The 72,089-nt window shown below is 37.6% G+C and overlaps 1 protein-coding gene and 3 non-coding genes across 4 annotated transcripts; 2 read left to right on the forward strand and 2 right to left on the reverse strand.

Annotated features, from left to right (window-relative positions):
• Positions 1-23,721: 23,721 nt before the first annotated feature.
• Positions 23,722-23,825, reverse strand: LOC148548073 (small nucleolar RNA R71). The gene has a single exon (XR_015898557.1). It is a non-coding gene; the product is annotated as a small nucleolar RNA R71 (small nucleolar RNA).
• Positions 23,826-37,230: 13,405 nt separating this feature from the next.
• LOC148548074 (small nucleolar RNA R71) lies at positions 37,231-37,338 on the forward strand. The gene has a single exon (XR_015898727.1). It is a non-coding gene; the product is annotated as a small nucleolar RNA R71 (small nucleolar RNA).
• A 20,598-nt stretch (positions 37,339-57,936) lies between these two features.
• On the reverse strand, positions 57,937-59,091 carry LOC107611042 (uncharacterized). The gene has a single exon (XM_016313009.1). It carries the CDS (start codon positions 59,089-59,091, stop codon positions 57,937-57,939), a length of 1,155 nt encoding a protein of 384 aa, XP_016168495.1.
• Positions 59,092-59,921: 830 nt separating this feature from the next.
• LOC148548075 (small nucleolar RNA R71) lies at positions 59,922-60,028 on the forward strand. The gene has a single exon (XR_015897479.1). It is a non-coding gene; the product is annotated as a small nucleolar RNA R71 (small nucleolar RNA).
• Positions 60,029-72,089: the final 12,061 nt, after the last annotated feature.

A 72,089-nucleotide genomic window follows, 5' to 3' on the forward strand; every position in this document is an offset into this window, starting at 1 on the left:
CCAAGCCCAAATAAAGAAAGGAACTGCTTCAAACTCAAGATCCAAAGGCCCAAGACTTGAAGAGTGAACTAGAACTGAGAAGAGTAGTATATATAGGAGTAGCTTTGAATTGTAAAGGAGTTCTGGAGGCTGAAGAACTACTCTCTGTATTTTACTTTCTTTGCAATTTCTAGTTTTATGATGTATTCTCCATCTTTGTTTTCATCTTCAAGAGCTATGAACAACTAAACCCCTTTCATTGGGTTAGGGAGCTCTGTTGTAATTTGATGGATCAATACTAATCTTCATTATTCTTCTTCTATCTTTTCTCTTGATTTTACTTGAAAGCTTTCGATCTTCATCCAATTGAGAAGTTATCTTGGAAGAGAAGCTATTCAAACTTGGATCTCTTTTGAACCTTGGAAGAGGAATGAAGAGATCAAGCTAGAAATGCTTTCTCATGCTGGACCAAATTGGGTTTGGATGGGTATGTGACTGTAACCCTCTCAATACTTGGTTTGGGAAATGCATGTGGTATAATCAGTGACCATACTTCATCTCTTCTCATGAGCAATTGACCAAGGAATTGGCTATTGATCAAGATTTGAGAGATTGAATTGCAAGGAATTGCAATTCAATCACTTAAGATTGCCAAGGAGATCAATGAGTGCATTGATTGAGAAAGAGATGAAAATGAACTTGATCCGGAGAATTGCAACATCTCCTAAGCCCAATGAACTCCCCATCTCTAATCTTACCCATTCTCTTTAATTTCTGCTATTTACTTTTATGAGCAAATCCCCCATTCCCATTTATAATTCTGCAATTTATTTTCAGTCATTTACTTCCAGTCCTTTAATTCTAGCATTTACTTTTCTGTTATTTACATTCCCGCCATTTTATTTTCTGCAACTCTCAACCCAATTTCTGGATTCGCTCAACTAGAACATTCTTCTAATTAAAGTTGCTTGATCAATCAGTCCCTGTGGGATTCGGCCTCACTCTATTGTGAGTTTTTACTTGACGACAACTTCGGTACACTTGCCGAAGGAAGATTTGTTGAGAGACAAGTTTTCCCCGCATCAAGTCCTCATGGACATCTGTGTGGAAGGAGCTCAATGGAAGAGAGACTCCAAAGGCAAGCCGGTTCAACTAAGAAGGCTTGACCTCAAGCCTGTGGCTAGAGGATGGTTAGAGTTCATCCAACGCTCTATCATTCCTACTAGCAACCGGTCTGAAGTTACAGTGGACCGGGCTATCATGATCCATAGTATCATGAATAGAGAGGAAGTAGAAGTTCATGAGATCATACCTCTAGAACTATACAAGGTGGCGGACAAGCCCTCCACTTTGGCAAGGTTAGCCTTCCCTCATCTCATCTATAACCTATGCAATTCAGCTGGAATTGTCATAGAGGAAGCCATCCTTATTGAAGACGAAAAATCCATCACTAAAAAGAGGATGGAGCAAACAAGAGAGCCCACTCATGGACCTCAAAAAGAGCATGAGGAAGTCCCTCATCAAGAAATCCCTGAGTTGCCTCAAGGGATGCATTTTCCTCCACCCAACTATTGGGAGCAACTCAACACCTCTTTAGGAGATTTGAGTTCCAACATGGAGCAACTAAGGATGGAGCACCAAAAGCACTCCATTATCCTCCATGAAATCAGAGAGGACCAAAGAGCCATGAGAGAGGAGCAACAAAGGCAAGGAAGAGATATTGAGGAGCTAAAGCACTCCATAGGATCTTCAAGAGGAAGAGCTAGCCGCCGTCACTAAGGTGGACCCATTCTTTAATTTTCTTGTTCTTATTTTTCTGTTTTCGTTTTTATGCTTTATGTTCTGTCTATGTTTTTGTCTTTATTACATGATCATTAGTTTTTAGTGTCTATGTCTTAAAGCTATGAATGTTCTATGAATCCTTCACCTTTCTTAAATAACAAAATATTTTCTGAAAAAGAAAAAGAAGTACATGAATTTCGAATTCTATCTTGAAAATAGTTTAATTATTTTGATGTGGTGGCAATACTTTTTGTTTTCTAAATGAATGCTTGAACAGTGCATATTTTAGATAGTGAAGTTTATGAATGTTAAAATTGTTGGCTCTTGAAAGAATAATGAAAAAAGAGAAATGTTATTGATAATCTGAAAAATCATAAAATTAATTCTTGAAGCAAGAAAAAGTAGTAAAAAACACAAAGCTTGCGAAAAAAATGGCAAAAAATAAAGAAAAAGGAAAAGCAAGCAGAAAAAGCCAGTAACCCTTTAAACTAAAAGGCAAGGGTAAAAAGGATCCAAGGCTTTGAGCATTAATGGATAGGAGGGTCCAAAGGAATAAAATCTTGGCCTAAGCAGCTAAAATCAAGCTGTCCCTAACCATGTGCTTGTGGCGTGAAGGTGCCAAGTGAAAAGCTTGAGACTAAGCGGTTAAAGTCATGGTCCAAAGCAACAAGAGTGTGCTTAAGAACTCTAGGCACCTCTAACTAGGGACTCTAGCAAAGCTAAGTCACAATCTAAAAAGGTTCACCCAGTTATGTGTCTGTGGCATTTATGTATCCGGTGGTAATACTGGAAAACAAAGTGCTTAGGATCACGGTCAAGACTCATAAAGTAGCTGTGTTCAAGAATTAACATACTGAACTAAGAAAATCAATAACACTATTTAATTCTGAGTTCCTATGGATGCCAAACATTCTGAACTTCAAAGGATAAAGTGAGATGACAAAACTGTTTAGAAGCCAAAAGCTACTAGTCCCGCTCATCTAATTGGAACTAAGCTTCATTGATATTTTAAAATTTATTGTATTTTCTCTTCTTTTTATCCTATTTTGTTTTTAGTTGCTTGGGGACAAGCAATAATTTAAGTTTGGTGTTGTGATGAGCGGATAATTTATACCCTTTTTGGCATTGTTTTTACATAGTTTTTAGTATGTTTTAGTTACTTTTTATTATATTTTTATTAGTTTTTATGCAAAAATCACATTTCTGGACTTCACTATAAGTTTGTGTGTTTTTCTATAATTTCAGATATTTTCTGGCTGAAATTGAGGGACCTGAGCAAAAGTCTGATTCAGAGGCTGAGAAAGGACTGCAGATGCTGTTGGATTCTGACCCTCCTGCACTCGAAGTGGATTTTCTGGAGCGACAGAAGCTCAATTGGCACACTATCAATTGCTTTAGAAAGTAGACATCTTGGGCTTTGCAGCAATGTATAATAGTCCATACTTTTCCCGATATTTGATGGCCCAAACTGGCGTCTAAACGCCACCCAGAGACCTTTTTCTCGCGTAAAACGCCAGAACTGGTACCAAAACTGGAGTTAAACGCCCAAACTGGCATCCAAGTTAGCATTTAACTCTAGAAAAAGCCTATGCACGTGCAAAGCTCAATGCTCAGTCCAAGCACACACCAAGTGGGTCACGGAAGTGAATTTCTGCACTCTCTGCACTTGCTTACTCAATTTCTGTAATCCTTAGTAACTAATTTAGTATAAATACTAGTCTTTCCTATTGTATTCGTATCTTTGATCTATTGAGTTTATGCCATATGTTACGTTTTGGAGGCTGGCCATTCGGCCATGCCAAGACCTTTTTCTTATGTATTTTCTACGGTGGAGTTTCTACACCTCATAGATTAAGGTGTGGAGCTCTGTTGTTCTTCATGAATTAATGCAAGTACTATTGTTTCTCATTCAATTCATGCCTACTTCTTCTCCAAGATATACTCTCGTACTTAATTCAGTTAAGTCAGAATGAAGGGGTGAACCGTGACAATCACTCACTATCTTTGTTACTCGCTTAGCCAAGATCCGCGTGCCTGACAACCACAAGTGGTCTACATGATGTTCAATGTAGTCATTGGAAGACAGCCAGAGTATATTCTCTTGGGTCTCTAATCCACAGGCCGAGTCCATGAGATTAGAACCTTCGTGGTATAGGCTAGAACCAATTGGCAGCATTCTTGAGATCCGGAAAGTCTAAACCTTGTCTGTGGTATTCCGAGTAGGATCTGGGAAGGGATGACTGTGACGAGTTTCAAACTCGCGAATGTTGGGCGCAGTAACAGTGTGCAAAAGGATAGAGAGATCCTATTCTGACACAAGTGAGAACCGACATATGATTATCCGTGCGGTAGCTGTACCTAGTATTTTTCATCCGAGACGAGAAATTCGACAGTTGATTAGCCGTGCAGAAACCGTACTTAGCCCATTTTCACTGAGAGGATCATACAGCTTGCCATGGAAGGGAGCACACAAGATTGGATGAAGACAATAGGAAAGTAGAGGTTCAGAAGCAACAAAGCATCTCCAAACGCTTATCTGAAATTCCCACCAATGAATTACATAAGTATCTTATTTTATTTTATGTTTTGTTTATCTTTTAATTATCAAAACCTCATAACCATTTGAATCCGCCTGACTAAGATTTACAGGATAACCATAGCTTGCTTCAAGCCGACAATCTCTGTGGGATCGACCCTTACTCGCGTAAGGTTTTATTACTTGGACGACCCAGTGCACTTGCTGGTTAGTTGTACCAGAGTTGTGAAAAGTGTGATCACAATTTCGTGCACCAATAACCAATAATATGCACACTTCCCTGAAATTTCTTGAGAGATGACCCGAGGTTTAAATACTCTCGATTTTTATTAGTTTGACTTAAGTAACAAACAAATTAAACTTTGATTGAGGGTTGTCTATATCTATACTTTGACAAGATTTTTTTTTGAAACTTCTATACCAACGATTTTCCACCGTCACATTGTCACAAACGGTGCGGCGATCAGAGCTCCAGATCAAAAGTTACTTTAGATTGAAATTGAGGAAGGGTTAGGTTTTTGGGATTCTTCAATCTCCCTTTCCCTGCAGTGTGATCCTCTTCATTTTGGGGGAAAATGGCTGAAGTGTGACTTTATATACAAGGGCCTTGGGCCTGTTTTGGGCCCGGTTCAGCCCGTTCAGCCTAATCTTAGGACAAACTCCTTAAAATTTGTGTCAAAATTCATATTTTAATTAACTCTACCATATTAAACTATAAAATTTCAATTTTCTAATTTGTTAGAATAAAACTAATTTATTTGTTAATTATTTAGTAATCTTTTGGGCTTTACACATGTTTTCAAGAAATCATTAACTTGTAGCAGTTACTAAAGCAAACCCCTTCATATTCACTTGCATGTCTCTTCGGTTTTTCACTACCATCATTTGTTTTGAAAACTGCAAAACCTTTGTGTCACAATAATGAGGAAGAAAATCGCTACACGAAGAGGCACCAACACTCAGCAACCTCCAAAAATTCCTGGAAATTCTCGAGCATCTTCTCATTCTCGCGATCCCACCTTCACTCATTCACCCACACCTTCTCTTTCTCCTCCTCGCACCGAACCCATGGCACACACGAAGATGACTCCAAGGTATCCATCTTCATCTTAGGAAATGGCTCCATCAGGTGCACCATCTCACCCTAGTTCTTCGAAGGAGAAGCGTCCAGCCACTGAAAAAGCCCCTCCTGAACCTTCAAGACCGAAGCCAAGATTTGGTCCTCAATGCCCTCAACGAAGTAAACTACATATCCCTCTTCGTTCAATGAAGGAACCCAAAAATGTAGACCCTTTCGCTCATAAATCTCATTTCATGAACTCTCACTCTCATTACAACTCTCTTTGTTTCTCTTCTACTATAAACTATGAATTTTTCAGAGGTGTTGTTACTCACCGCCCTTTGTGCCCTATCTATTTGGCTTATTTACCGACTTTAAAAAAGAAAGGATTTATTTTTGTGAAAAATCTTGAGTTTTTTTAATGGAACCATCTTTTCAAAATTAAAAAGCTAGTTTATCCTGATCTTATTCGTGAGTTTTATGCTAATATGACTTATCATGAGAAAAACATTCATTCCTATGTGAAAGGGCGTGGGTTGAACTTGAACATTGAAACCTTAAGTAATGCCCTAGGTTATACAGATGCGGGTGTATGTGCTTATTCCTCGGGTAAAGGGGATGAAGGTTTGGGTTTGTTATATCAAGATGTTTTGGCTTATGTTTGTGAAAATATTTTTCTGATTGATGGTCTCACTCCAATCATAAGGCTCTCGGCCCTCTACGTGCTCAACTCCACCGCATAGTGAACTATATCATTCTACCCCAAGGCAGTTCTTATCAAAGAGTCTCATTTTATGATACATTAGTGTTGTATGCTATCATTACTAAAACTAATATTTCTTTTGCTTATTGAATGATGAGGCATATGCATGATTGCATAAGGAGTGACAAGAATGTGTTTCTTCCTTACGGCAAATTTTTAACTTGCATTTTTGAATCATTTGGTGTTGATCTAACCATTGAGACCTATGAAAATAGACACTCTTACCTGAAAGGGGGTGGTGCAGTGAAATAGCAAAAGAAAGGACCTATAAGAACTGAAAATGTGGTTCTGGATGATGATGAAGATGAACTTGATGACATTCCTCCTTATTTAACTTTTGGAACTTCTGCTTCAACTGGTCACAAACTCCTTTATGGAGTTATTAAAGATGTTTTGTAGGAGTTTGTTAACCTATACAACCATCTCATTCCCACAAGTTAACAAAAAAGAAAACTTGTGGTCAGGAATGAGAATGCATTGAGGAAACCAAGAGATAGGGTGATTGTTCTCCTAAAATATGTGGACAACATACATGAAGATGACACCATGGCCACGGACCAAGAAGAACCACTGGACCCATAAGAGGATGGCTCAGATGCCTAGGAATGTCTCTTTATACTGATTTTTCTTTTATGGCTCATTGTTTCATGAAACAATTTAGTTTTATAATTCATTTTATATTCTAGATGACTGTATGACTTAAGTACTGCTTTATTTGCACTCATTTTAGTTTAGATAGATTTTCAAGACTATCATCTTTTTTATAGGCCTATTTTTTTTGAAACTGTTCCTCCCTTGATGACAAAAGGGGGAATAGTTGTGTAGTTCTTTGAAATAGTTTGAATTTGAGTGTGATGAATTAAATGGTTGGAACTGTGAACTTACTAGTTTGATGATTAATTGCATGCTTTGGTACTTTTTTATGATTGCTCTGGTACTTTGATATCTTGTTGCCGAATAAGATATTGGTTTGACATAGAAAAGTGTTTGCTTGAATCTGAACTTATGTTGCTCATACACATGTCATGCTTTGGTGTTGTTTAATTAAGTTTATGGATAAGAAATGCATGATACATGATGAATTATTTTGCTTGAGTTACTAAAAATTTTGCATTACAAGATAATTTTGTACAAGCATTTGTGTGTCTTATATAGTTTTGTTCTCTGTCTGTGTACATAAATAGGGAACTAAAGATGAGCACCTATTAAGGAGAAGCAACCCTTGTAGAAGAAAGGAGGAGCACATCAAAATTTAGGGGTATCTTCAAAGGGAAGTTTCTGAAACTTATCTATATTAAATCCTTAGATTATTACCTTGAATATTATGTTTGTCATCAAGGGGGAGATTACTGAGTTTAGAAAAATAAATAACAAATTAATGATGACAAACATGTTGATTTGGGTTAATAACCCAAGTGGGTTTGATCATGTTGTTTAAGTCTGCAGGCCCAAATTGTTTTTATTGTAGCCCAAACCTATAAAACCAAATGCACTCAATGCTGCTGAATGGATAATGATCCACTAACCCAGCCCATTAGCTTTCAAGCAAAAGAGAAGCAACCCTAAGCCTTGCTGAGTTCACTTTGGGTAATGCATCAGAGAAGAAAGAGAGCTTCATCTTTTTCATTCTAACACAAAAAGAGAAAGAAAGAAAAAGCTAATTAATGAAGCTAATGTCAAATCAAGTTAAGCAAAAGCAAGTTCAACACAATCAGAGGTTAAAGGTAATTTGTTTTTTTTAACATGCAAGTTAATTGCTTCATATTTTTTCCTACTCTCTGCATCACTATTTCGAGTAACATGACGAAAGTGGTGGCAAAGTTTCTCTGTTGTGAATAAATGGTTAAAAAAGTTTCTTGGAGCCAAAATACAAATCGAAGGGTTTAAATTTGGAAACCACACTGAGCAAGCAATTTACTGCTGCAACCATTTCCTCGGTTAAGCCCAAAATCAGATTTCAAATCCTTAATTTTATGGTCTGAATGAAAGACAAGTAAAAGGGGTTATATCTGGTTCAAGAACTAAGAAGTTGACTTTGAAGAAATTCTAGGCATGGTACAGAGCAAAATACAAAAAGGAAAATGATTCTCATTTGAGCTCAAGGAGAAAGAACCCGAATTGGAGAGTAGAGTGAAACCTCATAACAGAGTTCAAGTCTTGGAAGCATAGTACCTACACTAAAAGGAGAACTCCGCCAAGATAAAGAATAATGTTTTGAGTTCAGAAGTTGAGTTCAACGCATAAAGTCAAGGCTGTGAATCATCAACTCCTTCATGGTTTACTATTTGTATTTTTGTTTCAATATTATATCTTTCTTTGTTTTTATTATGTGATAAAAGGAAAAAGAGAAAGACATTAAGAAAAAGTCATTGAGAGAAAAGGCTAAGAGAAGTACTTGGAGAGAAAAGCTAAGAGTGATTTCATATTTCTTTTGGTTGTATTTTCATTTTGTGTCATGTACCTGAGAGTTATCCCTTGCTAAGTTGGGTAAGCACTTAGTGTGTCGGGTCTAGTTAGTTACATAACCAAGTCAAGTTTATGTTGAAGCTGATGTGTCCCTGAAAGGATTATGTTGAGTCCTTAGAATTGGTGTATGTAATACTTGGATAGATAGTGAAAATTCTACTAACGTTGTAGTGGAGACTGGATGTAGGTTGTATTGCACTAAGAAATTGAACCAAGATACATGGATGTGTCATCTTCTTCTTTGCTGCTCTAATTCTATTTTTAACGATTTATGAGACAAAATGAAATTGTCTCCTGCATAATCTGCTATGCAGACCAAACAGAAACAAAGTTATAAGTTATGGTTTTAAGGCTTTATTAATAAAGTTTAAAGAAGGCCATAAATTCAACCTCCTCTTCTCTAGGCCATCAAGAACCTTTAACTCCCTCAAACTTAGGTGGGGGGTTTATACTCACTCTAAGTTTGACTCTAAATTTATCAAGCAATTGATGCGGCAAAGCTTTTGTTAGTATGTCTACAACTTGATTCAATGCAGGGATATGCATAATGTACAATTGTTTCTAATTCACAAGATCTCTCAAGAAGTGGAGGTCTAACTCAAGATGTTTGCACCTGCTATGAAGAATTGGATTGGCTGCTAGCATACAAGCAGACTGGTTATCGTAGTATATTGTAGACACTAGTTTTTGAAGAATGTCCTACTCTTGGAGTAGCTGTTGGATGGAGATTATTTCAGATTGAGCAGATGCCAGCAAACGATATTCTACCTCAGTGATGCTCCTACTAAGCTTTCCTTACTTTTAGCATTTCTATGAAACCAAATTGTCACCAAGATATACATAAAATCCAAATATTGATTTTTGATCATCAATATTTCCAACCCAATCTGCATCAGCAAAAGTCAGTATTCACTAAACCATGATTAACTGTACCTTTCATGAATCTGAGTATTCTCTTCACAGCTTTCCAATGCTGGATAGTTGGCTCATGCATAATGTAACGACCCAATTTCTGGTACGTCATGATCATACTAGAAACTGAGCACTACCAACTTATCTTTCAAATTATTATCTATTATTTATTATATGAGCCTGATTCGTTGTTAAATGCGTAGTTATTTTACGAGGTACTTTTTTTGAAAACGTTTGGATTAATAAACAGAATCATTAATAATAAATTCACAAATAATAACAGATAAAATAGTTATAAACAACCACGCATAAATACATCTCAAGCAGTTGACAACATTCAGTGATTCAGCCTTTATTAGAGTATATACTTTTAGTTAGAACACCCCTAGATATAGCTAGATAATAACTATATACATATATATACATACAACATCCCAGGCCCTGACCTGTTCAAGAAGTCCCTAAGCTGGCACCCAGGCTAGCCTAGACTCTATACTCACCTAGTCCCTCTAAACTACTCAAGCGAGGGAAAGTATATTCTAAGTCTTCAAAACTCAAGTCAGGTGGAATGTCATCAAAAGGTGGAACATCATATACTACTCCTCTGCACGATCAGACATTGCCATATGACGTCTCTCTGGTACCTCATGAAGTAGCCACATCACAAGAGTCTCGTACACAGGATTTAAGTTAAAGTTCACATACACACAGGGTACAGACATTGGCTGGTCTCATAGTATATACATATAAACAGAAAATGAATCTCGCTCTAGACTCAGAAGACTACCCAGAGCAGAATTCTCTTAGCAGAAGGATCATCAACGAACTACGGAAGGGTATTCTTGCTTCCATCTGAGGGGGAAGGGAGAGAGAAGGGGTAAGAACTGGGGAGTTTTTAGTAGGGCAGGGGTTATTAGTTTAATTCATTAATTTCGTGTAGTTTGGTAGACGAATAACAAAATATAGAGAGGTAGTTAACAGAGGATAGATAAATAGAGAAAACAAAAAAATGAACACAAACAGAAGATTACAAGAAAGTAAAACATAGACACAAAGAGTAGAATACAAACAGGGAACGCATACATTCATACAACAATCATAACAGAGGAAATGCAAAACCAAATATGATGCATGTCTGTCCTATGCAGGCCATGAGCTCACGTGTCGGTTTACACCCTGCAGCCCAACATTACCCAGGAACTAGTCCTAGATATGGCTTATTCTCTGTAGGTGAACTTCGGCCTACAGAAATAGCACTCCCATAAGTGAACTTCGGCTTACAGGAATAGTCTAAACACAACACAACAACTTTCTGTAGGTGAACTTCGGCCTACAGAAATAGCACCTCTGTAAGTGAACTTCGGCTTACAAAAATGGCGCACTTGTAAGTGAACTTCGGCTTACAGGTATCACAACTCTTTGTAGGTGAACTTCGGTCTACAAGAGCAACACCCTGAGATACACAATTGATATTCACTGTAGGTAAATTTTGGCCTACAGGAATAACAACTCACTGTAGGTGAACTTGGGCCTACAAGACCTTTAAGGCCAACAGAAAAGTAGAAGTTGAATATACAATAGAATATCATGCCACAAGGCTTAACTCTTTATTTTTACACTCTTTTCCTCTATTATCTTTGTTATATTACTCTTTTCTCTTTGTTTCCTTGCTCTGCTCTGGTTACTCTTTTCTCTGTATCTCTTTACTCTGTTCTAATTACTCTATTAACATATGTCTTTGAAGCTTATGTAAATTTCGGTATGAATAGCTAGCCTGTCCCAAGTATAGGTTCATTAACTCTATGATGAAATAGTTTAACTTTTCATATAATACCTAACCCTAGGCACAACTTAAGAACTAACTATGTTGCTCCTAGTTCGTTCATTAATCTCTGTTGTTTTTTGTCATTAAAACTTTACGGGCTTTTTCTCCGATTTTCATCTCTTCTTTAACTTTTTATCTTTCCTTTATCTTTGCCTCACTAATACGTTATTACCACTTTCTAAGTGTTTTATGAAGGTAATTATGAGATTCTGAGCTTAAAGTTGTCTTTCTAAAGCTTTTACAGAAAACTGCCTTTTCCGCATTATTTTATTATTTTTATTAAAATATTATTTTTAATTAAATATTATTATTTAATATTTTATTATTATTTATTATTTTATCATTAAAATTTCGAAAATTACTCCACTTTAACTTTTAACCTTTTAAATTCACTTTTTACCACCCGTAACTTTTAATATTTCTACTTTAACCACCCTAACTTTCAAAAACTACAAAATAACCCCCAAACACCAAAATATTTACGTTCTTGCCCTTTTCAAGATCTAAAAGGTGTTCTTCATTGTTCTTCACCACACTTAAAGTGTTCTTCGTGTTCTTCGTAAATTTTTTAGATTCTTTCTTTATTTTTACCCATTTTTCAATCTTTTCAGCAATCGATTTTTACCAAAATTCACAATAAAATTGCAGCCACTAAAGCCCTTTATTTCCTACTGGATTTCAACACAAATTCAACCCCAATTTGAGTCCTAGGGTTCAAAATTCCAGCAGCCACAAGAACATGCATTCATAGCTTGAATATCATCAAATTTCATCAAATTTTCACCAAAATTTCAACAAGAATCACTCATATAAACAATCAATTTCAAGCATAACCAAATCATATCATAATCAAACAACTCAAACACAATTAATGAAGATTAATTTTACCAAATCCTACCTTGATTTGCTGCTCCAAATCCGGTTACTCTTTGAAGTGTTCTTAAAGCACTTTTTTCTCCTAGAATACAACAAGAACAACTTTGAATCCATAAAACCTCAACTGACCAAACCTTAATCAACATGTTAGGAAGGGATTCCTCACCTTATACGTGTGGGGAATTGAAGATTCTTGGCTCACAAGTCAAGTTAAGCAAGAGATCTAAGGAAGAACATCAAGAAAACACATGTTTTAAGCATGCTTCCTTGAAAACTGAATTCAAAGGGGAAGGGACAGCCATCTTACCTTATTTCCAGCCTTGATAAGTTACATGGTTATGTAGAGGCATAAGAGAGGATTATTTTGGTGAAATCGGAGTTTTGATTTGAGTTTTAGTTCAGAAGAAATCAAGCTTTGAAGATTAAGTGTTCATGAAGTTTTCTCTCTTTTATCTCCTTTCAATTTCGGCCAAAGGGAGTAAATGACCAGCCTTGGAGTGTATTGGGGGTGTAAGGTGAGTTGTGATTGGTTCGCTTGGAGGTGGATTAAAATAATATTAAAATATCTCAGGTGTATAACTATTAAAACTAGATGTATCGGAACACTTGTAAAAACATCTCTAAAAATTATTTTCTGAGCTACTAGCATAAATGATACTAATAACATATTTATTATGATAATAGAAGATGTATGATGAGGCCTTAGCATTGCTAAAGTCATCAGAGAGTGCTGGTGCTAAGCTGCACCAGTAAACTGTGAACCCAGTTAAACCGATTTCTTGTTTTTAACTAAAATAGACCAGGTAACCTTATAATATAATTCAAGCATCTTCTAATACTAATATAATACTAATATTATACTATTATCTCTCTTCTCTCATGAATCGAGTCCGGTTCGTCAAACAAAGACCATTTACGAAAACTAGAATCAAAACTCCTAACCGATCTGGTTCAAAAACTATGTTCTTCGTGATTGCGTTATCGAGCTTGCCTCAGAAAAGGTTCTACCTTAAGGATGACATAATGATAATGAGGATTGAGATTCTTGAAGATACAGCAGAGGTATTTCCTTTATTGATCTTCCGGAGAAATCCGTACCTTCAGAAAAGATCTCGTGTACTCGAAAAACTGGGTTTTACATTCTACCCTCCTAAAAGAAAATTTTGCCCTCAAAATTTCAGCTACGTGCAGCATCCATTTTCAAGCAGTCTATTTCCTTCAAGCCATCCTAACCAAGAGATCGGTCCATTCCTTACAGCATCCAAATCTCACATAGCCATAGCCATGAAGATCATAATAGCTATGAAGATAGCTCTGGCTCACATCGATTTGTCATTCAGAGCTCGATTAAACTATGCCTATTCACAGTCATTGAGGTCTTATCCATACCAAATAATTAATATTAAGGTGATCAGTCTTAATATCTTAAGTTAAGCACGAACATTTCCAAAATGAGTGCTCATAGACATTCATGCCAAATGTATCTTGAAGATACCCTAATGGCATGAGACATACAAGCAGAGTATGCAATGAAGCATAGTCAGTCCACTCCCTAGGCTCTACTGGCAACGAACTTCTCTGATACCAAATTGTAACGACCCAATTTCTGGTACGTCATGATCATACTAGAAACTGAGCGCTACCAACTTATCTTCCAAATTATTATCTATTATTTATTATATGAGCCTGATTCATTGCAACTGAAAATTTTATTCAACAAAAGTTGTGTAAATTATCTCACCAAAGGTGTTTAAATAGACTACTAACAACTAGCTAAAGATAACTAATGTCGCATTGGATGTCAGTTAGGAATTTCGCTAAATGAAATGATGGATTCGTTATAAGTATAGCTCCCATCTGACAAACAACATGGATCAAAGTTTAACCAAATAGTGTGACAGAGTTACAAAACAATTAACCAAGAGTGGTAATCCCAGGTTGTTCTCCCTTGGACTAGCAATCAAGTGCGCATCATTGGTTTTGAACTAGGGTTTTCACGCATTAAATGAAAATTAAAGGAATTAGAAATTAAATAAGCCAAAAATAATTAAATGACAAAGAGCTAGAATTAATAAACAAGCAAAACAATTAACTAAGCAAGTATGAAATGGAAGCAACGATTAAGCTACCACTATATTAAAAGACAATTAAAGCAAACTATGGAAAATTGAAGCAATAAGCTAGTGAAGAATGTAATTCAAATACATGAAAGAACCTTAACTAAGGATTAAGAGTTAAGAAATCCTATGCTTGTCATAACCATAACCATGGCAATTACAACGAGTTAAATCCACTTAGTTAACCCCTAAATAATGGGAAAAGTCAAATAGGCATAATTGGTCTTAATTCACAAATCCTAGCTAATTACTAATTAAACTTAGTAAAAAACTAGCGTTAGTGAAAACAAGATCAACCAACAACCCAAAACTACCATTCAATGTTGGACATTAATGACTCTAAGATCCTAATTACTCAAACCCTAAGCCAATGAATGAAAATATACTCCATATTCAAAATGAGCATTTCAACAAACACTTGGTGGGCATAATAATAAAGCATAGTAAATTGCAAAATCTAATGGAAACTATAGCCAAACAATGCAAACAATCAATACTAACAATTCAATCAAGCATATATAAATCTCAAAACATCAAATTTATTAACAAGAAACTCAAGGATTCACAAATGCATATACTAACAAAGTAATCATAATCATAAGAAAATCTAAGTGTAGTGTAAATGATGAGAAAATTAAGAACAACATATAATTGAGACAAGCTAAATTCCAAAACTAAAGTGCAAAGTTCAAAAACCCAAATAAACACTAGAAAGAAGTGAGAGTTTCACTCTCTAGGAAAAACTATGAAAAACTAACTAAAACTTTTAAAAATTGTGTATGATTGTGTTGTCTTCCTTTCTCCTTGAGTGAGCTTCCCTTTTCGCTTCAGGACCTCCAAAATTGGGCCAAAGATGCCCCTAAAACGCTCAGCATGTGATTTTATAAATGAGGCATGCGCTCGTACTCGTGCGTACGTACGTCCATGTCCATATGCACACTAACTAATTTTTTACACCTGTGCATAAGCACCATTATGTGCGTACGCATGCATCCGAATGCTCTCCCCCTTTGATTCTTTGTGAATTCTCCCACTTTGCATGCTTTTCCTCCACTTCTTCAAAGTCATCCTTGCCTATTGGTCCTGAAATCACTCACAAACATATCAAGACATCGAATAGAATAAAAGTGAAATTAATTTAACAATTTAGAGCACAAAAAACATGTTTTCAACAATAAGGTACAATTGAGAGAGAATTCACAAAATCGTGCTATTTCGGTGAATAAATACAAGTTTATGTGATGAAATCCACTCATTTCAAACAAAAAATTATTATAAAATATGGATTCATCAATAACTAATTTAAATCGGATTTGATCTTAATAGATTAGATCAAATTTGAGTTAAGTTTTAAAAACTCTAAAGATATGATAACTAATTTAAATCAGATTTGATCTTATTAGAATATATCAGATTTTATTTAAATTTAAAATTCCTAAAAATACTACTAAGAAAATCAGAACTAAACAAATCTCCTAACCAACTTTAACAACAAAACAAACTAAAAATAGGTCTAATAATTTCAAAAATTAAATAATAATTTATGCCTCCCACTGAATTTGAAGAGCATTATTGGGTTTTTTGCTGTCCTGACTTAGCCCAATGGGCCTTCTCCTTTCTCCCTTGCTTAGAACTTGATGTAACTCCTCATGTACAAGTGCTGCCAAGTTCCTAAAGCTCTCCTTGAATTTTTTTTGCACGTGCTCTAGTGATGGGAGCCCTCTGAAAGTGCAAATTTTCCATTCTGCGCTTTGGCCTTTGAATGTCCCAATTGTCCTCCCGAGCATGTATCATTCCCTCCTTCCTCAAAAAGATTCATCCTCGAATATGTGTCCATATGAAAAGGAGAGCGATCAGAAACATTAAAAGTAGCTGAGACATTATACTCACATGGTAGGTCAATCTTGTAGGCATTATCGTTGGTCTTCTTAAGCACTTGGAATGGGTCATCCCCTCTAGCATCAAGTTTGGACTTTTGTGAGTAGAAAATCTCTCATTTCTCAAATGAACCCAAATTCAATCTCCTGGTTCGAAAACTACAAGCTTTCTTCCCTTGTTTACCCTTTCAGCCGTGGCTTTCCTCTTCCCTTAATCATGTCACGAGCCTATGCATGTATTGTTTTAACCGTCATAGCCTTAGTTGCTCCATCTAAGTTAACAAGATCATTCAAAGATAAAGGTATTAAATCTAAAACAGTTAGAGGATGAAAACCATAGACAAATTCAAATGGTGAAAAATTAGTGGAAGAATGGATTGTCCTATTATAAGCAAATTCAATAAAAGGTAAACAATCTTCCTAGGTTTTCAAATTCTTACCAATAACAATACGCAATATGGTACCTAATGTCATATTTACCACTTTAGTTTGATCATCAGTCTGAGGATGACAAGTAGTGGAGTATAACAATTTTGTTTATAACTTACTCCACAAAACTTTCCAAAAGTGACTTAAGAATTTTACGTCATGATCAGAAACAATAGTTTGGGGAACACCATGTAAGCGCACAACCTCTCTAAAGAATAGATCAGCAATATTTGTAGAATTATCAGTTTTATGGCATGCAATGAAATATGCCATTTTAATAAACCTGTCTACCACAACAAAAATACTATCTCGACCTCTCCTAGTTCTAGGCAAACCAAGAACAAAGTCCATAGAAATATCATCCCATGGATGCACAGGAACAGGTAAATGACTATACAAACCATGTGGTAATGACATACATTTAGCTTGTTTACATGCAATGCATTTAGCACAAAACTTTTCAATATCTCTACGCATGTGGGACCAATAAAAATACTCAGATAAAACATCCAAATTCTTATAGAACAAGTAACTCCTTAATTGAACAAGTAGGTACAAAAATCCTATTACTCCGAAAAAGAAAACCATCATGCTTATAGAATTTGTTATGTGCGCCATGTTCACATGCAGCATATATAGAGGAAAAATCAAATTGGTTGCATACAATTCCTTTATACACTCAAAATCTAACAACTTAGAAGTAAAGGTAGTGATTAAGGAATACCTCCTAGATAGTGCATCAATGACAACATTCTCTTTACCTTTCTTGTAAGCAATTACATATAGAAAGGATTCAAGAAATTCTATCCATTTTGCATGTCTCTTGTTCAGTTTTCCTTGGCCCTTCAAGTGTTTTAGAGATTCATGGTCAGTATGCACCACAAATTCCTTAGGTAGCAAGTAATGTTGCTACTTTCCAAAGCTCGCACCAAGGCATAAAGCTCCTTATCATAAGTTGAGTAGTTAAGACAAGCTCCATTCAACTTCTCACTGAAATAAGCAATTGCTCGCTTTTTCTGCATCAAAACAGCACCTATACTGATCCTAGAAGTATCACATTCTATTCTATTACAAAAGTTTTAGAAAATCTGAAAAAATAAGAATGGGGACAAAACACAACAAATCTTTCAAGGTGTTAAAAGCAAGTTCTTGTTCTTGATCCCAGTTAAAGCCTACATGTTTCTTGATGATTTCATTTAAAGGTGCAGTAAGAGTGGAAAAAACTTTAACAAACCTCCTTGATGAGCGGATATTTTATACGCTTTTTGACATTATTTTCATATAGTTTTTAGTATGTTTTGCTTAGTTTTTATTAATTTTTTATAGATTTTAGTGTTAAATTCACATATTTGGATTCTACTATGAGTTTTTGTGTTTTTATGCAATTTTAGGTAATTTCCAGCTGAAATTGAGGAGCTGGAGCAAAAGTTTGATTCAGAGACAGAGAAAGCACTGCAGATGCTGTCCGGATCTAACCTCCTTTCACTCGGAAGAGGTTTTCTGGAGCTACAGAAATCTAAATGGAGTTTTCTCAATGCCCTAGGAGCCTCATAGCACGTGGATCTCACCAAAACTCAGCACAAACACTCACCAACTGGGCCCCAGAAGTGAATTTTAGCACTGGATAGACTGTTTTACCCTTACTAGTCATCTGTTTAATATTTAAAGTGTATTTTACATCTCTCTTAGGAGAGGACGCCTATCATTTACCACATTCGAGTTTTACTGTTGTATTTCCTTTCAGTATGCGTTTCTAAACCTCCTAGGTTGAGGGGAGGAGTGATGCACCACTATTTGGTGGTGCATTCTATGCTGAATTTAGGAGATTTTATCACCCTTTTTCCCACATTTATTCCATGAAATGGCATGGTTTCATGTATTTCTCCTAATTTGTGCTTAAATGTAAAAACATGCTTTTTAAGCCCTTAATTGGTTAATTTTAATTCACCTTTGATTCCGCTAGATGCCTTGATGTGTTTGTTGAGTGATTTCAGGTTGAAAAGGCTAGGAATGGATCAAAGGAATGAAGAGGAAAGCATGCAAAGTGGAGGAATCATGGAAAATCAAGAATTTGGGATGCACTCATCGATGCGCACGGGATGATAGTAGCCATCTGTGTTTGGAGGAAAGCAATCCAGCAGCTGAAACTCTGAAACAGTCCTTGGAAGGCAAACAAGAATTGCAAGAGTTAAAGCCACAAGAATCAATAGAAACAGATCAGAAGGATCCTCCTGGCATAAGGGTCAATGAAGAAATCCTCAAGAGAAAGGGAATAATTGTAAAGAAATTGCCAAGAGGGTGGAGAAACAAGAAAATTCCCACTGAAGGTTTCTCTCCGGGAGATAAAGTGATATCAAGTCATTATCTGCCAATCCCACCTGGCCTCAAAACCATTCCTTCCCAGCTCCCTCAAGTGTTCACAATCAGGAAAGTTCTTTCTATGGAACATTTGGAGATCATGAAGGAATCAAATGGGGACGTTTTCATAGTGAGAGGAGAGGACATCAAGCACTACAATCCACCCTAACAAGGGGCAACCATCAAGCTAGTGATGTTAAAGAAGTGCTTGTTGGGAGGCAACCCAACCTGAGGTAATACCCCTTTGCTGTTTCTTTTATTTGTTTCAATAAAAAGGGTGAAGTAGTTTCTGTGCATTGCAAAGAATTAAGTTTGGTGTTTCACACCAAACAATGAATTCGTGGATCAATAATTCAAAGGGGAATGTGTGACTCTAAGTTTGGTGTTCCACCATAAAGATCAACTGAACACAACAACCTTTGAATTATACGAAAGGAACAACCATTCTAAGCAATCACAGAAATGCTTAAAATCCTTAGCAGCAACTTCATTCCAAGGAGAATTCAAGGACTCAAAGAGCAGAGGAGTAAGTAGGAGACTAAGTTTGGTGTTCACACACCAACTTAAGACTCAGACACTTGCCCATACATAGTTGAGCTAACCACTCAAGTGCTTGAGAAGCAAGCAACTTCATCACTCTTTGCAGGAAAGGAAACAAGGATCTGAGAAAGAACATGAAGCAACAACTAGGAGAAGAAGGAGAAATCAAAATGTTTCCTGGCAACAAAGAGAAAACAAGGAATTTCACAAGGTGGTGTTGTTCCTTGACAATTCTTTAAAAAGGGCAAACAAAAGCATGCTTGTTCTGGTTTAAATTGTAATTGTTGAATCTTTCTGGAATGTGAAGTTTCTAGTATGTTTGTCTGTTTATTGCTTTGAATAAAATGAATGCCTAGATGTTTGGATATAACTTCACCTTCTTAAACAAATGCTTGCCATGCTTGTTCTGTTTCCAAAAATAAAAGAAAAGTTTGAACAAAAGTAACTTGGCTCAATTAGTGACAAATCAAGTAGAATTAAGTGGTGGTATGCATGCTTGATTGTTTAGTCAGATCACTGGAAATAGAGTGTAGAATTATCATTTTTTGTGTAGAAATTGAAAACTGTCTATGGATCTTGATGAATAAATGTCTTTGGCCATGAAAAAGAAAGAAAAAGAAGAAGAAAAAGCCACTGAAAAAGGGCAACCAAAAAGCAAAAAAAAAATTGAGAAAATAAGCTAGGCACCAATGGTTTGAACTTCTGAGACAAATACCTGTGGTGTTTATGTATTAAGGATATGCTTGGATGAATAGGTTCTGAGGAGTGTTTCAACACTTGGTAACTTGGGTTAACTAACCCGGGATTATCAACCAAAAGTCCATTATCAAGAGCAACCTAAATACAAAACATTTAGTCACATAAAGAGGTGCTGGGCACCAATGTCTCAAGAAGAAATGTGAACTAAAATGCCTGTAGTGGATATGTGTAGTGCACTGATAAGAAAAAGAAAATGCCAAAGGCTTGTGCAACACATGATACTAAGCAAACAAGGAGTAAAGGAGCTCTAAGAAAAAGAAAGGAAAAACAAAGAAGAGAAAAGTGCCAAGGACATAAGAATAACAAGAGGCCATAGCAGTGTTTGATGGATGCAATGAAAAAGTGATAATCTTACCTGATAAGAATGAAAAAGTGATGCTGCAACTTTCTGCATAAAACCCTTTTGATGAACTTCAATTGCTTGCTAATATAGCCAATGTAATTGCTTTCTGTTTCATACTTTCTTCTCAAATAACTCAGGACTTGCTTAGGGACAAGCAAGTATTAAGTTTGGTGTTGTGATGCCAAGGCATCTTAGGCTAGTTTCACTAGCATTTTTCTGTTAGTTTTAGTTGTTTTATGCATTTTCTTGAGCTTAAAGTAACCAAGAATGGTTGAATGAATAACAAAGCAATGAACCATCCAAACAATATGATTTTGATGCAAATTCCATGAGTTTTTAGTCATATTACTTGAATGCTATGAATGGAAGATTTCTCATGAAATTTTGCAAGACTTTGATGCAATTGTTTGGATGATTTCAGGGAAGAAGAGGCTAGGCAAGGAAGCAACAAAATCAATAAAGGAAGCTTGAATATCACATGTGGAGTTTAAGTTCCAGTTTAAGCTTAAACTGGAACTTAAACTACCAAGCCATATAATGCTGGAAATGGCGTTTAAGTTCCAGTTTAAGCCTAAACTGGAGCTTAAACGCCAGAATCATGAAGGCTAAGAAATGCTGGAACTGAAGTTTAACCTCCAGTTTAACCTTAAATTGGAGGTTAAATGCCAGAAGTAAGAAAGGCACCAGGGAGCATTTCCACGTTTAACCTCCAGTTTAACCTTAAACTGGAGGTTAAACGCCAGAAGTAAGAAAGGCACCAGGAGCATTTCCACGTTTAAGCTCCAGTTTAACCTTAAACTGGAGCTTAAACGTGTTCGACTATTTTTCCTCCTCCAGGGTTGCTTCCTTCATTTCCACGTTTAAGCTTCAGTTCAACCCTAAACTGAAGCTTAAACGTGTTCGACTTTTCACACTCCTGGGTTGCTTTCTTCCATTTCCACGTTTAAGTTTCAGTTTAACCTTAAACTGAAACTTAAACTTCAACTTAAACGCCACTTTTTGAAAGAGGTTTCTGGGCCAAATATCTTGAAGTTTAAGTTAGCATTTGAGCACAAACATTAACTTAAACGTATTATGGTATGAAACCCAATTGAATATCATGGTTTATGGGATTGGGCCTGAAGGATTGATGAGTCTGGAGCTTTAATTTGTTGAGTTTTATGTCATTACTTGTTTATCACTAAGTCTGCTCAATGAATGTTACAGAATTGGATCACAGCCTCATCAGGATTATGGACCATAAACCCAAAGCAAAAGGAAATCAGGGAAAGGCCTCAAAGCCCAAGAAACACAACAGAAGCTCAATTTAGAAAGTGTATAAATAGGATAGAATTTAAGTTAGTTAGGATCATCGGGGGAGAACTTGAGATCATTTTCTTTTAGTTTTGTAATTGAATTCAGAGCTATGACTCACTAAACCCCTTTCATTGGGTTAGGGAGCTCTATTGTAATTCAATGAATCAATAATAGTTTTATCTTCTTCTTCAATCTTTTCTCTTGAATTTTGTTAGAAAGCTTCTCGATCTAATTCCATTGGGTAGTTGTCTTGGGAAAGAAACTACCCATAATTGGAATCCTTCGGAACCTTGGGAAAGGAATGGAGGATTCATGCTAGAGAAGCTTTCTCACAGTGAATTGGATTGGGGTTTGGATGGATATTGTGACATGTAATCCTACCAAATTGTGGTTCATGAAACTGTGTGGTATAATCAGTGATCGAGCATCATCTCTTCTTATGAACATTTAAACCAAGGGATTGGGAATTTGTTCGTTTTTAGAGAGAATTGGTGAGCCAAGGGATTGGGATCCAATCATATAAGATTGCCAAGCAAAATTCAATGAATGCATTGGTTGAGGAAGAAATAAAAATGTTTTGATTCGGAGATCTCAATATCTCCTAACACCCAATGAATTCCCCATTTCTGATCTACCACTTTCTTTTTACATTCTGCAATTAAATTCATGCAATCACCCCATCCCTTTTAATTTCAGCAATTTAGCTTCTCGCTCTTTAATTCATGCAATTTTACATTTCGCAATTCTCATCTAAATTTTGATTCCGCTCAACTAGAACATAATTCTAATCCGAATTGCTCATTCAACCAATCCTTGTGGGATTCGACCTCACTCTATTGTGAGTTTTTACTTGACGATAACCGGTGCACTTGCCGGAAGGAATTTTGCCGATCGTGCAATTTCCTAAATCGTAGCATAACAAGTTTATGCGCATCAAGTTTATGGCGCCGTTGCCGGGGATTGGTTTTCGATTGACAATTCTCAAATTGGAAGTTAACTAGATTGAGCATTTTTCTTGCTTTGTTCATTCAGTTCAAGTTACTTGTTGAATTTTAATTTCTGCACTCTGTTACATGCTTTCTTTCTTTATGCCTTTAAATTCAAGCAACTAACTCACTGACTCACTAACTATTTGAATTAATTCCTCAACTGCTCTAACCATACTCTTCCATTAACCAAGAGTATTTTACTTGTTTGTTGCCTGTGCTGTGTTCTTGTATGACAGGTAGGAGAGGAGAGACATCAACTCCTCCATATACCGAACCAGAGAGGACCCTTCATAGACTTAGAAGGGAAGCAAGAGGGAAGAGAGTACTGGGAGAAGAAGAATCTGAAGGAGAATCTGAGGACAATTTTGAGGAAGCTCTAGATCTCAACATGGAAAGAGAAGTTCATAACCCTGGGAGAGCTGATGGAAACAATGCCATTCCCGAGAGGAGGGTTCTTGGTTCATACATAAACCCAACATCTGGGAATTGTGGTAGCAGCATTCAGAAACCACCCATTCAGGCCAACAATTTTGAGCTCAAACCACAGCTAATATCACTTGTGGAGAATCATTGTTCATTTGGTGGGAGTGCTAATGAAGACCCAAACCAACATCTCACAAAATTCCTGAGAATTTGCGACACTGTGAAGTCTAATGGAGTCCAGGAAGATGCCTATAAACTGCTTTTGTTCCCATTTTCACTTAGGGACAAGGCAGCTCAGTGGCTGGAATCATTCCCAAGGGGGAGCCTAACAACATGGGACGAGGTGGAAAGCAAGTTTCTGGCACGTTTCTACCCCCCACAAAAGGTCAATAGGCTTCGATCTGAGGTTCAGACTTTTAGACAACAAGATGGTGAAACTCTCTACGAGGCATGGGAGAGGTTCAAGGATTTGACAAGGAAATGCCCACCAGACATGTTCCATGACTGGGTGCAATTGCACATTTTCTATGATGGACTTTCTTATGAATCAAGGAAGGCTGTAGACCATTCATCAGGAGGTTCATTGAACAGGAAAAAGACTGTGGAAGAAGCCATTGAAGTGATTGAGACAGTGGCTGAGAATGAGTACTACTATGCATCAGAGAGACACAACACTAAGGGAGTCATGGAGCTGAACCATGTTGATACAATTCTAGCCCAAAACAAGGTGTTTGCCAAGCAACTAGCAGAGCTCACCAGGAAATTAGAAACAAAGCAAGTGGCTGCAATACACACACAAGATCAAGAGGAAGCAAGCACTGAAGGAGGTGATTGGGAAGAGGCCAATTATGTAGGAAATCATCAAAGGCAACCATATGATCCACATTCCAACACTTACAACCCAGGCTGGAAAAACCACCCAAACTTTGGGTGGGGAAACCAGCAAAACCAACATAACAAGTCCACATACCAAAACTCCAACCAAAGATCATATCAAGCCACACAAAACACTTACTCCCAACCATCATATCATGGCCAAAATAATCAACCTACCCAACCTAATCCGAGCCAACAATTTCAAGATCAATTAAACAGGATAGAAGGAATGCTGGCAAACATGGGTCAGGACATAAGTGAGTTGAAAAGCTTTAGGGATGATGTGAGATCCACCTTAAGGAACCATGGTGAAAAACTCAAGAGGATGGAGTCTCAAGTAGGAGAGCTATCTCAACAGACCCCCAAGTCAACTGCAGTGTTCCCTAGTGACACAGAGAAGAATCCTAAAGGGGAACAAAAGGGAGTGAGATGGGAAGAATGCAAGGCCATCACCATATTGAAGGAAGTCTCAGAAGAAGAAGGAATCAAACCCTCAGAACAGGAGACAGAAATCTTGAAGGAAGGTGTGGAAGAAGCTAAGCAGGAAAGTGAAACTGAGCAAGCCAAGGAACTGCAAAAAGGCATGCTGGAAACATACCAACCAAAAGCACCATTTCCTCAGAGGTTAGGAGGAGGTGAAAAAGGGAAAACCTATTCAAGGTTTTTAGAGACATTTAAGTCTCTCCATATCAATATTCCCTTTCTTGAGATTCTCCAGCAGATGCCTACACATATCAAGTATTTAAAGGAATTGCTGAGCAAGAAAAGAGTTTTGAAGGGAGGACAAACTGTAATAATGAACAAAGAATGCAGTGCCCTCATCAAGAAGGACATAGTCTCTAAGAAAACAGACCCAGGAAGTTTTCATATCCCCTGCATCATAGGGGAAACAAAAATTGACAGAGGATTCTGTGATCTAGGAGCTAGCATAAATGTGATGCCTCTGACTCTTATGAAGAGGCTACAACTGAATGAGGTGAGATCCACTGATGTAATCATACAACTGGCTGACAAAACTCAGAAGCAAGCTGAAGGGGTAGTTGAAAATGTGCTGGTGAAAGTGGGAAATTATTTCTTCCCCACAGACTTTGTCATTTTGGACATGGAGGAAAGCTACCTACACCCTATCATTCTGGGAAGGCCATTTCTAGCCACTGCTAGAGCGCTCATAGATGTAGAACAAGGAGAGCTAATCTTGAGAATACATGATGAACAGCTCATTTTCAATGTTTTCAAACCTGCATCTGAGCCTGAACCAGAACCTGAAAAGCCTAAGGATGATAGTAGCCATCTGTGTTTGGAGGAAAGCAATCCAGCAGCTGAAACTCTGAAACAGTCCTTGGAAGGCAAACAAGAATTGCAAGAGTTAAAGCCACAAGAATCAATAGAAACAGATCAGAAGGATCCTCCTGGCATAAGGGTCAATGAAGAAATCCTCAAGAGAAAGGGAATAATTGTAAAGAAATTGCCAAGAGGGTGGAGAAACAAGAAAATTCCCACTGAAGGTTTCTCTCCGGGAGATAAAGTGATATCAAGTCATTATCTGCCAATCCCACCTGGCCTCAAAACCATTCCTTCCCAGCTCCCTCAAGTGTTCACAATCAGGAAAGTTCTTTCTATGGAACATTTGGAGATCATGAAGGAATCAAATGGGGACGTTTTCATAGTGAGAGGAGAGGACATCAAGCACTACAATCCACCCTAACAAGGGGCAACCATCAAGCTAGTGACGTTAAAGAAGCGCTTGTTGGGAGGCAACCCAACCTGAGGTAATACCCCTTTGCTGTTTCTTTTATTTGTTTCAATAAAAAGGGTGAAGTAGTTTCTGTGCATTGCAAAGAATTAAGTTTGGTGTTTCACACCAAACAATGAATTCGTGGATCAATAATTCAAAGGGGAATGTGTGACTCTAAGTTTGGTGTTCCACCATAAAGATCAACTGAACACAACAACCTTTGAATTATACGAAAGGAACAACCATTCTAAGCAATCACAGAAATGCTTAAAATCCTTAGCAGCAACTTCATTCCAAGGAGAATTCAAGGACTCAAAGAGCAGAGGAGTAAGTAGGAGACTAAGTTTGGTGTTCACACACCAACTTAAGACTCAGACACTTGCCCATACATAGTTGAGCTAACCACTCAAGTGCTTGAGAAGCAAGCAACTTCATCACTCTTTGCAGGAAAGGAAACAAGGATCTGAGAAAGAACATGAAGCAACAACTAGGAGAAGAAGGAGAAATCAAAATGTTTCCTGGCAACAAAGAGAAAACAAGGAATTTCACAAGGTGGTGTTGTTCCTTGACAATTCTTTAAAAAGGGCAAACAAAAGCATGCTTGTTCTGGTTTAAATTGTAATTGTTGAATATTTCTGGAATGTGAAGTTTCTAGTATGTTTGTCTGTTTATTGCTTTGAATAAAATGAATGCCTAGATGTTTGGATATAACTTCACCTTCTTAAACAAATGCTTGCCATGCTTGTTCTGTTTCCAAAAATAAAAGAAAAGTTTGAACAAAAGTAACTTGGCTCAATTAGTGACAAATCAAGTAGAATTAAGTGGTGGTATGCATGCTTGATTGTTTAGTCAGATCACTGGAAATAGAGTGTAGAATTATCATTTTTTGTGTAGAAATTGAAAACTGTCTATGGATCTTGATGAATAAATGTCTTTGGCCATGAAAAAGAAAGAAAAAGAAGAAGAAAAATCCACTGAAAAAGGGCAACCAAAAAGCAAAAAAAAAAATTGAGAAAATAAGTTAGGCACCAATGGTTTGAACTTCTGAGACAAATGCCTGTGGTGTTTATGTATTAAGGATATGCTTGGATGAATAGGTTCTGAGGAGTGTTTCAACACTTGGTAACTTGGGTTAACTAACCCGGGATTATCAACCAAAAGTCCATTATCAAGAGCAACCTAAATACAAAACATTTAGTCACACAAAGAGGTGCTGGGCACCAATGTCTCAAGAAGAAATGTGAACTAAAATGCCTGTAGTGGATATGTGTAGTGCACTGATAAGAAAAAGAAAATGCCAAAGGATTGTGCAACACATGATACTAAGCAAACAAGGAGCAAAGGAGCTCTAAGAAAAAGAAAGGAAAAACAAAGAAGAGAAAAGTGCCAAGGACATAAGAATAACAAGAGGCCATAGCAGTGTTTGATGGATGCAATGAAAAAGTGATAATCTTACCTGATAAGAATGAAAAAGTGATGCTGCAACTTTCTGCATAAAACCCTTTTGATGAACTTCAATTGCTTGCTAATATAGCCAATGTAATTGCTTTCTGTTTCATACTTTCTTCTCAAATAACTCAGGACTTGCTTAGGGACAAGCAAGTATTAAGTTTGGTGTTGTGATGCCAAGGCATCTTAGGCTAGTTTCACTAGCATTTTTCTGTTAGTTTTAGTTGTTTTATGCATTTTATTGAGCTTAAAGTAACCAAGAATGGTTGAATGAATAACAAAGCAATGAACCATCCAAACAATATGATTTTGATGCAAATTCCATGAGTTTTTAGTCATATTACTTGAATGCTATGAATGGAAGATTTCTCATGAAATTTTGCAAGACTTTGATGCAATTGTTTGGATGATTTCAGGGAAGAAGAGGCTAGGCAAGGAAGCAACAAAATCAATAAAGGAAGCTTGAATATCACATGTGGAGTTTAAGTTCCAGTTTAAGCTTAAACTGGAACTTAAACTACCAAGCCATATAATGCTGGAAATGGCGTTTAAGTTCCAGTTTAAGCCTAAACTGGAGCTTAAACGCCAGAATCATGAAGGCTAAGAAATGCTGGAACTGAAGTTTAACCTCCAGTTTAACCTTAAATTGGAGGTTAAACGCCAGAAGTAAGAAAGGCACCAGGGAGCATTTCCACGTTTAACCTCCAGTTTAACCTTAAACTGGAGGTTAAACGCCAGAAGTAAGAAAGGCACCAGGAGCATTTCCACGTTTAAGCTCCAGTTTAACCTTAAACTGGAGCTTAAACGTGTTCGACTATTTTTCCTCCTCCAGGGTTGCTTCCTTCATTTCCACGTTTAAGCTTCAGTTCAACCCTAAACTGAAGCTTAAACGTGTTCGACTTTTCACACTCCTGGGTTGCTTTCTTCCATTTCCACGTTTAAGTTTCAGTTTAACCTTAAACTGAAACTTAAACTTCAACTTAAACGCCACTTTTTGAAAGAGGTTTCTGGGCCAAATATCTTGAAGTTTAAGTTAGCATTTGAGCACAAACATTAACTTAAACGTATTATGGTATGAAACCCAATTGAATATCATGGTTTATGGGATTGGACCTGAAGGATTGATGAGTCTGGAGCTTTAATTTGTTGAGTTTTATGTCATTACTTGTTTATCACTAAGTCTGCTCAATGAATGTTACAGAATTGGATCACAGCCTCATCAGGATTATGGACCATAAACCCAAAGCAAAAGGAAATCAGGGAAAGGCCTCAAAGCCCAAGAAACACAACAGAAGCTCAATTTAGAAAGTGTATAAATAGGATAGAATTTAAGTTAGTTAGGATCATCGGGGGAGAACTTGAGATCATTTTCTTTTAGTTTTGTAATTGAATTCAGAGCTATGACTCACTAAACCCCTTTCATTGGGTTAGGGAGCTCTATTGTAATTCAATGAATCAATAATAGTTTTATCTTCTTCTTCAATCTTTTCTCTTGAATTTTGTTAGAAAGCTTCTCGATCTAATTCCATTGGGTAGTTGTCTTGGGAAAGAAACTACCCATAATTGGAATCCTTCGGAACCTTGGGAAAGGAATGGAGGATTCATGCTAGAGAAGCTTTCTCACAGTGAATTGGATTGGGGTTTGGATGGATATTGTGACATGTAATCCTACCAAATTGTGGTTCATGAAACTGTGTGGTATAATCAGTGATCGAGCATCATCTCTTCTTATGAACATTTAAACCAAGGGATTGGGAATTTGTTCGTTTTTAGAGAGAATTGGTGAGCCAAGGGATTGGGATCCAATCATATAAGATTGCCAAGCAAAATTCAATGAATGCATTGGTTGAGGAAGAAATAAAAATGTTTTGATTCGGAGATCTCAATATCTCCTAACACCCAATGAATTCCCCATTTCTGATCTACCACTTTCTTTTTACATTCTGCAATTAAATTCATGCAATCACCCCATCCCTTTTAATTTCAGCAATTTAGCTTCTCGCTCTTTAATTCATGCAATTTTACATTCCGCAATTCTCATCTAAATTTTGATTCCGCTCAACTAGAACATAATTCTAATCCGAATTGCTCATTCAACCAATCCTTGTGGGATTCGACCTCACTCTATTGTGAGTTTTTACTTGACGATAACCGGTGCACTTGCCGGAAGGAATTTTGCCGATCGTGCAATTTCCTAAATCGTAGCATAACAAGTTTATGCGCATCAACCACTCCTATAAAAACCTGTAAGACCATGAAAACTTCGAACATCAGAGACACTATGAGTCCCTAATAGCCTTCACTTTCTTGTCATCTACCTCAATCCCCCCAGAACTTATCACAAAACCTAGGAACTCTACTTTACTCAAACAAAGCAAGCACTTCGGGAGATTAGCATACAATTTTTCCTTTCTAAGGACCTTTAAAACGGATTTAACGTGCAAAATATGATTATTAAGACATTTATTATAAATAAGAATATCATCAAAATAAACAACTACAAACTTTTTTTCAAAATTCTCTCAAAATATGATTCATTAATCTCATGAATATACTAGGTACATTATCAATCCAAATGGCATAATTAACCACTCATGCAATCTGTATTTTGATTTGAAAGCTATTTTCCATTCATTACCAGGTTTCATTCGTATTTGATGATAACCACTCCTTAAACTAACTTTAGTAAAAATAATAGAACTATGCAATTCATCCCGCATATCATTAAGTTTATGATGGCGATACTTTACTGTAATCTTGTTTACAGCTCGGCAGTCAACACACATCCTCTGTGAGCCATCCTTCTTGGACACTAAAAGTACCGAAATAGCACAATGACTCATGCTTTCTCTTACAAAATCCTTAGCCAAAAGGTTTGGAATGCTTGTACTAGGGGCAAAGTCAATCTGATGCTCAATGCCTCGTAACGAAGATAAACCTAGTGGCATCTCCTCCAGGAAGACATCTCCAAATTCCTGCAAAAGTGACATAAAGGCACTATATAGTTCATGGTTAGTTTCAATGGTAGATAGTAAAGACTCTCGAAATCTCACTAACACCAATTCTCTTTTTCCTAAACTAGCTTCAGATCCCTCTCTTTTGCATAAAAACACATTTTGTGAGCACTCTCACTCTCTTTTGAACCCATAGATTTTTCTCTCTTACAACTCTCTTCACTCAGACCTTGACTCTTTTTTGTACTCTTTTCTTCTCTCAGAGACTTCTCTTTACCCTCATGTTTTTCAATCTTTTCACATCCTAAAGACTTTTTTATGGATTCGCGCATGCTCAATTGCTTCAAGTAAACTTCTTTTGGGGATAAAGGTACAAGGGTAACCTTCTTCCCAAGGTAAGTAAAGGAGTATCGGTTTGTGAAATCATTATGGAATACCTTCTTATCATACTACCATGGATGCCCTAGGATTAGATGACAAGCCTTCATGGGTACCACATCACATAGTGCTTCATTACTATATCTCCCAATAGAGAACTGTACATGGATTTGCTTTACAACCTTCAGTTCACTAACATCACTTAGCCACTCCAGCTTGTACGGGTTAGGGTGTTTGGTGCATTCCCAATTTTGTAACCATGGTAGAGCTAACAACACTTGTATAACTTCCAGCATCAATGATCATGAGTCTAACCTTGTCTCCCAACAAAATTTTTGTCTGAAAGATGTTCTCATGTTGTTTTAGACGATCATTCTTGGCTTGAACATTTAAGATCCGCCTAGTAACAAGGGTCTCATCACTAACAACATACTCAACTATATCATCATCATCTGTAGCATCATCTGCATGTGGCATGTCCTCATATGCATCTAAGTTATCAGATTCTAAGAAAACATCATTCGGTTTAATGATCATGGTACTTTTATTTGGACACTCAGAAGCATAATGGCCTAATCTGTGGCAATTAAAGCAGGTAATTTCCCGATGTCTTAAAGGAGATTTAGAAGTGAAATAGGCGCGTTCTTCCTTCTATGCTGGTCTATAGGCCTCTCCTTTGATTTGGTAGTTTTGGACCCAATATTCTCTCAGAAATTAGCACCTCTAGAATCCCACCTTGAAGTAGGGTTGGAAGAATTTTATAGCTCCTTCGCCTTTTGCTGTTTTTTCACCTTGATAGCCAGATTCACCAGGTCTTCCATTTTCACAAATGGGTGATGTTCAACAGTATTTGCAATGTCTCAGTTCAGCCCATCAAAAAATATGCCATAGTGGTGCACGAAATTATGATCATCAATGGCGCCAACAACATGGTACGCACAATTGTAATCTCAACTCTTTATCACAACTTCGCACAACTAACCAGCAAGTGCACTGGGTCGTCCAAGTAATAAACCTTACGTGAGTAAGGGTCGATCCCATGGAGATTGTCGGCCTGAAGCAAGCTATGGTCACCTTGTAAATCTCAGTCAAGCGGATTCAAATGGGTATGGTGAATTGATAATAAAAACATAAATAAAATATAAACTGGGATAGAGATACTTATGTAATTTATTGGTGAGAATTTTAGATAAGCGTATAGAGATGCTTTCGTTCCTCCTGAACCTCTACTTTCCTGCTGTCTTCATCCAATCATTCCTACTCCTTTCCATGGCAAGCTGTATGTTGGGCATCACCGTTGTCAATGGCTACTTCCCGTCCTCTCAGTGAAAATGGTCCAAGATGCTCTGTCACAGCACGGCTATTCATCTGTCGGTTCACGATCATACTGGAATAGGATCCATTGATCCTTTTGTGTCTGTCACTACGCCCAGCACTCGCGAGTTTGAAGCTCGTCACAGCCATCCCTTCCCAGATCCTACTCAGAATACCACAGACAAGGTTTAGACTTTCCAGATCTCAGGAATGGCCGTCCATGGGTTCTAACTTATACCACGAAAATTCTAATATCTCGGACTCGGTCCCCTGTATTAGATATCCAAGAGATACCCATTCAATCTAAGGTAGAACGGAAGTGGTTGTCAGGCAAGCGTTCATAAGTTGGGAATGATGATGATTGTCACGATCATCACATTCACATTGAAGTGTGAATGAATATCTTAGAAGCAGAATAAGTTTGTATTGAATAGAAAAACAGTAGGACTTTGCATTAATCCATGAGGAACAGCAGTGCTCCATACCTTAATCTATGGTGTGTAGAAACTCTACCGTTGAAAATACATAAGTGATGAAGGTTCAAGCATGGCCGAATGGCCAGCCCCCAAACATGATCTAAAGATGAAACTAAAGATGTAAATACAATAGTAAAAAGTCCTATTTATACTAAACTAGTTACTAGGGTTTACAGAGATAAGTAAATGATGCAAAAATCCACTTCCGGGGCCCACTTGGTGTGTGCTTGGGCTGAGCATTGAGCTTTACACGTGTAGAGGCTTCTCTTGGAGTTGAACGCCTGTTTGTAACCTGTTTTTGGCGTTTAACTCCACTTTGCAACCTGTTTCTGGCGTTTAACTCCAGAATGTAGCATGGAACTAGCGTTGAACGCCAGTTTGCGTCCTTTAAACTCGGGCAAAGTATGAACTATTATATATTGCTGGAAATCCCTGGATGTCTATTTTCCAACGCAATTGAGAGCGCGCCATTTGAAGTTCTGTAGCTCCAGAAAATCCACTTTGAGTGCAGAGAGGTCAAAATCCAACAACATCTGCAGTCCTTTTTCAGCCTGAATCAGATTTTTGCTCAGGTCCCTCAATTTCAGCCAGAAATTACCTGAAATCACAGAAAAATACACAAACTCATAGTAAAGTCCAGAAATGTGATTTTTAATTAAAAACTAATAAAAAAATACTAAAAACTAATTAAATTATACTGAAAACTGTGTAAAAACAATGCCAAAAAGCGTATAAATTATCCACTCATCACAACACCAAACTTAAATTGTTGCTTGTCCCCAAGGAACTGAAAATCAAATAGGATAAAAAGAAGAGAATATATTATAAATTCCAAAATATCAATGAAACTTAGCTCCAATCAGATGAGCGGGACTTGTAACTTTTTTCCTCTTGAATAATTTTGGCATCTCACTTTATCCATTGAAGTTCAGAATGATTGGCATCTATAGGAACTTAGAATTCAGATAGTGTTACTGATTCTCCTAGTTCAGTATGTTGATTCTTGAACACAACTACTTTATGAGTCTTGGCCGTGGCCCTAAGCACTTTGTTTTCCAGTATTACCACCGGATACATAAATGCCACAAACACATAACTGGGTGAACCTTTTCAGATTGTGACTCAGCTTTGCTAAAGTCCCCAATTAAAGGTGTCCAGGGTTCTTAAGCACACTCTGTTTTTGCTTTGGACCTCGACTTTAACCGCTCAGTCTCAAGTTTTCACTTGACACCTTCACGCCACAAGCACATGGTTAGGGACAGCTTGGTTTAGCCGCTTAGGCCAGGATTTTATTCCTTTAGGCCCTCCTATCCACTGATTCTCAAAGCCTTGGATCCTTTTTATTACCCTTGCCTTTTGGTTTTAAGGGCTATTGGCTTTTTGCTCTTGCCTTTTGGTTTAAAGAGCTTTTGGCTTTTTCTGCTTGCTTTTTCTTTTTCTTCTTCTCTCTTTTTTTTGCATTTTTTTTTCTGCAAGCTTTTGTATTCACTGCTTTTTCTTGCTTCAAGAATCATTTTTATGATTTTTCAGATTATCAAATAGTATGTCTCCTTTTTTCTTATTCTTCAAGAGCCAACATATTTAACATTCATAAACATCAACTTCAAAAGACATATGCACTGTTCAAGCATTCATTCAGAAAACAAAAAGTATTGTCACCACATCAAAATAATTAAACTAGTTTCAAGGATGAATTCGAAACCATGTACTTCTTGTTCTTTTGTAATTAAAACATTTTTCATTCAAGAGAGGTGATGGATTCATATTCATAACTTTAAGGCATAGACACTTAAACACTAGTGATCATATAGTAAAGACACAAACATAAAGAAAACATAAAGCTCAAAAATTGAAAAACAGTAAAATAAATAGACAAGGAGATTAAGGAATGAGTCCACCTTAGTGAGGATGGCGTCTTCCTCTTCTTGAAGAACCAATGGTGCTTTTGAGCTCTTCCTTGTCTTTGTTGCTCCTCCCTCATAGCTCTTTGATATTCTCTAATTTCATGGAGGATGATGGAATGCTCTTGGTGCTCCATCCTTAGTTGTCCCATGTTGGAGCTTAATTCTCCTAGGAAAGTGTTGATTTGCTCCCAATAGTTTTGTGGAGGAAAGTGCATCCCCTGAGGCATCTCAGGGACTTCATGGTGGAGAATTTCCTCATATTCTTGTTGAGGTCCATGATCTCTTGTTTGCTCCATCCTTTTCTTAGTGATGGGCTTGTCCTCTTCAATGAGGTGTCTCTGGCCTTAGGTGCCATAAATGGTTATGGAAAAATAAAAAGCAATGATTTTACCACACCAAACTTAAAAGGTTTGCTCGTTCCCGAGCAAAAGAAGAAAGAAAGTAGTAGAAGAAGAAGAAAATGGAGGAGATAGAGGGAGATATGTGAATTCGGCCAAGGGGGTTTGATGTGTGAAAAGGAAGGATTGATGGTTTGAATTTGAGTGGGTGGGTGTAGGTGGATTGTATGATGGTTTTGGAAGAGGTATGGAGGTGATTGGTGAAGGGTATTTGGGGAAGAGAGTTAGTGAAAAGGAGAGAAGAAGTGGTAGGGATCCTGTGGGGTCCACAGATTCAGTGGGGCCAAGGACTTGACATCCCTGCTCCAATTAGACGTGTAAAAAGCCCTTGATGTGTAATCCTGGTGTTTAACGCCAGACTGCTGCCTGTTTCTGGTGTTAAACGCCCAAATGTAGCTTGTTTCTGGCGTTTAACGCCAGGTAGATGCTTGTTTCTGGCGTTAAACGCTAGCTTGGTGCCTATTTCTGGCGTTAAACGCCAGACAGATGCTTATTTCTGGCGTTTAAACGCCAAACTGCTCTCCTCTAGGGTGTGCTGTTTTCAATGCTATTTTTCATTCTGTTTTTGATTTTTCAGTAGTTTTTGTGATTTCACATGATCATCAACCTAATAAAACACGAAATAATAAGAAGAAAATAAAATTGATATGATTAAATAACATTGGGTTGCCTCCCAACAAGCGCTTCTTTAATGTCAATAGCTTGACAGTGAGCTCTCATGGAGCCTCACAGATAATCAGAGCAAGGTTGGGACCTCCCAACACCAAACTTAGAGTTTGAATGTGGGGGTTCAACAAAACTTAGAGTTTGGTTGTGGCCTCCCAACACCAAATTTAGAGTTTGACTGTGGGGGCTTTGGTTGACTCTGCAGTGAGAGAAGCTTTTCATGCTTCCTCTCCATGGTTACAGAAGGAGATCCTTGAGTTTCAAACACAAGGTTGTCCTCATTCAGTCGGAGGACCAACTCTCCTCTGTCCACATCAATCACATCTCTTGCTGTGGCTAGGAAGGGTCTTCCAAGGATGATGGATTCATCCTCATCCTTCCCAGTGTCTAGGATTATGAAATCAGCAGGGATGTAAAGGCCTTCAACCTTTACTAACACGTCCTCTACTTGTCCATAAGCCTATTTTCTTGAGTTGTCTGCCATCTCTAATGAGATTCTGGCAGCTTGCACCTCAAAGATCCCTAGTTTCTCCATTACAGAGAGTGACATTAAGTTTATTCCTGACCCCAGGTCACACAGAGCCTTCTCAAAGGTCATGGTGCCTATGGTACAGGGTATTAAGAATTTTCCATGATCCTGTTTCTTTTGAGGTAATTTCTACCTATCCAATGCATTTAGTTCATTGGTGAGCAAGGGAGGTTCATCTTCCCAAGTCTCATTACCAAATAATTTGGCATTCAGCTTCATGATTGCACCAAGGTACTTAGCAACTTGCTCTTCAGTAATTTCTTCATCCTCTTCAGAGGAAGAATACTCATCAGAGCTCATGAAGGGTAGAAGGAGGTTCAATGGAATCTCTATGGTCTCTAGATGAGCCTCAAATTCCTTTGGTTCCGCAAAGAGATACTCCTTATTGGTCACTGGACGTCCCAGAAGGTCTTCCTCACTAGGATTGACGTCCTCCTCCTCCTCTTTGGGTTCGGCCACACCAAGCAAGGTAATGGCCTTGCACTCTCTTTTTGGATTTTCTTCTGTATTGCTTGGGAGAGTACTAGGAGGAGTTTCAGTGACCCTTTTACTCAGCTGGCCCATTTGTGCCTCCAAATTTCTAATGGAGGACCTTGTTTCATTCATGAAACTTACAGTGGCCTTAGATAGATCAGAGACTATATTTGCTAAGCTAGATAGATTCTGCTCAGAATTCTCTGTCTGTTGCTGAGTGGATGATGGAAAAGGCTTGCTATTGCTAAACCTGTTTCTTCCACCATTATTAAAGCCTTGTTGAGGCTTTTGTTGATCCTTCCATGAGAAATTTGGATGATTTCTCCATGAGGGATTATAGGTGTTTCCATAGGGTTCACCCATGTAATTCACCTCTGCTATTGCAGGGTTCTCAGGATCATAAGCTTCTTCTTCAGAAGATGCCTCTTTAGTACTGTTGGATGATTCCTTCAAACCATTCAGACTCTGAGAGATCATATTGACTTGTTGAGTCAATATTTTGTTCTGAGCCAATATGGCATTCAGAGTATCAATTTCAAGAACTCCCTTCCCTTGAGGCGTCCCATTACTTACAGGATTCCTTTCAGAAGTGTACATGAACTGGTTATTAGCAACCATGTCAATGAGTTCTTGAGCTTCTGCAGACGTTTTCTTTAGGTGAATGGATCTACCTGCAGAATGGTCCAATGACATCTTTGATAGCTCAGACAGACCATCATAGAATATATCCAGGATGGTCCATTCTGAAAGCATGTCAGAAGGACACTTTTTGGTCAGTTCCTTGTATCTCTCCCAAGCTTCATAGAGGGATTCACCTTCTTTCTGTCTGAAGGTTTGAACATCCACTCTAAGCTTGCTAAGCTTTTGAGGAGGAAAGAACTTGGCTAAGAAAATCGTGACCAGCTTATCCCAAGAGTTCAGGCTATCTTTAGGTTAGAGTCCAACCATACTCTAGCTCTATCTCTTACAGCAAACGGGAAAAGCATAAGCCTGTAGACCTCGAGATCAACCCCATTGGTCTTAACAGTATCACAGATCTACAAGAATTCAGTTAAGAACTGAAAAGGATCTTCGAATGGAAGTCCATGAAACTTGCAGTTTTGTTGCATCAGAGAAACTAATTGAGGTTTAAGCTCAAAATTGTTTGCTCCAATGGCAGGGATTGAGATTCTTCTTCCATGTAAATTGGAATTTGGTGCAGTAAAGTCACCAAGCATCTTCCTGGCATTGTTATTATTTTCGGCCATGTCTCCTTCCTTTTCGAAAATTTCTGTTAGATTTTCTCCAGAGAGTTGAGCTTTAGCTTCCCTTAGCTTCCTCTTCAGAGTCCTTTCAGGTTCAGGATCGGCTTCAACAAGAATGTTCTTATCCTTGTTCCTGCTCATATGAAAAAGAAGAGAACACAAAAGAAAATATGGAATCCTCTATGTCACAGTATAGAGATTCCTTATGCAAGTATAAGAAGAGAAGAATGTAAGAAGGAGAAGAAGAAAAATTCGAACATAGAGAAGGGGATGGTGTTCGAATTTATGGGTGGAGGAGAAGTGTTAGTAGATGAATAAATAACTAGAAGGAGGTGAGGAAGAGAAGAATACGAAAATTTAAATAAATAAAAAATAAAAATATTTTAAAATTAAAGTTAAAATTCGAAAATTAAAATTGAAATCAAATTAAATTAAAAATTAAAACAATTAGTTAGAAAAAAGGGAATTTTGAAAAAGAGGGAAGGGATTTTCGAAAATTAGAGAGAGAGAATTAGTTAGGTAGTTTTGAAAAAGATAAGAATCAATCAAAAAGTTAAGTGGTTAATTGAAAAAGAATTGAAAATCAAATTTGAAAAGATAAGAAGTTAGAAAAGATTTTGAAATTGATTTTGAAAAAGATGTGATTGAAATTTATTTTGAAAAAGATTTGAAAAAGAAATTTAAAAAGATTTGATTTTGAAAATTAAAGTTGATTACTTGACTAACAAGAAACAAAAAGATTTGATTTTAAAATTTAAAGATTAAACCTTTCTTATTAGGCAAGTAACAAACTTAATATTTTTTAATCAATCACATTAATTGTTAGCATTGAATTCGAAAATATGGAATAAAAATAAGAAAAAGATTTTGAAAATTAATTTGAAATTTTTGAAAATATGAAAGAAAAATTGAAAAATATTTGATTTTTGAAAAAGAATTGAAAAATATAGAATTTTTAAATTGAAAATTTGATTTGACTCAAAAGAAACAACTAAATTTTAAAAAGTTTTGAAAAAGTCAACTCAAATTTTCAAAAATGTATGAGTGAAAAAGGGAAAGATATATTTTTTTTTGAATTTTTAATGATGAAAGAGAAAAACACAAAATTGACACAAAACATAGAAATTATGAATCAAAACAACTAATGCATGCAAGAACACTTTGAATGTCAAGATGAACACCAAGAACACTTTGAAGATCAAGATGAACATCAAGACTTATTTTTGAAAATTTTTTAAAAAAAGAAAACATGCAAGACACCAAACTTAAAAATTTTTATTCTTTAGACATTAATAATTCAAGAATGCATATGAAAAACAAGAAAAGACAAAAAACAAGAAAATATGAAGATCAAACAAGAAGACTAGCCAAGAACAACTTGAAGATCATAAAGAATGCAATGCATGAAATTTTCGAAAATAAATTTTTTAGAAAATTAAAAAGATGCAATTGACACCAAACTTAAAATTTGACTCTAGACTCAAATAAGAAACACAAAAACATTTTTGATTTTATGATTTTGTTAATTTTTTTTTTTGGTTTTTTCGAAAATTATTTTGGGAAAAACGAAAAAGAAGAAATATTTTTTTTGAAAAGTTTTCGAAAATAAAAAGAATAAAAACAAATACTTAAAATTAGAATAAAATTACCTAATCTGAGTAACAAGATGAACCGTCAGTTGTCCAAACACGAACAATCCCCGGCAACGGCGCCAAAAACTTGGTGCACGAAATTGTGATCATCAATGGCGCCAACAACTTGGTACGCACAATTGTAATCTCAACTCTTTATCACAACTTCACACAACTAACCAGCAAGTGCACTGGGTCGTCCAAGTAATAAACCTTACGTGAGTAAGGGTCGATCCCACGGAGATTGTCGGCCTGAAGCAAGCTATGGTCACCTTGTAAATCTCAGTCAGGCGGATTCAAATGGGTATGGTGAATTGATAATAAAAACATAAATAAAATATAAACTGGGATAGAGATATTTATGTAATTTATTAGTGAGAATTTCAGATAAGCGTATAGAGATGCTTTCGTTCCTCCTGAACCTCTGCTTTCCTGCTGTCTTCATCCAATCATTCCTACTCCTTTCCATGGCAAGCTGTATGTTGGGCATCACCGTTGTCAATGGCTACTTCCCGTCCTCTCAGTGAAAATGGTCCAAGATGCTCTGTCACAGCACGGCTATTCATCTGTTGGTTCTCGATCATACTGGAATAGGATCCATTGATCCTTTTGCGTCTGTCACTACGCCCAGCACTCGCGAGTTTGAAGCTCGTCACAGCCATCCCTTCCCAGATCCTACTCGGAATACCACAGACAAGGTTTAGACTTTTCGGATCTCAGGAATGGCCGTCCATGGGTTCTAACATATACCACGAAGATTCTAATATCTCAGACTCGGTCCCCTGTATTAGATATCCAAGAGATACCCATTCAATCTAAGGTAGAACGGAAGTGGTTGTCAGGCAAGCATTCATAAGTTGGGAATGATGATGATTGTCACGATCATCACATTCACATTGAAGTGCGAATGAATATCTTAGAAGCGGAATAAGTTTGTATTGAATAGAAAAACAGTAGGACTTTGCATTAATCCATGAGGAACAGCAGAGCTCTACACCTTAATCTATGGTGTGTAGAAACTCTACCGTTGAAAATATATAAGTGATGAAGGTTCAGGCATGGCCGAATAGCCAGCTTCCAAACGTGATCTAAAGATGAAACTAAAGATGTAAATACAATAGTAAAAAGTCCTATTTATACTAAACTAGTTACTAGGGTTTACAGAGATAAGTAAATGATGCAAAAATCCACTTCTGGGGCCCACTTGGTGTGTGCTTGGGCTGAACATTGAGCTTTACACGTGTAGAGGCTTCTCTTGGAGTTGAACGCCAGTTTGTAACCTGTTTCTGGCGTTTAACTCCACTTTGCAACCTGTTTCTGGCGTTTAACTCCAGAATGTAGCATGGAACTGGCGTTGAACTCCAGTTTGCGTCATCTAAACTCGGGCAAAGTATGGACTATTATATATTACTGGAAAGCTCTGGATGTCTAATTTCCAACGCAATTGAGAGCGCGCCATTTGGAGTTCTGTAGCTCCAAAAAATCCACTTTGAATGCAGAGAGGTCAGAATCCAACAACATCTGCAGTCCTTTTTCAGCCTGAATCAGATTTTTGCTCAGGTCCCTCAATTTCCGCCAGAAATTACCTGAAATCACAGAAAAATACACAAACTCATAGTAAAGTCCAAAAATATAATTTTTAATTAAAAACTAATAAAAATATACTAAAAACTAATTAAAGTATACTGAAAACTGTGTAAAAATAATGCCAAAAAGCGTATAAATTATCCACTCATCACATAGTAACCTCAGACTCCTCCTTAATATTTGCCTTGATTAGCAGCATCTCGATCTCCTTATGATACTCATCTACGGACTTAGAATCTTGGTATAACCATTGGAGCCATTGATGTAGCTCGCTGTAGTAGTAAGAAGGGACGAACCGCTATCGTATAACCTTCTTCATCTTCTCCCAAGATTGAATTGGTGGTTTTCCATTCTGTCTTCTCTTTTTGTCCAGATCGTCCCACCAGACAAGGGCATAATTCAAGAATTCTATAGCAAGCTTCTTACCTTTTTCACATCAGAATAGTTATGACATTGAAATAAGAGCTCCACCTTCCGTTCTCATTCCAGGTAAGCCTCAGGGTCACTTCAGCCTTTAAATTCTAGTATGCAAATTTTTATAGCATTGAGGTTATCTTCTCGTTGTCTATGACGTCGGCATCTGGGTGAAGTCTTGATGACGAGCCGGATCATCGGTTAGGAATTTCTCTCTTTTCTCCGAAAGGGGAGGCAAGATGGGATTTCAATGTTGCATGTATAGTCCCAACTGACAAGGCAACTCGCGACCCAAAGTTTAGATTAGATATGTCACAATTTAAAATCATTTAAATCCGAGAGTAGAATCCTGAGTCGTCTCCCAAGGAACTAGCGATCAATAATGCACAAGTTCCATTGTGACAGTCAAGGGATTTTCAATAAAGAGATGAATAATTAAAGGAATAAAAGAACATTCAAAATTTGCAATTAAAGAACTAGCTATATAATATGAACAAGTAAGATGTAAAAGTGATTGATGTATGTGTGTAACTCAAAGCATAAATGGCTTCTTGGCTTGGAATGAGCTAGGGGATCCTTTCCTTGTTGTAACCACTACTATGACAATTGTGATGGATTAATCTCACTTAGTTAACCCTTAACATCGAAGGATAGATCAAGTGAACATAAGTGTTCTTAATCCACAAATCCTAACTCACTTGATAATTGCCTTAGCAACAAGTTAGCGTTAGTGGACACAAGAACAATTAACAATACAATAATTATCACTAAATGTTGGACATTTCAACTCTAGGAACCCATATGCTCATTTTCCCCAAGCCAAGAAGTGAAAATTTAGCTCATAATCAAAATTGATATTTCCGCAAACACCTGGTGGGCAATGATGTGCGGAAAACGATCCGACACAAAACTCACCGGCAAGTGCACCGGGTCGCATCAAGTAATAATAACTCACGGGAGTGAGGTCGATCCCACAGGGATTGAAGGATTGAGCAATTTTAGTTTAGTGGTTGATTTAGTCAAGCGAATCAAGATTTGATTGAGAGATTTGTCATTTGCAGGATTTAAATTGCATGGAAAATAAAGGGAATGGGTAATTTGCATGAAATTAAAGAGAACTGAAATTTAAAGTGCTAAATCTTAGAGGGCAATAAATTAAATGGCAGAAACTTAGAACGCAAGAAATGTAAATTGCAGAATCTTAAAGTGCAAGAAATGTAAATGGCTTGAATTGTAAAGGGAATTGGGAATTGGATTTGCAGAAATTAAACAAGGAAGAGTGAAATTCAACACACAGAAGAGTAGAAGATGCCTTGGGTTGAATCGGATCTAAAACAGAAATATAAAAGAGCTTGAAAAGTAGTAAACAGAGAAATTGAGAATGGGAATCCAGATCTCAGGACTCAAGAGACTAGATAACCAAGTCTAGATCTCAATGCCTTCCTAGATCCAACAAGAACAATTGCAAAGGAAATGAAGAAATGTAAATTGCAGAGAAAGTAGAAGTAGAAGCAATTAACAGAAACTGAAATTCAATGATGCGGAAAATTAAACAAGATCCCAAGGTGAGATTGAAACAGAATTTCTTCAATTCTCCACCCAAGATCTGAAGCAAGAAAAGTAAAGAGTATTCAAGCAAGAACAAGGAAGAAGAGAGATCAATTCTCCTCCCCAAATTCTCTTGAATTAAAACAACAATGCCAAAAATGTAAAGTGAGCTCTCTACAAAACTACCTAATCAAAACCGAAAAGAAAAGCCTCCTAGAAACTTAAATCCTAATCTATTTATACACTTTCTTCAAATGGTCTTCAAGCCTTGAATTGGGCCTTTGCTCTTGATGGAATTGGGTTGATAGAGGCCTTGGTTGATTGCTCTTGGAGTTGGAGAGAGAACCAATGTGAACCGGGTTGTGAATCTTAAAAGCTTGAGTAAAAGTTTGAGTAAAAGTTTGAGGCAAACTTTTACTCAAACTTTTTACACCAGCTGCCCCATTCTTGCTGCTACCAACGTTTGAGCTAAAGTTTGGGGTCAAACTTTTGCTCAAACGTTGGCCCCCTTATGCACACTCATGGCGCCAACGTTTGCCAAAAATTTTGAGGCAAACGTTGGCGCAAACTTTTTGTCTCCAGGGTGTGTTGCTGATGGCGCCAACGTTTGCCAAAAAGTTTGAGGCAAATGTTGGCACAAACTTTTTCTCTCCAGGGTGTTGATTTGTGATGCCAACGTTTGCCAAAAAGTTTGAGGCAAACTTTTGCTCAAGCTTTTTGTTCCCTGGTGTGTTTTCACTTATTCCGAAAGTTTGAGCTAAGGTTTGAGGCAAACTTTTGCTCAAACTTTTTGTTCTCTCTTGCTCCTAGCTATTCCTTCTTGCTTCAACCTTTCTCCAAGCTTTCTTCACCTATCATCAATCAACCAAACACATCAAAGCTATGCTCAAAATCATGAGTTTGTCATTCTTTCATAATATGTGGCAATTATAGCATAAATCCTCATGAAATTGCATTAATTCATCTATGGTTGATTAAATCAAAGGAAACATGGAAATCTACCCAATTGGCTTGCTTATGGCTCAAGAAAGTGCATAAATCAATTGAAAACAAAAGAAAAAGGCTAGTGAAACTAGGCTAAGATGACTTGTCATCACAACACCAAACTTAAAGCTTGCTTGTCCCCAAGCAAGAAATGAATTATTGAGAAGAAAGAATGAAATGGAAGATGATGTTCATGCTAGCAGAGTATTATTGGTAGTTCATGGGGTTTTATGTGGATATGTAAACACTCACTTCTTATTGACTCTTAGGCCTAGAAAGTCTTCTTCAAGCATCAAGCAACACACTGCTATGACCTCTCATTATTCCTTTATCCTTGGCTATTATTTTGTTCATAAGCTTTATTTGAGTGTCATGTGTAACAAGTTCATTGATTTCTTTATACTTGACACATTATTCACTATAGACACTTGGCTCACATTTCTTCTTAAAACATTGATGCCCAGCACCTCTTTGGGTTACTAAATACATTGTAGTTAGGTTGCTCTTGATAGTGGATTTTCAGCTGATGATCCCGGGTTAGTTAACCCAAGTCACCAAGTGTTGATGCACTCCAAAGAGCTTAATAATCCAAGCAGATCCTAGTACAAAGACACCACAGGCATATATTCTAAGGTTCAAGCTATTGGTGTCTAGCTTTATTTCTTTTTGTTTTTCTTTTGTTCTGTTGCCATTTTTGGCTTTTTCTTTTCTCTTTTTTTTTTTGTTTTTCTTTTTAACCAAGGACTTTTATTTGATTGAGATTCATAGACAGTAGGCCACTTTCTACTTAAGAGGAGACATCCTAGTTCTCTTATTCATTAAAAGAGAGCTATTATGCAATCACACATTCATACCACCACTTACTTTTATTGTACTTCTATCTAACGAAGAACTATCTCACTTCACATTCAAACATTTCTTTTATTAAATTAAAGATGCAGGGGACAAAGCATGCTTTTTGTTCAGTGAAAGTAAACACACAAGCACACACATAGGCTAGCTTACTTATTTTAAGAGAAACAAACATAATGCAAAGACTACTAAACTAACAGTTACTGTCAAGATGGGCATATTCACACTTCCAATTTAAAGCAATTCAATGCTGATGGAGTTAAGTGACAATACAACCTCTTGGTGGCTTCTTCTTCTTTTCTCTCAGCTAATGGTGTGTGGCCTTCCCAAGAGAGTAATTGAATTCCTGCAGTGTTAATGGAAGTTGCTTGTTTCTCAAGCCCTTAGGTGACTGATTAGTGTGTAAGACTTTCTTGTAGGCGTTTGAACTTACATTGGTGCGTGAACACCAAACTTAATCCCTTGTCATGTTTCTCATGCATTAAAATATCCATATGTGAAAGCCTAAGTCTTTGCTAAAGGTAATAAAACTAAAAAAAAACAATGATTAAATGATTTATCAGATTGCTTGGAGCTAGTAACCCCTTGTGCAGAAGGTGAGAATGTGCTTTGAAATGAAATTTTGGTGGAACACCAAACTTAGAATCCTTTATTCTCCCTTAAATTATTTTGGTGTGAAACACCAAACTTAGCTCCTTGCAATACATACCAATCATTCAACCTTTTTATTGAAATAGCTATAAAACAAAAATTACCTCAGGTTGGGTTGCCTCCCAACAAGCGCTTCTTTATTGTCATTAGCTTGACATTCTTCAATTCTTTTCAAGAAGGTTGTAGGTTCTAAACCTCTTTTTCCTTATCCCGTTGTCCTCCCAAGTACAGCTTTGCTCTGTGACCGTTTGCTGTGAATTGACTCTTTGTTGCTTCATCTAGCAATTCAATACTCCCATAAGGAAAAACCTTTGTCACCAAGTACGGGCCAGTCCACTTAGACTTAAGTTTGCCAGGGAAGATCTTAAGCCTTGAGTTATACAGGAGCACTTGTTGTCCTGGCTTGAACTCCTTCTTTGTGATCTTCTTATCATGCCACCTCTTAGCTCTTTCCTTGTATATCTTAGCACTCTCATAGGCTTCTAGCCTGAATTCATCTAACTCATTTAGTTGTAACAACCTTTTCTCTCCTGCAGCTTGGGAATCAAGGTTGAGGAGTTTAGTGGCCCAAAAAGCTCTGTGTTCCAACTCTACAGGGAGGTGACAGGATTTGCCATATAATAACTGAAAGGGTGACTTGCCAATAGGGGTTTTGTAAGCTGTCCTATATGCCCATAAGGCATCTTCTAACTTCCTAGCCCACTCCTTTCTCGTGCTTCCCACTGTTTTCTCTAAGATCTTCTTCAGTTCCCTATTTGCGAGTTCAGCCTGGCCATTAGTCTAAGGGTGGTAAGGTGTGGCTACTTTATGGAGTACTCCATATTTGTGGAGGAGTTTCTCCATCTGTTTGTTGCAAAAGTGACCACCACCATCACTAACTAGCCCCTTGGGCACTCCATATCTTGTGAAAATGTGCTTTTTAAGGAATTGAAGGACAATCTGTGCATCACAGGTGGTTGTGGCTATTGCTTCTACCCACTTTGATACATACTCTACTGCCACCAGGATATATCTGAAAGAGTAGGAAGGAGGAAAAGGTCCCATGAAATCAATGCCCCATAAGTCAAACACCTCCACTTCCAGGATGAAATTTTGAGGCATCTCATTTCTCTTTGTCAATCCTCTAGTTCTTTGACATTCATTGCATTGGTGAACAAACTCTCTGGCATCCTTGAAGATGGTTGGCCAATAAAACCCACTCTGTAATACCTTTGCAGCTGTTCTCTCTGGTCCAAAGTGTCCACCATATGCTGAGCCATGGCAATGCCATAGTATGTCCTTCATTTCACTTTCAGGGACACACCTCCTAATCATTCCATCAGAGCATCTCTTGAATAGAAAAGGTTCATCCCACAAGAACTTCCTTGCTTCATTGAGTAATTTCTTCATTTGTTGCTTGGAAAATTCTTGAGGTATCTTCCTTCATACCTTGTAATTTGCTATGTCAGCAAACCAAGGTGTTTGTTGAATTTGGAAAAGATATTCATCAGGGAAGTTCTCATTTACTTGATGTGGTTTGTCTTGCTTAGCTTCTTGTGGCACTCTTGATAGATGATCTGCTACTTGATTTTCACTTCCCTTTCTATCCCTCACTTCAATATCAAATTCTTGTAGCAGCAACACCCACCTAATAAGCCTTGGCTTTGAATCCTGTTTAGACATTAAATACTTGAGAGCAGAATGGTCAGTATATACTATAACTTTTGAGCCGATCAAGTATTGTCTAAACTTATCAAATGCATATACAATTGCTAAAAGTTCTTTTTCAGTGGTGGTATAATTTTTCTGTGTTTCATTCAATACTTTTCTAGCATAATATATGACATGATGTAATTTGTCCTTCTTTTGCCCCAGTACAGCACCGATAGCAAGGTTGCTTGCATCACACATAAGTTCAAAAGGTAAATTCCAATCAGGGGGTGTGATGATTGGTGCTGTAATGAGCTTTCTCTTGAGAGTTTCAAAGGCATGTCTACAGTTATCATCAAAAATGAAGGGAACATCATTCATTAGTAAATTGCTCAATGGTTTTGCTATTTTCGAAAAGTCCTTGATGAACCTTCTGTAGAAGCCAGCATGCCCAAGAAAACTTCTTACTGATTTCACATTAACAGGTATAGGGAGTTTTTCAATAACTTCTATTTTAGCTTTATCAACTTCTATACCTCTACATGACACTTTATGCCCAAGAACTATTCCTTCCGGAACCATGAAATGGCATTTTTCCCAATTCAACACCAAATTAGTTTCTTGGCATCTTTTCAAAACAAGAGTTAAGTTATGCAAGCAAGTGTTAAATGAATTGCCAAAAACAGAAAAGTCATCCATGAAGACTTCTAAAAATTTTTCCACCATATCAGAAAAAATAGAAAGCATACACCTTTGAAGAGTGGCTGGGGCGTTGCACAGCCCAAAGGGCATCCTTCTATAGGCAAAAACTCCAAATGGGCATGTGAAGGAGGTCTTCTCTTGATCCTTGGGGTCCACCACTATTTGATTGTAACCAGAATACCCATCCAGGAAGCAATAATAAGCATGGCCTGCTAGTCTTTCCAACATTTGATCGATGAATGGCAAAGGAAAATGATCTTTTCTTGTTGCATCATTCAATCTCCTGTAGTCTATGCACATTCTCCACCCAGTCACTGTCCTAGTGGGGATCAACTCATTCTTTTCATTGGTGATGACTGTCATTCCTCCTTTTTTGGCACAACTTGAACCGGACTCACCCAAGAGCTGTCTGAGATTGGGAAGATTATCCCTGCATTCTATAGCTTCATCACTTCTTTTTGAATCACCTCTTTCATGGTTGGGTTGAGTCTTCTTTGAGGTTGAACCACAGGTTTTGATTCTTCCTCCAATAAAATTTTATGCATGCAAATAGCAGGGCTGATGCCTTTGATGTCCTCAATTGTCCACCCCAAAGCTGTTTTGTGAGTTTTTAATACTTCAATCAACCTTGCTTCCTCATCCATGTTCAAAGAGGAATTTATAATCACTAGTAATGCCTCTGCTTCCCCAAGAAACACGTATTTGAGGTGAGGAGGGAGAGGTTTCAACTCCTATTTTGGTTTATCCTCTTTCTTGTCTTCAATGAGTATTTCTATCACTTCCTCTCTTTGTTCTTTCTGATGCTCCAAATAGTCGTCTTCAAACATTTCTTCTACCAGCCCTTCTATCATATCCACATTCATGTAGTTTTCTTGCTCTGAGGGGTATTGCATTGATTTGAAGACATTGATTACCATTTGTTCATTATGCACCCTGAAGGTCATTTCTCCCTTCTCCACATCAATAGTGGTTCTTGCTGTGGCTAGAAATGGTCTCCCCAAGATGATTGAGCTGCTTCCTTCCCCTTCTGTGTCTAAGATTACGAAGTCTGCGGGGAAGATAAACTTTCCAACCTTCACTAGTAAATTCTCTACAATACCATTGGGTGTCTTGATTGATCTATCGGCCATGACTAGTGACATCCTGGTGGGTTTAATTTCTTCTATGGCAAGCTTTCTCATTAATGATAGAGGCATCAAATTGATGCTGGCACCTAGATCACACAGGGCGTTTTCCAATGTTATCTTGCCTATGGTGCATGAGACTACAAAACTCCCTGGATCTTTGAGCTTTGGTGGGATACCCATCTGGATCACAGCGCTACATTCTTCAGTGAGCATGATAATTTCCTTTTCTTGCCAACTTCTCTTCTTGCTGATTAGCTCCTTCATGAACTTGGCATATAGGGGCATCTGCTCCAGTGCCTCAGCCAAGGGAATATTTATCTCCAACTTCTTGAAAGTCTCAAGGAACTTGTGAAATTGTTGGTCCTTTGCCTCCTTGTTGAATCTCTGGGGATATGGCAGTGGAGGTACAAAGGTCTTCTCTGCTTGTTGCTTTTGATTCTTTGTTGGCTCTTCAATTGCTTCATTCCCCTTTTTTGGAATTTTTTATTGTTCCTCCTTTTCTTGAGTTTGCTTTGAAGCTTGCTTGCTTGCCATTGCATCATCATTATTGGCTTCCTCTGTGTGTGTTGGCTGTTCCTCTTCTAGTGGTCTCTTGCTGCTCTTCAATGTTCTCCCACTCCTTAATTGTATTGCCTTGCATTCTTCCTTAGGATTTGGGATTGTGTCACTCGGTAGTGAGCTTGAAGGTCTCTCAATAGAAATCTGTTTGGAGATCTGCCCAATCTGCCTCTCTAGGCTCTTCATGGAGGCTTCATGGTTCTTGGTTGTCATTTCCTGGTGTTTCAACATTTTGTCTATCAAGGTATCCAAGTTAGTGAGTCTTTGAGATTCAGGTGATGCTTGTGGTGGGTTGTGAGATGTGGGTGGTGGATGGTAGGCATTTTGGTTGGTGGATTGGTTATTGGATTGGTACTGGTTGGGGTTGGGGTTGGGGTAATTGGTTTGAGGTTTTCTGTAGGGGTTCTGGTTAGTTTGCTGCTGGTTGTGGTTTTGGTTGTTTCTTGAAGTGTTTTGGTTTGAGTTCCTCTGCCATTGTTGTTGGTTTTGGGTGTGATTATCTCCCCATCTGAGGTTTGGGTGGTTCTTCCAGGATGGATTGTATGTATCACCATACACTTCATTTGGTCCTTGGTTGTGCATATACTGTACTTGCTCTTGTTGTTGTTCTTCTTGAGTTTCTTCATTTTGCCCCCATGTGGATGATGGTTGGCTTGTGTTAACTGCTGCAACTTGGAGGCTATCAATCCTCTTGGTCATTTGCTCAAATTGTTGTTGAATTTGCTGCTGCATCATCTTATTTTGAGCCAAGATTGAGTCCACCCCTTCTAGCTCCATTACTCCTCTCCTTTGTGATGGTTGACGATTTCTTTGATGAGCAAAGAAATATTGATTGTTGGCCACCATGTCAATAAGATTTTGAGCTTCTTCTGCTGTTTTCATCAGTTGCAATGATCCTCCAGTTGAGTGGTCAAGTGATTCTTGAGCCTTTAGAGTGAGTCCTTCATAGAAGTTCTGTAGCTTGTCCCACTCAGTGAACATTTCTGGTGGACATTTCCTCAGCAGAGCCTTGTATCTCTCCCATGCTTCATACAGATTTTCAGCATCCAATTGCGTGAATGTTTGCACCTCAGTCTTCAGCCTGATGACTCTTTGAGGTGGATAGAATTTGGCTAGAAATTTAGTCACCAAATCATCCCAGCTAGTGATGCTTCCTTGAGGAAAAGTTTCAAGCCATTGTGCGGCCTTGTCCCTTAATGAGAAAGGGAACAGCAGAAGCTTGTAAGTTTCAGGATTCACGCCATTGGACTTGACAGTGTCACAAATCCTTAAGAAGGTAGATAGATGCTGATTTGGATCCTCCAATGGTCCTCCCACAAATGAGCAGTTGTTTTGGACCAATGTGATGAGTTGTGGCTTCAATTCAAAGTTATTTGCATTGACATTAGGGGTGAGAATGCTGCTTCCACAATGTCTAGCATTTGCAAAGGTATAGGAGGCCAATACTCTCCTCTGCTGTGGGTTATTGTTAACCCCTCCTCCTGGATTAGATGGATCTCCTTCCATCTCGTGATATTCTTCCTCAGATTCTTCCTCTCCAATAATATTTTTCCCTCTTTCAGCTCTTCTCAACCTTCTAAGAGTTCTCTGGTCAGTTTCAGATAAAACAGGAATGGATCTCCCTGTACCTGACATACAAACAAAACAAAAGAAACACCACCTGTAACTCTTCAGTCTATTGCTAGAACGAAGTTTAGTTTAAGAAAAATTTTAAACAGTTAGTGTGTTAGTCAAAGATTAGAGAAACAGAAAATAAAAATGCTAGATCTAGATCACCACCTCACTTAATCATTGTCAATCTAATCAATCCCCGGCAACGGCGCCAAAAACTTGATGTGCGGAAAACGATCCGACACAACTCACCGGCAAGTGCACCGGGTCGCATCAAGTAATAATAACTCACGGGAGTGAGGTCGATCCCACAGGGATTGAAGGATTGAGCAATTTTAGTTTAGTGGTTGATTTAGTCAAGCGAATCAAGATTTTATTGAGAGATTTGTGATTTGCAGGATTTAAATTGCATGGAAAATAAAGGGAATGGGTAATTTGCATGAAATTAAAGAGAACTGAAATTTAAAGTGCTAAATCTTAGAGGGCAAGAAATTAAATGGCAGAAACTTAGAACGCAAGAAATGTATTGCAGAATCTTAAAGTGCAAGAAATGTAAATGGCTTGAATTGTAAAGGGAATTGGGAATTAGATTTGCAGAAATTAAACAAGGAAGAGTGAAATTCAACACACAGAAGAGTAGAAGATGCCTTGGGTTGAATCGGATCTAAAACAGAAATATAAAAGAGCTTGAAAAGCAGTAAACAGAGAAATTGAGAATGGGAATCCAGATCTCAGGACTCAAGAGACTAGATAACCAAGTCTAGATCTCAATGCCTTCCTAGATCCAACAAGAACAATTGCAAAGGAAATGAAGAAATGTAAATTGCAGAGAAAGTAGAAGTAGAAGCAATTAACAGAAACTGAAATTCAATGATGCGGAAAATTAAACAAGATCCCAAGGTGAGATTGAAACAGAATTTCTTCAATTCTCCACCCAAGATCCGAAGCAAGAAAAGTAAAGAGTATTCAAGCAAGAACAAGGAAGAAGAGAGATCAATTCTCCTCCCCAAATTCTCTTGAATTAAAACAACAATGCCAAAAATGTAAAGGTGAGCTCTCTACAAAACTACCTAATCAAAACCGAAAAGAAAAGCCTCCTAGAAACTTAAATCCTAATCTATTTATACACTTTCTTCAAATGGTCTTCAAGCCTTGAATTGGACCTTTGCTCTTGATGGAATTGGGTTGATAGAGGCCTTGGATGATTGCTCTTGGAGTTGGAGAGAGAACCAATGTGAACCGGGTTGTGAATCTTAAAAGCTTGAGTAAAAGTTTGAGTAAAAGTTTGAGGCAAACTTTTACTCAAACTTTTTACACCAGCTGCCCCATTCTTGCTGCTACCAACGTTTGAGCTAAAGTTTGGGGTCAAACTTTTGCTCAAACGTTGGCCCCCTTATGCACACTCATGGCGCCAACGTTTGCCAAAAAGTTTGAGGCAAACGTTGGCGCAAACTTTTTGTCTCCAGGGTGTGTTGCTGATGGCGCCAACGTTTGCCAAAAAGTTTGAGGCAAACGTTGGCGCAAACTTTTTCTCTCCAGGGTGTTGATTTGTGATGCCAACGTTTGCCAAAAAGTTTGAGGCAAACTTTTGCTCAAGCTTTTTGTTCCCTGGTGTGTTTTCACTTATTCCGAAAGTTTGAGCTAAAGTTTGAGGCAAACTTTTGCTCAAACTTTTTGTTCTCTCTTGCTCCTAGCTATTCCTTCTTGCTTCAACCTTTCTCCAAGCTTTCTTCACCTATCATCAATCAACCAAACACATCAAAGCTATGCTCAAAATCATGAGTTTGTCATTCTTTCATAATATGTGGCAATTATAGCATAAATCCTCATGAAATTGCATTAATTCATCTATGGTTGATTAAATCAAAGGAAACATGGAAATCTACCCAATTGGCTTGCTTATGGCTCAAGAAAGTGCATAAATCAATTGAAAACAAAAGAAAAAGGCTAGTGAAACTAGGCTAAGATGACTTGTCATCAGGCAAAAACACAAATCATGATAAAATTGAGAAAATGCTTGAAACTATGAGCAACAAATGATCAAAATCAACAATACTAACTCAACCAAGCATATAATCATCATCAATCGTCAAATTCATCAACAAAAAAATCAAAATTACAAAAAGTATATTTATTAACAATATGTCTTTAACTACAAGAAAGAGTATCAAAATTGTAGTAATAAAAGAGAGAAATTAAGAAATACTTACATTGGAGGTAAGCAAAAATCCAAGATCAAAAATGGAAATAGCACTTGGAATAAAAACACTAATGAAAACCCTAATAGAGTTGAGAGAAAACTTAGAGAAAACTAAAACTAAAGCCTCCTAATACTATGTACGCTACTTTAATGGTTTGCTATGTTTCTCCAAGTGTTGCCCCTCCAATATGAGTTCTAGGTCATCAGATTTGGGCCTCCAAAGCTCCCAAATTGCGAGTCACATGCCTTTTTAATGAAGGCACGCGCTGGTACCTGTGTGTACGCACAGGTGTATGTGTGTACGTACACTCGCCCGAATTCTCAAGTTGTGCGTACACACAAGAGGCTGTGCGTACGCACACTTTGCAATGCTCTTCTCCTTTGTTTCTTCATGTTTCCTCCCTCTTGCATGCTCTTCTTCCATTCTTACTAAGCCATTCCTACCTATTACATCTGAAATCACTCGCTAAAAACATCAAGGTATCAAACGGAATGTAAATGGAATAAAATTGACTAAATTAAGCACAAAAGATCATGTTTTCATAATCAAGCATAATTTGGGAGGAGAACTCAAAAGCATGCTATTTAAGGGAATAAATGTAGGTTCGCATGATGGAATCCATTCAATTTCAACCAAAAATTACCATCAAATATGGATTCATCAATTTCCCCACACTTAAACACTAGCTTGTCCTCATGCTAATCTCAATCAAAGGAGAAATGAAAAAGGGCAACAACTTATTCAATGTACTAACTATGTGCATGCAACTAAGTAAAATATTAACTATCTATGTCTATACTATAGTTCCCTATTGAGTTTGGCTAAAGAAACAAACAAGAGATTTCCAATCAATTCATTATAGATCATTAGGGCCAAGGCAACATCCAAAGAATTGATTTGAAGTTTTCAAAAAAATTAATTCCACAACTTGCAAGAAAACACAAGGTATAAGATAGAGGCATAGAATTAAGCAATTGAATCCCTCACCAGAGGTGTATATGCTCTAATTGCTCAATGTGTAGGGCTTAATCACTCAATGCTCCTTTAATCATATTTTTCTAGGATTTGCTAATCATCTAACAATCAACAAATATCGATGCATGAATGCAAATATCATGAGGTCTTTGGAGGGTTGTAATGAGGTTAGGGTAAATATAAGATTAATATGGTTAAGTGGACTAGTAGATTGGTTCTTTGATTAGCTCAAGCAACCACCTATTACTATATCATCCTATATACACATAAGAAAAACACCCTAGTTTCCCATTTATCTCCTTTCTCACATTCACTGATACATTTTCTTTCCAAGATACATACATATGCATTCTTTATTTAGCTCTTTATTTCATATGCTATTATGCACAAGAATGATTGATTTTTTTTTTGTAAAACAAATTTCCTTTGTTTTTGTTAACAAAAAGAAATGCATATGTTCTAAATGATGAATGCATGAGTGTTCACCCAATTTCTAAGATTTTTCTTGATGGAAATCCAATGTAATTTCATCACCAATGTTTTCAAACAAACCCCCCCCCTCCACACTTGAGTAACACACACTACTCTACCCAAGCTAATCAAAGAAACAATCTATGGACATTAATGATTTTTCGCTTTAGGGAGAATAATGTGCTTAAAATTGGAACAAAAGAAGATTTAAAGGCTCAAAAGTGGGTTACAATGGTACTTGTAAGGGTTGGCTATATGGGCTAAGTGAGTTCAATTTCAAGAATGGCCTCAATCATATTAAATGCAGTCAAGACACAAAATATAGGACATAAAGATTCAAGCAAATCTAAGATCACAATCATAAAGGAGTATAATACACAAGAACAAAATTTTGTGGTCGAAAATGTGCAACCACACAATTAAAGCTCAAATCTCACTAGGTGTTTTGTTCTAGCTCTTTTCTATGTTCCATGAAAAAGGATACTTCAAACAAGTTGAAAAAAAAGTTCTCCAAATCTAATCAATAGAACGCCCTAAGAGATTTCTTGAAAATTCCTTGTTGTTTTCACCAAACTTATTTAATATACCATGCAACATGCCAATATTTACTACCATAAAACTATAAGCAACTAAAATATATACAAGCAAACAAGCAAAGTGCAATAAGAACAAAATAACAAAAAGGAAAACTAGAAAGTATTGCAAAATATCTAGGAAAAAAAATTTACCCCACCCCCCAAGTTACAGATCCTCCCCCACACTTAATCAATGCACGGTCCTCCGTGCATACATGCAATTTGGGAGATGAGAAAACTAGAGGGCTCTACCTTCAGCTGGTGGACATTGGGGTTCAGGTTTTTCATCTTCACTGTCTTCCTCCACATCCAACTCTTTGATTGGCAAAGGTGTCCAGTTCACCGTTCCGACGATAGGAGGGACACGAAAGAGCATTCTCCGGGTCCACCAGTTGTGAAACCGGCGCTTTGCCTTTTTTGCGCATCCTAAAAAGGAGAGGTAAAGAAATAGATTTCAAGATCATATGGTAACAACAAAACAAGATCAATGAGGAAGCACAAACAATATAGAGAAGAATTAAAATTCTTAATTGAGAAGCTTTTCCAAAATAGTGTGGTTTAAGAGAAGACAATGTGTGCATTCCGAGAGTGCGCGCGATTAGAACACACACATTAGCCGGTTAAAATGACAATCACACTACTAAACAATCAAAACTTAATGCTTCTCAATCAAGTACTTAAGTTGCAAGTCTAAAGAATTAACATGGAAGCAACCTTAAGCAAGCACAAGATGACTTAATTGAATTCCTTGTGGAAATGGTTATCGGGGTTGTGGACATGAAAACTCGTTATTATGAAAATGTACAATGACCATAAACATTTAAGCAAAGTGAAACATCATTTGTTCATCCCGAAGGTGTGAGAATCACATAAACAATGTCCTTGAGTTAAAGCAAAAGATGTTTGATCAAGGCATCAAGGAATGAAAACTTGTAATGTGATTACTCAATTCAATTGCTAAGATGAACAATGAAAAATTGAATTCAATTAAGATCAATGCATTCATAAACAAGTCACCCATTAACAAAGGAACAAAAGTCATGTAACACAAGGGTGTTTGGAACTTCAAGTTCAAGAAGCAAGGGAATGCATTAGTAAATTCAAGTTGATCATCATCAAAAATCATATTTGAAGTTACACAAATCATAGAATATGCCAAACAAGAGATAAGTTGAGAGCATATGATGGCCATTTCATATGAATCAAACAACATTTTCACTTAGGCATTTTATCAAACACTTAATGTGCATTGTGCAAACATATGACATTCAAGCTCAAATTCAATCAATAACAACCCAATAATTCAGGAATCAAACATTTGCAATACAAAGATAATTAAATAAAGCAATAAACTTGACCTAATTCATTGAACAAAATTAAAACAAGATCAAAATGAATATGAAAAAAGAAGTAAAAACATGAAAATCAAAGGAAGAATAAAGCAAGATAAGGAGATGAAACAGTGGCACTTGTGATAGCCACTGCAAGTTTACAGTGGTTAGCTTCGCCGGAAAGACACCGGAGTTCCACAGAGGGCGGAGAACTCACCGGTAAAAGGAAAAAGAAGAAAGAAGAGAAGAAAGAAAGAAAGAAGAAAGAGAGAAAGAGAGAGAAAGAGAGGTGGTGACGGCTAGGGCGGAGAGGGTGCAACAACAGTGGGGAAGAAGAAAGAAAGACGCTGCTGGCTCAACAGGGTTTTTGCCCAGATTAGCGACCAGATCGACGCCTATGCGTACGCACAGAGGTTTATGCGCATGCACATGAACCAAAACAGAAGGGGACACGGACGCACAAGCCATGCGAACACTCCCATCAGAAGGGGTGCAAGAGTGCATGCGGACGCACAAGGCCGTGTGCTCGCACAGGTAACTGAATTTCTTTTTTTTTTTAAGAAACTTGGGAAAGGGTCATGTGTGCATGCGCACACAGGTCTGTGCACACACACAGATGGAAAAATTGGTAGGGGTTCATATACACAGGGCATGCCAGTGCTTCAAACAGAGGGAGTGTCAATTGGTGTGCGAACGAACAGGGTTGTGCGCTCACACAGAGTGCGCGAAAAGGGGTCTGCGTGCATACGCACAAACAGATGCGCACGCACAAGGCTTAAGAAAAATAGGGGAGCGCCTACGCACAAGTCGTGCGAGCGCTATCAACAGAAGGCACACCAACTAGTGTGCGTGTGCACAGAGAGGTGCGCACGCACAGGACTCAAAATTTAGAGATTGCGTGGGTACGCACAGGGGCATGCGCACGCACAAGGCGCAAAACAAAAGGAAATGCACACGCATAGAGCGTGCGAGCGCTCCCAACAGGAGCTGTGCAGGCTAGTGTGTGTACGCACAGGGGTGTGCACACGCACTAGACGCAAAATTTTGGGATTTTGTGCGGACGGACAGGGTTGTGCGCATGCACAATGCCCTATTTTTTCAAAAAACTTCCTTTCAAAATCTAAGGTACCAAGCCTTAACTCATCCAAAATTCAACCCCAAACATTCAAATATTCATGACCCATATGCAAGTTAAGCTATCTAAATCAAAGATTAAACTACTCCTAAGTGAACCAATCATAACAAAAAGGCAATTAAGTCTAAAATATAAACAAAAAGAGAAGGGTTAGAATAATGTTACCATGGTGGTGTGTCTGCCACCTAGCACTTTGGTTAAACGTCCTAAGTTGGACATGCATGAGTTCATTGATCAACAATTGGGACCTCTCCAAGGAGGAAAATTTCCAACTCCTTGGCATGCTTGGGTTGTGTGTGGTCCAATGACTTAGGTTCCTTGACAACCTTTGCTTCTTTATCCTCCCCATTAGTCTCATTTACTTGCTCTTCAATTAGGTCACAACCAAAGATAGAGTATACTTCAAGTGTTGGCTTCTTGGATCCATCCAAAGTGAATTTCACTACTTTTCTATCGGCTTCAAACGAGTAAGCTCCCGAAAATGCATCCAACTTGAATCGAGATATCTTCAAAAATGGTATCTCAAGGAGAATAGAGGATGGCTTGTCTGAGTCAATTGGAGGGGTCTCCAAAATATGAAAATCTACCGAGAATAGCAACCCTTGAATATTGATCAACATATTTTCCGCAATTCCTACAATCGACACAATACTCTTGTCCGCCAACACAAATCTTGCTCCAGACCTCTTCAATGGCGACAAGTTCAACTTCTCATAGATAGGGAGAGGCATAATGCTTACACAAGCTCCCAAATCACACATGCAATCCATGAACTCCATCCCACCAATCACACAAGTTACCAAACAAGGACCGGAATCATTACATTTTTCTGGAATGAGAGAAAAAATAGAATCATTCATCGGACTTTTGTTTAGCTCACCAATCTTGTCCTTATGAGTGAAAACATCCTTTAGGAATTTGGCATACTTTGGAACTTGTTGGATGGCTTGAAAAAGAGGAATGGTAACTCCCTCATTCTTGAAGATCTCCACCACATTAGGGTCAAAGTCTTCATGCTTCTTAGCCTTTTTAGCCACCGTTGGAAAAGGGATTGGTGTAGTCTCTTCAAGAGGGTTCTTCCTTTTGGGTTCCTTGACCTTCAATAGATCCTCCTCCTCTCTTGAAACATCCTCCTTCTCACCACTAACCCCCTTCACTTCTTCTTCTATTTCTTCATTGTGGGGTTCATTGCTCAAACTTGTAGGCTCAAGACCAACTTCATCTAATTTGGTACCGCTCCTAAGGGTGATAGCATTGATGCTTCCCTTGGGATTTGGTTGAGTTTGAGAAGGTAGACCATTAGATGTGGAAGCTTGGTGGGTATTGTGAATGTTTGAAGGAGAAATAGTCAAACAGGATAAAGCGTCGGCAATGGTTGCCATGTACGTTTCTTGCTTCTTATGAAACTCCCTTTGCTCTTACATGAAACTCTGAAGTGCATCATTCATATGAGATTGGTTTGAAGAGGGAGGTTGACTTTTTTGAGGGAGGGTAAGCCTAGTGTGTGGTGGTTGATACCTGGCGTGACTTTGAGAATGTGGTTGTTAATTGGGTTGGGCATGAGGTGGACTTTGTGGTTGATATGTGGGTAGTGAGGTTGTGGTGGTTGATGATAGGGTTGTTGGACTTGAGAAGGTTGATGATAATAGACTTGTTGGTTGGAATAAGGTCGAACTTCAAATGGTTGAGTCCACCTTTGATTGGAGTTGTCTCTCCACCCTTGACCTTGGTTTCCTCCATAGTGATAAGATCCTTGATTGCCTTGGTAGAAATTGGACCTTTGTGGATAAGGATTTGCCACCGCAATGTGTTGTCCTCTTGGATTTGAGGATACTCATCGGTGTAGTGACCATTGCAAGCACAAATACCACAAGATCTAGAAGGCCCTTCAATTCTAGGAGGTTGGGGTGGAGGAGATAGCAACATTTGTGGAATTTGTTGTCCTTGAGTAATTTGCCTTAGCAAGACCATCATTTCACCAAGCGTCTTAGTCAAGATAGCGTCACCGGAAGGTGAGACTTCACTTATGGCCTTCGGATGGGGATTTTTTGTCCTTAAATTTTGAGTTGAATCCGCCAAGTCTGCAATGACTTCCCAAGCTTCTTCTGCGGTCTTGTTCTTAGTAAGAGATCCTCCACTTGAGGCATCAATGAGGAGCTTGTCTTGAGGGATCAACCCTTGGCAAAAATAGCTTATGAGCACCAATTCATCAATACGATGATGAGGACAAGATTCGAACAACTTCTTAAACCTTTCCCAATATTCATAAAAGGTTTCTCCATCTCTTTGCATAATGCATGAAATTTCCTTCCTTAGACAATCCGTCTTTTGAGGTGGAAAAAACTTCTCAAGAAACTTCTTGCGCAACAAATCCCAATTAGAAATCACTTCTTCAGATTGAGTGTAAAACCATTCTTTCGCTTTTCCCTCCAAAGAGAAAGGGAAAGCAAAAACTATGACGCCTATATCATCCAAGCCATGTCTTCTTGCAGTAGAGCACACAACTTGAAAGTCTTTCAAGTGCTTGAAGGAATCTTCACCGGACAACCCATGATATTTCGGAAGCAAGTTGATCATACCCGTCTTAGGCTCGAAGTTGTCATCTAGATCCGGGTACTGAACTTGTACCGGTTGCAAAGTGATGTCCGGGGCTCCGGCCTCCTTTAAAGTAATTCTCCGAGGTGGTGCCGCCATATTGTTGTCACCTAATTCACTCACAGAAATTTCAGCACTTCCAACAGAAGAATACAAGGTTCCTTTGTTTAGTGAAGAATGAGAATCACAGTTAGAAGGTGATAGGGAATCGGGTTGCTCTTCAAGAGAGTCCGATTCTCTATGCACGAATGCTAACCAGCGCTGCGCTTGCCTAAGATATGTTAAAGTCCTTTCTATTTCAGGGTCAAAAGGGGCAATGCTCAGGTCTGGAAGCGACCATGTCATTCAACTTAGGAATCAATGAAATCATGCAATCATCAAGAACAAAACAAGAATAAGAAAATAAACGAAAACAACCTAATAGTCAACAACTACCAAAACTAATTATATAGAGGCACCAACTACCAATTAGTGTCAAGTGACAAACCAAAAATCAAGTATTCACACTATTCACATATTCACAAAAACCGAAAGTATAGCACTCATTGCACTAGCTTCCCCAGCAACGGCATCGAAAACTTGATGACGAGTCGTATCATCGGTTAGGAATTTCTCTCTTTTTTCCGAAAGGGGAGGCAAGATGGGATTTCAACGTTGCATGTATAGTCCCAACTGACAAGGCGACTCACGACCTAAAGTTTAGATTAGATATGTCACAATTTAAAACCAATTAAATCCGGGAGTAGAATCCTGAGTCGTCTCCCAAGGAACTAGCGATCAATAGTGCGCAAGTTCGGTTGTGACAGTCAAGGAATTTTTAATAAAGAGATGAACAATTAAAGGAATAAAAGAACATTAAAAATTTGCAATTAATGAACTAATAAATGAATTAAAGAACTAGCTATATAATATGAACAAGTAAGATGTAAAAGTGCTTGATGCGTGTGTGTGTAACTCAAAGCATAAATAGCTTCTTGGCTTGGAATGAGCTATGGGATCCTTTCCTTGTTGTAACCACAACTATGACAATTGTGATGGATTAATCTCACTTTGTTAACCCTTAACATTGAAGGATAGAGCAAGTGAACATAAGTGTTCTTAATCCATAAATCCTAACTCACTTGCTAATTGCCTTAACAACAAGTTAGCGTTAGTGGACACAAGAACAATTAACAATCCAAGAATTATCACTAAATGTTGAACATTTCAACTCTAGGAACCCATATGTTCATTTTCCCCAAGTCAAGAGGTGAAAATTTACCTCATAGTCAAAATTGACATTTCCACAAACACTTGGTGGGCAAAAACACAAATCATGACAAAATTGAGAAAATGGTTAAAACTATGAGCAACAAATTACTAAAAACAACAATACTAACTCAACCAAGCATATAATCATCATCAATCATCAAATCATCAACAAGAAAATCAAAATTACAAAAAGTATATATATTAACAATATGTCTTTAACTACAAGAAAGAGTATCAAAATTGTAGTAGTAAAAGAGAGCAATTAAGAAATACTTACAATAGAGGTAAGCAAAATCCAAGATCAAAAATGGAAATAGCACTAGGAATAAAAACCCTAATGAAAACCCTAATAGAGTTGAGAGAAAACTTAGAGAAAACTAAAAACTAAAGGCTCCTAATTCTATCTACACTACTCCTAATGGTATGCTATGTTTCTCCAAGTGTTGCCCCTCTAATATGAGCTCTAGGTCATCAGATTTGGGCCTCCAAAGCTCCCAAAACATGAGTCACGTGCCTTTTTAATGAAGGCACGTGTTAGTACCTGTGCGTAGGCACAGGTGTGTGCGCACGCACACTCGCCCGAATTCTCAGGTTGTGCATACGCACAAGAGGCTGTATGCACGCACACTTCGCAATGCTCTTCTCCTTTATTTCTTCATGTTTCCTCCCTCTTGCATGCTCTTCTTCCATTCTTGCCAAGCCATTCTTACCTATTACATCTGAAATCACTCACCAAAAACATCAAGGTATCGAATGGAATGTAAATGGAATAAAATTGACTAAATTAAGCATAAAAGAGCATATTTTCATAATCAAGCATAATTTGGGAGGAGAACTAAAAAGCATGCTATTTAAGGGAATAAATGTTGGTTTGCATGATGGAATTCATTCAATTTCAACCAAAAATTACCATCAAATATGGATTCATCAAGTCTCTTTCTCAGACTCCTCAGAATGATTATGAACAGATTCTCAGGACCGCGCTCTTCGACTAGGGGATAAAGAATTACTTCAGGAATCCATGTCATCAAGACGTTGTTCAATCCTTGCAAGGACACAAATGATTGTGTCGAAGCAGAAAGTCAGTTGTAGATCGTGGTTTCCTTCATTGTCAGCCATCACTGAAGAACCTGTGAGAAAAAGACCTCACAACACTCTTCTCACGTGTATTACTCGGAGTAGGACACTCATGTTTACACTCAATTTGTGGCTTTTATCCTTTATTGAGCTCACCACTCTTGTCTTTTTCCACTCTTGGATTGCTTTAACAAGTGTCACTTCAGAAAATGAGGAATTGAGATAGCGAACTAAGATAATTTGAATGATTGAGATGTTCAACTTGACAAGAAGACAACCAAAGTATATGACAAAGGAAAGAAAATAATAAGTGATTCTAAGATGATAGAAACTAGAAAATATTTGAATCCTAATTGAAACCTAAAGTAAATTATGGAAAGCTAAAACAAAGCTGAAAAATTTAGGACTTTTTTTCTTTTTTTTTTTTTTTTTTGCAGACATTGACTTTAAGATATAATAATTGCAGGAAAAAAATTAAGATGAACTTTTTATTATTTTTTTTTTACGATTTTTTTGGCAACTTTTCTTTTTTTTTTTTTTTGGACTTTGACTTCAATATATAGAAATTGCAGTAACAAAATTGAAATAATAATTTTCATTTTTTTCCTTTTTTACTCTAAAGTAAATTTGCAGAAAGCGGAAAGAAAAACAAAGAAACAAAACAAGAACGTTAGAACATGTAGATAAATAAGAATTTACCTACGATCTGTAACTGATACCAAATGATAAGAAAGTAGGATGCAAAAAGACACAGCGGAAACATAAACGGATAGATAAGGAAATTTTTCTACTAGACCTCTAAGAAACCTGTTCGTAACAACCTAGGTCACCAGAAGGGATTTCCTACTAGAACTTCAAAGAACCTGTCTTTGACAACCTAGATCATAGGGATGAAAATTGAAAAAGACTAACACACAGAATTACCTTAGTGTTGGATCCTTCAATCTTCTTCATGCAATAAGCGAAGCAAATCACTCACCTCATTTAATCACAAAATAAAAATGTGCAAAAAGTAACTGAAAATCTTATTCATAAAAAGTTATGTAAATTATCTCACCAAAAGTGTTTAAATAGACTCCTAACAACTAGCTAAAAGATAACTAATTTAAATCAAATTTGATCTTATTAGATTGGATCTTTAATAACAAATTTAAATCAGATTTGATCTTATTAAATTATATCAGATTTGATTTAAATTTAACATTTCTAAAAATACTACTAAGCAAATCAAAACTAAACAAATCTCCTGACTTAGCCTAATAGGCGTTGTCCTTTCTTCCTTAGTTAGAACTTGATGTAACTCCTTATGTAGAAGTGCTACCAAGTTCCCAAAGCTCTCCTTGAGCTTCTTTGCACGTGCTCTAACGATAGGACCCTCCGAAAATGCAAAATTTTCATTCTGTTCTTTGGCCTTAGAATGCCCGAATTGTCCTCCCAAACATGTATCAATGAGACATGGAACTACTGCAGGTTGCTAAGTAATTTGAATTTACGCAAAATATTTCATGGTGAGGAAACACATTTTCATCAAAATATACATTTCTAGAAAGAAAGACTCTACCAGATTTTGATATGCATTTAAAACCTTGATGGTTACTATCATAACCAAGGAACAAACATTTCTCATACCTATATTCAAGTTTATTCTTATTGTATGGTCTAAGAAGTGGAAAACACGCACAACTAAAGATTTTGAAATGTCTGTAATCTAGGTTTTTTGTTAAAAATCATTTCAAAAGGAGATATAAAGTTTAAGATAGCAATAGGTAACCTGTTTAGAAAATACATGACAGTAGCAAATGAATCTTCCCAGGATAACATTGGTAAATTAGCAGTGGCTAAAAGAGAAAGACCAGTTTCTATGATGCTTTTATGTCTCTTTTCAACACTTCCTTGTTGATGATGGGTATACAGACATTATAGTCTTTTCTTTAATTTTATGTTTTTGCAAAAAAATCTATAAAAGACTTTGACATAAACTCCTTTCCATGGTTTGTTTGTAAAGATTTACCTTTTGTGACAAAGATCATACAAATTATAATTATTACAATTGGTCAATAAGGCACTATAGTAAGGAGTATATTGATGCATAATAGAATTGATATCAGTAGAGTTAAGGTGAACAACCTTTGATTTATTACTATCATCATGGAATGGTAGAATGTCATTATTCATATTATTGAAATAAAAAACTGAATTACAAGTGGCTGTAGACAAAAAAGAATTAGAGAAACGTTTTTTTGGGAAGTACATGAAACAGATGTCAAAGAACTATCATATTTTTCAACAGTTTCACACTTCTTGGAACAAACAAATTGTCAAAGACATATAATCCTCCTCTAGTAATTCCCTAAAGAAGAAGTTTCCTTGATACCTAATCATGAACAAGACATGTTTTAGGCCAAAATTCAAAACTAACATTACTGTGAGGATCAATTAAAATAGATGAGCCAGAGTTTGTGATTCGTATACTTGTACTATTACCTTCAAAGAGATTATCAGAATCTGTCAAGCTTGGTGTTGAAGAAAGAAGGCTGTTTAGGTCAGATGTCACATGATGGATAGCCCCAAAGTCAGGGTACTAAAGTGATTCCACAATAGATGGAAGTGCTGTGTAGTATGCACGTGGTTGATGAAATGAAGGAGATGGTGGTAGAGGTAATATATTTGAGTAACGGATTTGAGAGGGCAGTGTAGCTATAGCAGTCCCTGGTCGACATTGTTGGTCAAAATGGTAGTAGCAATTCCATGCTCCATGTCCTCCTTTTATGCCTTCCAAGTGTTTGATAAAATGCTTGGTTGGATTTTAGAGTAGATTTTGGTACTCTTAGCTTGTGATTGAGGACTTAGGTCCTTTGAGATTATTGATGTCCAGTTCTATTTGTGATTTAGGGTTGTTAATTAGTTTTAGGACCAATTATGTCCACTTGACTTTCTTTCAATTGTTAGAGGATAACTAAGTGGAATTAATCCTTTGTAATCACCATGTTGTGGTCAATGATCCAAGACAGGATACCTTGATTCTTAATCCTTGCCTTGAGTAGCTTTTAGCATTTATATTTCTTTAATTGTTGATTTTTATTTCTTGTTCATTAATGAGCGGATATTTTATATGCTTTTTGGCATCATTATCATATCATTTTAGTTATATTTTGTTTAAGTTTTATTATATTTTCATTGGTTTTAGTGTAAAATTCATATTTTTGTATTCTACTTTCAGTTTGTGCATTTTCATATGATTTCAGGTAAATTCTGGCTGAAATTGAGGAGCTTTAGCAAAGTCTGATTAAGAGACAAAGAAAGGACTGCAGATGTTGTCAGATTCTGACCTCCATGCACTCGAATGAGCATTTCTGGAGCTACAGAGGTCCAAATGACACACTCTCAAAAGCTTTAGAAAGCTGACATCCATGGCTTTTCCACAATATATAATAGTTTATACTTTGCTCTGGAAATGAGGGTCTAAAACTGGCGTTCAACGCCAGCTACCAACCCCATTTCTCGTGTTGGACGCCCAAAAGGGAGTAGCTAGCGTCCAACGCTCAAAAGGGAGAGCAAAGCTGGCGTCCAACACCCCAAAGGGAGTACCAACTCGTGGAGTCACCCTAAGCTTAGCCCAAACACTCACCAAGTGGGCCCAAGAAGTGGATTTTTGCACTACAAGACCATTCTATCATATTTTTGTACTTCTTAGTTATTAGATTAGTATATATAGGAGAAGATCACCCATGTTTAGGATCTTTTGCCTCATCTTTACCTTTTCACGTTTTACTTTCTGTAAAGCATGAGCAACTAAACCTCCTAAGTTAAGGTTAGGAGCTCTGCTGATTCTCATGGATTAATAATATTATTGTTCGATTTCAATACACGTTTGATTCCATTCTCTTGTGCATTTTTGTTCTTCATATCATGAATTGAGGGTGACCTGTGACAATCATCCTTGTTCTACATGGGTTCCGTGTGAGTCCTGCCCGGATAGCATTGAACCACAAGCTAGATAATGCACTGTGGATTCCAAGAGCGTGCCTGGACAACTTTGGATATGTGATATATAATCCCGTTGACCGTGGGTTACTGAGATTTATGTGGCATCAAGGCTAGAGTATGAGAAGCAGCATTTCCTGATCCGGAAGATCCGACCTTGTCTGTGGCGTTTTGAGTAGGATCGCAAAGGGGAGTGGATTGCTTAGGTCTTCACCTTCGACTATAGGGGAAAGCCATGAGTTAACTTGATAAGGATGCTACATGAGTTTCTCGGATATGATAGACTGCTATGGTTTAGAAGAGACTAACTTGATGAGGATGCTACATGAGTTAGTCAATTACGGCTGCCATTGAATGAATCGTTCGTTGTTGAAGTAGACAGTAAGAAAAGTTAATCTGGAAAAAATACTCATCTCCGAAGTCTTAACTAATTATCCATCATTACTTTTACACTAATCTAGTATTTCGTTCTTTATTATTTCATCTATGCTTTTAAACAAACAACCATCTTTTCTAATCATCTGACTAAGATTTACAAGATAGCCATTGCTTGCTCAATCCGACAATCTCCGTGGGATTGACCCTCACTCACTTGAGGTATTACTTGGATGACCCGGTGCACTTGCCGGTTAAGTTGTGTGGAGTTAAATTCCGTGCACCATTCATCAAACCCAAAAACCCAAAAATATACATCCCATAACCAATAATATGCACACTTCCCTGCAATTCCTTGAGAGACGACCCGAGGTTTAAATAATCTCGGTTTTTATTGGGTTTGACTTAAGTGACAAACAAAATTAAACTTTGATTGAGGATTAATTGTTGGTTTGGAACTATACTTGCAACGGAATTATTATTGAAAATTCCTAACCGACGATTATCCCACATCATGTTTTTGGCGCCATTACCAGGAAATTGCAATGTGTGCTTGTTATTGGTTATTGTATATATGTTAATATTGTGAATAGCTTGTTTTAGTTTCTTTGTTAGTTTTTGCTAGTTTTAGGAGTTTATCTTCATTACTTCTTATTAGTGTAGCAAGAGCCATTCCATGATGCATATCAATCCAATAGTTATGGTGGACCTCCTTGTGATTATCAACAACCACCACTATACACCTATGAACTTCCTCCTCAACAAAGTTTTGAACCACCATACTCACAAGCCCCCTACCACCAAACATCTCTATATGACCCTAGTCCATATCCATCACACCAACCACCATATGAACCATACCTAGAGCCACCACAATTCCAACCCAATTACTCCCAAGAACCACCCCCACATACACCATCTCTATATCCGTACCATGATGAACCACCTACCTCTTATGAATCCTTTCTCCCAAATAATGAACCCTCCTATCTACCCCAAACCCAAGAGACGATTCTCTCATTTCATTCCTTCATGAGCAACGTGAATTTCAAAGGAGGCAAGAAGAATTCATGGCTACCTTGATCGAGGTAGTAAACAACTTAGCCTCCCAACGGTTAAGCAATCAAAGCACTCCTAGGGTCACATGTGGAGAATCAAATGAAGAGTGTAGCATGAAGGAGAGATTAGAAACTCCGGTGGAGAATGAGGAATGGGACTTTGTATTGGAATAATTGGAGGAAGCAGTAATTCTTGAAGAGGAATAAGCGGTTAAAGATTTAGGAGATGCCAAACCTCCATGGAAATCTAGAATTATAGAGCATTCCTCTAAGAAGCTTGAAATTATTGTTGAGGAGGATAGTGCACAACCTCCAAGGCATGTTCCCTATGAAGAGTTGGAAGGAATAGAGCAAGAAACAAGTTCCCTTGGTAATGAAGATCCCACATCAAGTCCTCCTAGTGATGAATTTGCATCCACAAATGAATTCCTTAAGATTGAGGAATCTTCTCCAATTGAGTTTGATAATGATGTTGAGGTAGACTTTTCTCAACCTCCAGTTTATGATTTTAGTGATGGAAAAGAGTTTGATGAATTTGGTGAGGAAAGGATTGAAACTGAAGAATCTTATCAAGAGGTGGAAGTCCTTCAAAGAGGATGGACGGGAGTGAAAATTGCCTTATCAAGACCATTGGAGACATCTTCTCCTAAGTTACCATTAGCCTTCACATTTGAGTAGGTAAAATTCTTATCCTTGAGCTTTATTATCCCGCTTGAATATGCTTTACTTGAGACGGATGGTCAACTTAGGAATATTTGTGGGTTGACGAGCAAAAGAGAGATGATTAGTGGTTGGCATCATAATTCTCGATTCACTATAGTTGGAAGCTCAAAGTTTAGGAGCAAGGGTTAGTATAGTTCTCAATTGATTGGGTCTAGGATGATGTCTTGGTGTTCAAATGAGAATTCCATGTGCCTATCACCCGGATGGAATCATGGTGATCAACTTGAAGATGGGTGTAAGAACAAAGTTTGGGATCCCGGCATATGTGATGAGGATCAATTTTGGGAGCTCCGAGCTTGTGGAGAACTTCACCAAGGTTTGGTGCACTTGATTGGAAATTCTGGCAATCATTTGAAATCAAGCATTGGTGGAAGTTTGAGGATGAATTCAAGCACAAGCCTCCTTGATTAGAGCTCTCCTTAAGTCCAACTTAAGGACAATAAATAAAAGTGCTAGGTGGGAGACACCCTACCATGGTAAACTCTTTTCATTTTTTTTCTTTTGTATATATTGGTAAATTAGTTTAATTTCTTGTTTAGTTTGGTTTGTTGAGTTTCTTTGGTAGTGAGTATGTTTAATAAGGTTTGATGGTTGGTCCACGGAATTGTGATCACACTTTTCACGACTCCGGTATAACTAACCAGCAAGTGCACTGGGTTGTCCAAGTAATAAAACTTTACGCGAGTAAGGGTCGATCCTACGGAGATTGCCGGCTTGAAGCAAGCTATGGTCATCCTGTAAATCTTAGTCAAGCGGATTCAATTGGTTATGAGTTTTGATAATTGAAAGATAAATAAAATGTAAATTAAAATAAAGATACTTATGTAATTCATTGATGGAAATTTCAGATAAGCGTTTGGAGATGCTTTGTTGCTTCTAACCCTCTGCTTTCCTATTGTCTTCATCCAATCATGCGTGCTCCCTTCCATGGCAAGCTGTATGTTGGTGGATCACTGTTGTCAATGGCTACCAACCGTCCTCTCAGTGAAAATGGTCCAGGTACGGTTTCTGTACGACTAATCAACTGTCGGATCTCTCGTCTCGGATGAAAAATACCAGGCACAGCTACCGCACGGCTAATCATCTGTCGGTTCTCACTTGTGTCGGAATAGGATCTCTCTATCCTTTTGCACACTGTCGCTGTCACCAACATTCGTGATTTTGAAGCTCGTCACAGTCATCCCGTCCCAGATCCTACTCGGAATATCACATACAAGGTTTAGACTTTCCGGATCTCAGGAATGCTGCCAATTGGTTCTAGCCTCTACCACGAGGGTTCTAATCTCACGGATTCGAATGCTCTGTTGTCAGGAGAGGCAAGTCAAATCTGTGGATCAGAGACCCAAGAGACTATACTCTGGCTATCATCCAATGACTACGTTGAACATCATGTAGACTGCTTGTGGTTGTCAGGCACGCGGATCTTGGCTAAGCGAGTAACGAAGATAGTGGGTGATTGTCACGGGTCACCCCTTCATTCTGACTTAACTAAATTAAGTACGAGAGTATATCTTGGAGAAGAATTAAGCGTGAATTGAAAGAGAAACAATAGTACTTACATTAATTCATGAAGAACAGCAGAGTTCCGCACCTTAATCTATGAGGTGTAGAAACTCCACCGTTGGAAAATACATAAGAGAAAAAGGTCTAGGCATGGCCGAATGGCCAGCCTCCCAATGTGAAAAATGGCATAAGATGATAAAGGTATCCGAATACAATAGGAAAGACTAGTATTTATACTAAACTAGTTACTAAGGATTACAGAAATTAAGTAACTAAGTGCAAATAGTGTAGAAATCCACTTTCGGAGCCCACTTGGTGTGTGCTTGGGCTGAGCATTAAGCTTTATACGTGCATAGGCCTTTTCTGGAGTTAAACGCCAGCTTGGATGCCATTTTGGATGTTTAACTCCAGTTCTGGTGTGAGTTCCAGCGTTTTATGCCAAAAAAGGGGTCTCTGGCTGGCGTTTAACGCCAGTTTGGGCCATGAAACCTCGGGCAAAGTATGGACTATTATATGTTACTGGAAAGCTCAAAATGTTAGCTTTCTATCCCAATTCAGAATGCGCCAGTTGGACTTCTGTAGCTCCAGAAAATTGCGTTTGAGTGCAGGGAGGTCAGAATCCAACAGCATCTGCAGTCCATTCTCAGCCTCTGAATTAGATTTTTGCTCAGGTCCTTCAATTTCAGCCAGAAAATACTTGAAATTATAGAAAAATACACAAACTCATAGTAAAGTCCAAAAATGTGATTTTTGCATAAAAACTAATAAAAATATAATAAAAAGTAACTAAAACATGCTAAAAACTACCTAAAAACAATGCCAAAAAGTGTATAAATTATCCGCTCATTAATGGTGTTTAGATGAGTGTTTGGATGTTTGGATGTTTGGAATGCTTGGTTTGGTGCTAGAACTTGAAAAATATTGAAAAACAGAGCACCGTGTCACGCGTACGCATGACCCCAAGTTTTTTAGCGTGCTAGGATCGCGCAAGCACTGTGCCATCGCACGGTCCAGACAGTGAGTTGTGCGCGTAGGGTGTGGGAACCGTGCGTCTAGCACAATTTCTTCCCATACGTGCGCATGATATGTGTCACCCTCTATTTTTCCCTTCTCATGCCTACGCGTACCAGACACGTACGCGTCGCATCCTATTTCTGCCACTCAAGCGTACGCGTGACCTTACGCGTATGCGCATGACCCCCTGCCCTGTTTCATTCACTTCTTTTCTTCTCTTCTCTCCATTTCTTTTCTTCTTTTCTCTTCTCCTCTTTTTTTTTCTTCTTCAACCACCATCCAACAATATCAATCACCATCCACCATCACCTTATTTAGTTAGTTAATTAGTTAGTTAGTTAGTTAGTTGGTTAGTTAGCTTAATTTTTGTTTTAGGTGATATGTGTTAGATTATTGATTTAATTTGTTGATTTGCTGTTTATTGCTGCTGATTACAGGTAGGATGTTATTTTAACATCATTGTCAGAATTCTTTGTTGAGTTTATACTTTATTGCTTGGTATTGAACTCTTCATGCTTAGTATTTGTGAATACCAAGTACTTGTAAATTGCCTTCAAGAATATTTTTGGATTTTCATATTGCATGTTGTAGCTAGCCACCATGTGATTTGATTTCATTATCTATTATTAGGCAATTTTATGTAGTCAATGCATTTTTTGTTAGGTGATGCTTGTTTATAATTGATCTTTATTTACGTCACCTAGTTTATGCATTGAGATTGTGAATTGTGAAATTGGACTGTGAGCTTACCTAGTGACATATTTTTGAGCTTCTTAAGCTTTGTGGACCATACTTGCCAT

This window comes from Arachis ipaensis, chromosome B8, assembly GCF_059453495.1.
Source record: "Arachis ipaensis isolate K30076 ecotype BB chromosome B8, ASM5945349v1, whole genome shotgun sequence".
Taxonomy (NCBI): domain Eukaryota; kingdom Viridiplantae; phylum Streptophyta; class Magnoliopsida; order Fabales; family Fabaceae; genus Arachis; species Arachis ipaensis.

Bases quoted from the DNA above. Each gene is read 5' to 3' on its own strand.
- LOC107611042 (XM_016313009.1), bottom strand. From the start codon at position 59,091: ATGGCAACCATTGCCGACGCTTTATCCTGTTTGACTATTTCTCCTTCA.